At 35.1% G+C, this 72,089-nt stretch overlaps 4 protein-coding genes and 1 non-coding gene across 5 annotated transcripts; 1 reads left to right on the top strand and 4 right to left on the bottom strand.

Moving 5' to 3' along the window:
- Nucleotides 1-1,794: 1,794 nt before the first annotated feature.
- On the bottom strand, nucleotides 1,795-1,901 carry LOC121205314 (small nucleolar RNA R71). The gene has a single exon (XR_005900398.1). It is a non-coding gene; the product is annotated as a small nucleolar RNA R71 (small nucleolar RNA).
- Nucleotides 1,902-39,360: 37,459 nt separating this feature from the next.
- Nucleotides 39,361-40,944, top strand: LOC107955219 (uncharacterized). Its single transcript, XM_016890951.2, has 2 exons — nucleotides 39,361-39,617; nucleotides 40,836-40,944. The coding sequence occupies exons 1-2, from the start codon at nucleotides 39,495-39,497 to the stop codon at nucleotides 40,929-40,931; spliced, it is 219 nt and encodes a 72-aa protein (XP_016746440.1). The 5' UTR covers nucleotides 39,361-39,494; the 3' UTR covers nucleotides 40,932-40,944.
- A 1,065-nt stretch (nucleotides 40,945-42,009) lies between these two features.
- LOC107955221 (leucine-rich repeat receptor-like protein kinase PEPR1) lies at nucleotides 42,010-45,935 on the bottom strand. Its single transcript, XM_041074597.1, has 2 exons — nucleotides 42,608-45,935; nucleotides 42,010-42,505 (listed from the first exon to the last, which is right to left on the bottom strand). The coding sequence occupies exons 1-2, from the start codon at nucleotides 43,473-43,475 to the stop codon at nucleotides 42,156-42,158; spliced, it is 1,218 nt and encodes a 405-aa protein (XP_040930531.1). The 5' UTR covers nucleotides 43,476-45,935; the 3' UTR covers nucleotides 42,010-42,155.
- Nucleotides 43,890-55,628, bottom strand: LOC121205035 (receptor-like protein kinase). The gene is made up of 4 exons (XM_041075963.1): nucleotides 55,319-55,628; nucleotides 51,187-51,536; nucleotides 45,146-45,625; nucleotides 43,890-44,963 (listed from the first exon to the last, which is right to left on the bottom strand). The coding sequence occupies exons 1-4, from the start codon at nucleotides 55,626-55,628 to the stop codon at nucleotides 43,890-43,892; spliced, it is 2,214 nt and encodes a 737-aa protein (XP_040931897.1).
- A 6,933-nt stretch (nucleotides 55,629-62,561) lies between these two features.
- Nucleotides 62,562-64,768, bottom strand: LOC107955222 (protein IQ-DOMAIN 14). Its single transcript, XM_016890952.2, has 4 exons — nucleotides 64,450-64,768; nucleotides 64,030-64,350; nucleotides 63,690-63,932; nucleotides 62,562-63,592 (listed from the first exon to the last, which is right to left on the bottom strand). The coding sequence occupies exons 1-4, from the start codon at nucleotides 64,573-64,575 to the stop codon at nucleotides 62,663-62,665; spliced, it is 1,620 nt and encodes a 539-aa protein (XP_016746441.2). The 5' UTR covers nucleotides 64,576-64,768; the 3' UTR covers nucleotides 62,562-62,662.
- Between the last annotated feature and the right edge of the window lie 7,321 nt (nucleotides 64,769-72,089).

Below are 72,089 nucleotides of genomic sequence, written 5' to 3'. Positions count from 1 at the left end.
ACCTATGTGACAAATATACTTGAAGTCACGTACATAAAATTTATCGTAGGATGGGTGAAAGGCCGTTTAGCCGTTTGATTGTAACGAAAATAAATTGATTTACGAAAATGCTTCAATGTCCTATTGATGAGTATATGGAATGTGAATGCATGAATTGATATGAAAATGAATCGATAGGTTGGAGGAACTATGGTATGGTTCGGTATGGATGGAGTAAATTGTCTCGTTCCATTTTGTTTCCTCTTGTGATAATGTTATTGATGAATGGTAGTGCATTGCTTATGACTTACTGAGTTATAAACTCACTCGGTGTTTCCTTGTCACCCATTATAGGTTGCTTGGACTCATCTATTTTTGCGGGGTCAGGCCGTCATCGAAGTCATCACACCGGATAGCAAGTTTTGGTACTTTCTTCTTAGTTGGCTTAGAAGAACATTTTGGCATGTATAAGCTATTATGTTGTGTTTGAACTTTGGCATGTAAACTTTAAGCCATGCGAAAATGGCACGAATGTTCGATTGAGTTGGATCAAGGGTAGGCATGAAATGGACCTAGTTACTTTCGTAACAGATGCTGGCAGCAGCAGTGTCATGAGATTGAAAAATCACTAAAAATAGTAGGAGTGGAATTAATTGATGAATAAATTATGTAATCAAAGCTCGATGAGTCTGTTTTCATGAGGAAGTAACGAAAAGATCATATGGGCAGTATATTAAGAGATAATCAGATTTTTGTGGGACAGGGCCAGAACGGTTTCTGGATTCCCTGCTCCGACTTTGGAAATTCATTATAAATTAACCAGAGATAATTAGGGGTCGTACCATATATGTACAGATTCCTCTCTGAGTCTAGTTTTCATAGAAACAAACAGCATCAGTATTGAAGCCCCGTGCAGGGAGATATCCAAGTCGTAATGGGCAAAGGTCAGTGTAGTCGACCCCTGCAACTTGGGAGACTTTGACTAATAAACTGTACTAATTGGCCCAACCAAAAATTCTAGAAAAAAATAAATAGAGGGGCACATGAGTCTAGTTTCTGGGAAAAATTACGAAACTGATTTTTGAGTTACAAAACTCAAGATATAATTTTTAAAACGACTAGTACACAGATTGGGCAGTGTCTGGAAAATAAATTTTATAAGGGGTTAAAGTCAGTTACCACCTCGTGTTCGACTCCGGTGTCAGTTTCGGGTTCGGGGTGTTACACAAGTTTTTTATAGTCTATGACTAGAAGAAACCCGTCAGGACCACTACTTTTTGATGAAGAAATCGATCACACAGTTCGCAAAAACCAAAGAGAAATAAGGAGAAGCCTAAGATACACAGAGAACAAGCAAGAAGACGATACTCAACCCCCAACCGAAGAGATGGCTGAAAACCAAGACAATCAGCTACCTCCTACAATTGCGTCTAATCAAAATCCTGCTCCACGCGCTATGTATGATTATACTAAACCTTCTTTAACAGAAACTGAATTAAGCATAGTTAGACCTACTGTAGTTGCAAATACTTTTGAACTAAAACCTAACACAATTCAAATGATACAACAGTTTGTTCAGTTTGATAGTTTGCAGGATGAAGATCCCAACACTCACTTAGCAAACTTTTTGGAACTATGCGATACATTTAAAATTAATGGCGTTTCTGACGATGCCATTCGTCATCGGTTTTTCCCTTTTTCATTGAGGAACAAAGCTAAACAGTGGTTGAACTCGTTACCACGAGGGTCAATTACTACTTGGGTAAAATGATCGAAAATTTTTTACTAAAATATTTTTCGCCGGCTAAAACGGCTAAATTACGTAATGATATCTCTTCTTTTGTGCAGATGGATTTAGAAACACTCTACGATACATGGGAGAGATACAAGGATCTTTTGAGAATGTGCCTTCACCTGGGTTACTGCTTTGGCTTTAGGTTCAAACATTCCATAATGGCCTGAATCCTTCAACTCGGCAAATGGTTGACGCAGCTGCTGTTGGAACCATCAATAATAAAACACCTAAAGATGCTTATGAGTTCATAGAGGGGATGTCGTTAAATAACTATCAGTGGCAAGTCATGAGGACAAAGCCAACGAAAATAGTTGGTGTTTATAACATCGATTCAGTAACCATGCTCTCTAATCAGGTAGAACTCTTGAATAAGAAAATTGATGGTTTTCTTAGTTCTTCACAGGTTCACCCAGTAATGCAGTGCGAAGCAAGTGGAGGTGGAACAAACGATTCGAAATACCAACCTTATGGCTACAACATGGATAACGAGCAATTAAATTACATGGGTAATAATCCTCGACCTCAAAACAATCCATATAGTAACACTTATAATGCAGGTTGGAGGAACCACCCAAATTTCTCATAGGGAGGCCAAGGAAATTAGCGACCACCTCCGAGCTACCAACAGCCACCCTATCAACAGGAAAAGAAACCAAACCTTGAAGAGATGCTCACAAGGTTTATCTCGGTATCAAAAACCCGTTTTCAGAACATCGAAACGGCACTTAAAAATCAACAAGCATCAATCCAAGGGCTCGAAACTCAAATAGGCCAGCTTTCTAAACTGATCTCTGAATGACCACAAGGTAGCTTGCCAAGTAATACTGAACCCAACCCAAGGGAACAGCTCCACGCAATTAATATTCAAGATGAAGAAAGAGTCGTTGAGCCTGAACCAGAACCCAGGCAAGAAACTGTGGTAAGCAAGGGTCAAGGTGAGGTAGGTCATAATAAAAACAAATCTGTGAATGTTGAATATAAACCTTGTGTGCCGTACCCCAACGCGACAAGGAAAGACCACTCAGATGAACAATTTGGTAAATTCCTTAAACTCTTAAAAAATTACACATTAACTTACCGTTTATTGAAGCTCTATCACAAATGCCAAACGCAATAAAAATTTTAAAAGAGCTTTTAGCAAATAAGCGGAAGTTGGACGAGGCATCGCATGTGGAGCTAAACGCAGTATGCTCAACTATTCTGTAAAATAAGCTATCGAACAAATTAAAAGATCCAGGGAGTTTTACAATTCCTTGCTTGATTGGTAGTTTAGATGTTAATAATGCATTAGCTGATTTAAAGGTTAGTATTAACATCATGCCCTACAAAATCTTTAAGCAATTAGGTCTCGGGAAACCGAAATAGACTAGGATGAGAATTCAATTAGTAGATAAAACTATAAGATTCCCTAGGGGTATTATTAAAGATATGCTAGTTAAAATCGATAGTTTATATTTCTCTTGGACTTCATTGTTCTAGACATAGAAGAGGATAGCAACACTCCTTTAATTCTAGGAAGGCCTTTTTTAGCAACTACTAAAACGATCATTGATGTTGGAACAGGTGAACTCACACTCCGTGTGGGAGACGAAACAATCACCCTTTAAGCTCGCAGCTCTGGCAACACATCGGAAATTGAAGGTGATCGTTTAACCCATTCTACTAACACTGAAAATATGGTACAACCTACTTTGCAGGAAATGAGTCTGAAGGAAGCACATGAGTCATTCTCAAGCAGTAGCAGAGGGCCTATTCATAAAGATCAACGGCTACAAATCGAGGAACTAGATGAATGGCGAACACATAAACCGAGAACACATGATAAACCAAAACTATAGCAAAACAAGCTCGATACCTTTCCAAAACAACTTCAGGTTGGCGATAAAGTCTTCTTAGATGCCACAGATCCTTATATCGTCACTGCCAGACCGGATGAAGAAATCCCTCTTACGGTACTTAGTATTTTTCCATTTGGTACAGTTGAGGTAAGTCACCCCAAGTTTGGCACTTTTAAGGTAAACAACACCCATTTAGAACCTTATTTTGATGAGATTGATAGCAGGAATGAGGAGTATAAACTCCTCAAACCACCATGACCATTCAATGGAGAGGTAAGTCGAGCTTAGACTATAAATAAGTGCTTCTCGGAGGCAACCCGAGCACTAACAATATTAATTTCTTTAAATTTTAGTATTTAACACCTAACTTACTAATAGAGATCTTGAATACAAGTTTTTCCACAAAGACACGGCCAAGCACATGAGCGTGCTTAGGGTCGTGTAAAAACAGGGTAAAAGTTATCTTTTCCAATACGGGATGAGATAAGTGGCCACGGGTGTGCAACCTGGCCGTGGTCAAATCTGCCAACTACATAACACACGGTTGTGTAACATGATCATATAGCCACACAGCCTAGACACACAAGCATTCCCTAAGGCTGTGTGACGATATCTCACTTCTCGATAAACACGGGCTGGACACGATCCACACGGGTGTGTGAACTGGCCGTGCCACTTGAAAAAAAACGTATACACCTTAGTAATTCCATATTCTGAGAAGAAGCCCTGCTGTACGCAAGTGATGATTAACCCTTTTTCTAGTTGAGAAATTTTTCAATTCAATCTCGATTCTAACCCTTTCTTTCAACTTGTGACCACACCCCCTAACAAAGCCTCGTTACAACCTTCTAAAGACCTTTTGATTGATGTTTCATCTTAATTTATAGTGGTGGAGATTTGATTTTCATGCAAGCCTATGGTAATGACTTTTCATTATTGACTATTGAGTGCTTCATTTATTGTCCTTAAACACCTCGAGTGATTTGAGTAAATCTGTAGTGAGAATGTGAAACTCTATGATATTTTGAATCAATGGTAATTACTTAGATGAGGGGAGACACCTATGTTTGCATGATTAAAATACTCAACTTGGAATGTTTGAAACTTTTATGTTCTTTTAGTTGAATTCTCATTATTTTAAGATATTATCAATAGAAATTATAAATTGAGAAGAATTTATTTTGATTATGAGTTGAGAATTTTGCTTGAGGACAAGCAAATGCTTAAGTGTGGGGGTATTTGATAAACAGTAATTTATACATATTTTTACCCCATGTTAAACACATTTTATGGATGATTTCCCATTAGAATTGGTGAATTTGATGCTCTTAATGATTTAATTTCATGTTTTATACTTAGGAGAGCATAGGAGAGCGAAAGGAACAAGAAACGGGCCAAAAACAGAGAAAATGGGCCAAAGTATGAAATCAACACGGCCTGGACTTCCTCACACGGGCAGCCCACAAGGTCGTGTCAATTTGGCAGAATCGAAGCACGACTCACACGGGTAGAACACACACCCGTGCCATTCTAACAGGCTCGAACATGGCCTGAAATAATCGCACATGGGCGTGTCACATGGGCGTGTCCCTACCGAGCCCAAGTTGAGCCCAATTCGAAAAAGGCCACTTTTGAAGGCTCTTATGCATCCTAAAGCCTATAAATACACCCCAGAGGAGGAAGAAAGAGGACACAAAGAATAAGAAGTAAGGAATTACTCTAAGGAAGCCGATTAATCCATCTCAGAAGCCGGATTCATCATCAAGACTGAAGATCTCTCCTCAATTTCCCCTTCAGGAGTTTTGGGTTTTCTTTATGTTTTATATTCTTTATTATTCTGAGATGTTTTCTTATTTAGTTATGAACTAAAACCCTTAAATACATAAGGGGAATGAAACCTAAGATGAATCTTGTTATTATTTTCTGAATTGTATGATAAATATTTGACTTGTTCTTAATTATGTGTTCTCAATTCTTGTTTTGATATCCCAGGATACTGATTCAAGATAAGCTCTTATTCAGAGGACGAATAGACCCTGTCTAAAAGTACATTTGTCATAATTAAGCGGAGTTGTTTGCACGCCTAGACATAGGGTGACAAGATTTTGTCAGATTAGGGTGAAACCTAATAAGGGGATCCATAGATCGAGTTAATGTAACCCTAGGATGTTAACTAGAGAAAGGTCTCAATTATTCAATCTAGGGATTAGATGTTATTAGTCTTGAATAGGGATAATAAAATAACTTAGGGATCTCTACGGAACAAATTAAATGAATAAATTGTCCGATTCGGAGCCAGAATAACAAGTGCAGTCTAGGTGGATTTTTCCTTAGGTATTGTCTTAATTCAATTGATTTTCCCAAAAGCAATTCCCTAATTCTATTCTCTGTGAGTTCTCTATGAGTTCTTAGTTTAGATAATTAGTTAGTTAAAAAAAACCTCTTTATTCCTAGGCTAGATAATAAAAAGACAGTCATTACTAGTACTTTTAGTTCATTTGGGTTCGACAATCCGGTCTTGTTAAAACTTTACTACTGTTCGATAGGTACACTTGCCTACATCTCGATAATAGTTAGTTTCAAGAACGATTAATTATAAATATTTAAAACCTATCATGAAATCACGTGATCAAAAATACAACCATGTCACGCATCGGTCAAATTTCATACAGGAACCCTAGCTCAAAATAATGGTAGAAATAGCTAGATCGGTTGATGACAACTTCAAAAATGTAAAGAACATTAAAATCGGGGCTAGGGAGCACTTACAATCAAGCTTGAAAGATGAACAAAACCCCAGCTATGGCTCCTTGATAATTTCGGTTAGTACTTGGAGAAGATGGACAAATTTTGCTTTCCTTTTCTCTTTTTATTCTTTTATTTACCAAAAGACAAAAATGCCCTTAAGGCATTTCTTTCCAATTTTTCCTATTTATGCCCATTTTTGTCCAAAATTTTATAACTTAGTCTAATTTTTATTTAAGAACCTTTAATTAATAATCCAATGCAATTTCATTCCTAAAGCTTCTAGAACACAAGTTTTGCAACTTATTCAATTTAGTCCTTAAAGTCAAATGGACATCTTAGGCATAGAATTTCTTCATGAAATGTAACACCCCTTACCTGTATCCGAGGCCGGACTAAGGTATGAGGCGTTACCAGAAAAACATACAAAACTAAAATACAAGCCATAAAATTTTATTCATATTTCAAAGCGTTCATTCTCTTACACATAGTCCCTTATTTGAGTCTACGGAACCCAAAACATACTTTAGAAAGGGTTTGGGACTAAACCGAGAACTTACGAAAATCTTGGAATTTTCATGCTTTAAGGCTCCACACGCCCGTGACCCAAAGTCGTGTTCCATACACGGCTGAGACACATGGTCGTGTCTCTGCCTGTGTGGAATATACCTAGGCTATTTTCCAAGCTTTGGTCAACCTTGATCTCTTACACACTTATACAAAATCAAAAGCATATAACATGGTATTCATTTAATGATTAAACATCCTCAATTAAACCACAAACATAGCATTTGTATGTCATCATACATGTGTCTCTCATACTCATCTTACCTTGTTTATTATAGTACCACTTATACATTTATACCAAGATTATCATCTTACCAAATATCTTCAACTTAATCATCAAGCATTCATATTTAAAGCTAGATCATATCTTTATAAAATACCACGATTCAGATGCGCAGAATAACATGTTTGCCTGAAACATTTCAATTCAATTCCATACCCAACAAGCATTACATTGAGACTAGTCATATATATATACATGTCATGATACATAACATTCTCTTTTTGTTTTCTTATAAACACATATCATTTATTTCATTATATCAATATTTCATATACCATAGTTTCATGTATTCCACCTATATTTATTTTCCTCCTCCTCCTCTCCATTCCACATACTTAATGTATATAGCATTCTTGTAAGTACGATTTCACAATTTACTAATAAATGTTCACATCAAACTGTCCACACGAGTCATAGTCACTTAATTATTTTTAATTCGAGCTACAGAACTCCAAATTAAGATCTGTAAATTTCCCCTGAAACTAGACTCACATATCGTTCCACCATAAAATTTTCATAATTTTTGGTTTAGCCAATTAGTACATTTTATTCATTAAAATTTCCCCTGTTTCACTTTCTGACAGTTCTGACCTCTCTTCACTAAAAAATAATTCTCTCACGATACAGAACTCGGATAATTTTCTTGTTGATTTATCTTGAAAATAGACTTATTATGGATTTTAAAAATATAATTTTGAGCCTCTAATTATTTTTCTCCAAATTTTTGTGATTTTCCAAAGTCAGAACAGGGGATCACGTAATCATTCTGAATCAGTCTCACGAAAACATAAATATCACAAAATATAGAACTCCTTTGCTTTCTATAGTTCTTTTATATGAAAATAGACTCATTAAGCTTTAATTTGATATCTCATTCAATCTCTAATTAAATTTATACTATTTTTGGTGATTTTTCAAAATCACGTCACTGCTACTGTCCAAAACAGTTTTATTGCTAATTCACTCTTTCACACTTTCTTTGTATTAACCTCATTTTAACTGTAACACCCCGTACCCGAGACCGTTTTCGGAGTCGGACACGAGGGGTTAATGGGCTTAATCCACTTATTTTCACAGTCCATTTGAAAATTTTCCAGACAAGCTGGTTACTGTGTCACTGTCGCCTTAAAAATCATATCTTGAGTTTCAAAACTTGAAAACCAGTTTCGTAAATTTTTCCTAAAACTAGACTCATATGATCATCTAAAAATTTTTTTCTAGAATTTTTGGTTGAGCCAATTAGTACAGTTTATTAGTTAAAGTCTCCCCTGTTTCAGGGTTCGACTACACTGACCTTTGCGCATTACGACTTGGATATCTCCCTGTACAGGGTTTCAATACTGATGCCGTCTGTTTCTATATAAATTAGACTCGAAAAGGAATCTATACATATATGGCATGACTTCTAATTATCTCTGGTTAATTTATAATGAATTTCCAAAATCAGAACAGGGAATCCAGAAACCGTTCTGGCCCTGTCTCACGAAAACTTAAATATCTCATAATATACTGTTCATATGATCGTTTCGTTACTTTCCTATGAAAATAGATTCATCAAGGTTCGATTACATAATTTATTCACTATTTAATTCCATTCCTACTATTTTTAGTGATTTTTCACATCGACATCACTGCTCTGCCAGCATCAGCCTTTAGGGTAAACTTTACCTATTACATAGTTTCCATGATTCAACTAGCCCTTTAGCATATATAGCACAAAATATGATCATGATTAACCATTCCAATGGCCAATCGTTCCCAAACATTTCCATACCTCTTAATGAACATCATACAAGACGATTATAATATTAAGCTCAAAGTGTATATAAGCCATTTTCGCATGGCTATCCAAATTTATACAAAACCAAAGGGTCCATGACCAACAACAAAAAGGGTAGTCCTATACATGCCATTTCAAAGTTCAACCAAAAGTGTACCAAAAAGGGCTTTGATAGTGTGGGCGACTTCGACTTCGACACTCCCGAGTCCGATAGCTGACGAACCAAAATCTATAAAACAGAGATTCAAAGAAACGGGGTAAGCATTTAATGCTTAGTAAGTTTTGAGCAATCGAATTAGGCTCAACTGAAGTATAGCATTCATATAACTAAACGGATAATTTCATATACACATATATTCTCAAAAATCAGTCCTACTTCACATTTCCAGCCCTTATATTCATACATAAGGAATCAACTTAACAAAAAACGGGAAGCTCCTTAATCGACTGAGCGAATGTTATTTAAGAGGAATCAATTAACCCAATGCATGTACAACACATACCTCGTTGTTGAGATTTTACGAGCGTATTAATTGAAATTATTACAGCAGATAGCTCATTCCCAAACTCAAGTAATCTTCGGGATTTAGCCGGATATAACTACTTGCGTAAGGCCTTCGGGTCTTAGCCCGGATGTGGTCACTAGCATAAATGCCTTCGGGACTTAGCCCGGATACAATCGCTAGCACAAATGCCTTCGGGTCTTAGCCCGGATATAGCAACTCGCACGAATGCCTTCAGATCTTAGTCCGATTATAGTCACCTAGCACAAAAGCCTTCGGGACTTAGCCCGGATATCATTCGAATAACCATGCACATATATCAATAAATCATGACACATCCATATTTCATTTTCATTACCAAAGCTCAAACACAAAACACTTATCACACTTACAAATTTCGGCTCAATAGCCACATACAAAGAGCATGATTTGATTTACTTAAGACATAATCTAATCGAATCATAATCTAAGCTCCATTACTCGAAAACTTACCTCGGATGTTGTCGAACAATTTCGGCGGCTATTCGATCACTTTTTCCTTTCCCTTATCCAACTTTGGTCCTCTAAGCTCTTGAGCTAATTCAAACAAATTTAACTTATTAAAGTCTCATTATGCTAGCTTATGGCCGAACATGACAATGAATTTGATGGGTCATATGGCCACCTTTAGCTCAAATACAAAATGGTCATACGCATTTTTAATCACATTAAGCAATTTAATACAATTCATTCGAACATCAAAAGAGAAGTTCAAGGTACTTAGCCCATATATACATTAGACATTAGAGTCACATATGTACGAAATCACGAATCGAATTCAACATATTAGCTAATATTCCCCTTAGCCGATTTTCTAAGTCAAGATAAAGCCATCAATATGCTTACCTATGGCCGAACATACACATCAACTTATGTACTCATTCATGTGGCCGAACATGCATGTCTATGTTGAGGCCGATTGCAACACTTAATACATTCTACAAGTATGGTCACTTGTATTGACTAAACCCCATTTTGTTTCAAGTTCAAAGCTTGGCCAATACACATATATACACTAGTAAATCAAACACTAACATTTGCACTTCACCTTACTACCATTTCTCATCCAAATAACGTGAACAACAACCATATTTCTCTTCTACTTCCTACCATGACCGAATGCATCACAACACCATACCATTTCAATTTTGGTCATGGTTAAACAAAGAACTTAATGTCTCACTCAAAAATGCTAAAAAGAAGATTCAAGAATCATCAATCCACCATCACATGCATTATTACAAAGCTTCACTTTTAGCATGCAAATGACATCAACACAAATCCACCTTAGCCGAATATCATCTCCATGACATAGTAAAGATTTGAACCATGGGCTAGTTAGAACTCAAGCTAACTACTAAAATATACATGAATCTCATGGAGCAACATCAAACATACCTTAGCCTAGTTACATGCATGGCCGAACCTCTTCAACCTTTCTTCTTCCTTTCTCCTTAAAGTTTTCGGCCAAAGATGTTCAAGGATGAACACTTTTTTTTATTGTTTTCTTTCCTTCAACTCACGGCAATGGGGGGGAAACAATCACACACATTCTTTCTTTCTTTTTTTTATTCTCATCCTACTAACACTAATACTTTATTGCCCATGCTCTTTATTTTATTATTCCTTACATGAAGCATTAACCCAACATGTTTATGACATGTTTTAGCCATAAAATTTTGTCCACCCTCATGCTCATGGCCGGCCACTACTAATTAGGGGGGAAAATTGACATGCAAGTCCTCCCTTTTGATTACATGAACTATTAGATCCTTATAGATTAGCCTATCACATTTCAAAAGTGTCACACAAGTCCTGTGTACTACATTCACATGCAATTAACTAAATCGAAGCTTAAAATTTTCGCACATTCATATTCACATATTTTAGACCATAAATATCACATTCAAATAATTTGGTGACTCGGTTTAGCGGTCCCGAAACCGCTTTCCGACTAGGGTCACTTTAGGGCTGTCACATTAACATACATATCACAAATCATTTTCACCACATTTCATACATCACAAGTATAGGCCCATGATCACAAGGTCACCATAAAATCATCCTCATGTATAACTTACTTGTTTATAACCTTACCACATCCTGGTCACTTAATGAACACATCATTCACATAACCAAGTTCCTGCACATATTCATCACAAAGCAATACATAGAGAGTCTCCCGTTGAACACTTCGGATCAATCCTCGATACTTGGTGGTTTCAGCACATAGCTCCACCCATCATATAGTTCGGCTCTCTTGTACACATGGTGAACACTTAGTACCACCCATGTGACCTAGCCAGTTTATCTCGTAGCTCTCTTGTCTACATGGTGTCCTTCACTTGGAACCACGCATGCGACCTAGCTACATATATCCCGTAGCTCTCTTGTACACATGATGTGCACTCAGCACTATACATGTGACCTAGCTACATACCATCTGTATCATCCAATCTTTTCGAAGGTTCAACCGGGATTTCTCTCTCTTTTCCAACAATTTCACCAATCAAGTAATTATCCACAAACATATTTCCAATATTTTTATAAAATATCATAATACAAGTAATAGTGATGTATTACTTACATATAAACTTACATCTCATTTAATATCAATGCAATAACATTAAATTACACATTGTATGATAATTCAATGCAATAACTTACAATTTCCCATAATATCCATAATCATAGAAATCACATTTATGTATGATAATTCAATGCACTTCATGTACCATAGACATATTTTTAAATCAATTCATAAACTTGGCACCATAATCATTTAATTTAACATAATTCAATTAATTCACTAAATTTAACTTTCAAATATAAATTACAGCATTATTGTTGTATTATTATCATACCAACTTACATACTTTCAACACCTCGGAGATCATAGTAAATATATCAATTTTACATTGAAACATGCATAAATTAATGCTTATTATACATATGAACTTACCTTGATATTAAAACGGCCATTTTACCAACTTTCCCAATTTTCGATTTTTCTCTCATTCTAGGTTCAAATCTCGTTTTCTGGGATCTAAAACATCATATTTTACTTATTTAATTAATGTACTATTCAAAACAGTCCTTAACTCAAACTTTGGAAAAATTACAATTTTGCCCCTAAACTTTTGCATATTTACACTTTTGCCCCTAGGCTCGGAAATTAAACTTCATCCCTTATTCTTATGTTTTATGACATGCTGATCACTTTTCCCTTCTATGGCAACATCAAATTCTCACTCTAACATATACTTATAACTATTAGGTATTTTTACCGATTAAGCCCTTTTGCTCGTTTTCACTAAAAAACGAGTAGCACAAGTTGTATAACATAATTTAAAACCTCATATTGTATCATAAGACACCAGAATACACAAATTTTAACTATGGGTATTTTTCCAAATATGAACCCTAGGTTGAATTATTGCTAGCATAAGCTAAATCAAGTTACCGGGACTCCAAAAACGTAAAAATCATTAAAAACGAGGCTAGAACGGACTTACAATCGAGCTTGGAAACTTGAAAAACCCTAGCCATGGTTTCTCCTTGCTATATTCGGCCATGGGGTTGAAGATGAGCAAAATTGGCTTTTAATTTTATACTTTAATTCATTTTACCCCTAAATGACCAAAATACCCTTACTACTAAACTTTCCAAAAATTCCATCCATGTCCAATTTTTTTCCATAACTTAGAAATTGGTCAAATTCTATTTAAGACCTCCTAATTAATATTTCAAATCAATTTCATACTAGAAACTTCTAGAATGCAAGTTTTGCAACTTATTCAATTTAGTCCCTAACTTCGAATTAAACACTTTATGCATAGAATTTCTTCACGAAATTTTCACACAATCATGCAATCATATCATAGACCTCAAAATAATCATAAAATAATTATTTATATCTTAGATTTTGTGGTCCCGAAACCTCTGTTTCAACCAGACCCAATTTTGGGCTATTACATGAAAACTTTACACAAACATGTAATAATATCATGGATCATAAAATAATCATAAAATACTTATTTTTGTTCTCGAATTTGTGGTCTTGAAACTACTGTTCTGACTAGACCCTAATTTGGGATGTTACAACTTTCCCCCCTTTAGGGATTTTCATCCCCGAAAATCTTACCGGTAAAAAGGTTTGGATATTGCTTTCTCATGGCCTCCTCGAGCTCCCATGTAGTCTTTTCAACCCCATGTCTTTACCATAGCACTTTCACCAAGGCAATACTTTTGTTTCTCAACTGTTTGACTTCTCGAGCCAAAATCTTAACCGGTTCCTCACCATAAGTCATATCTGGTCGAATCTCAACCTCTGTCGGTGAAATTACATGTGAAGGATCTGATCTATATCAGTGTAACATAGACACATGAAACACATCGTGAATCCTTTCCAACTCGGATGGCAAAGCCAACCGATAGGCAACCAGCCCTATTCTCTCGGTGATCTCATACGGCCCTATCAAATGAGGACTCAACTTGCCCTTCTTGCCAAATCTCAAAACCTATTTCCATAGAGACACTTTCAAAAATACTTTATCACCAACTTGATACTCATTTTCTTTTCGTTTTAAATCCACATAGGATTTCTGTCTTTCTGAAGCAGCTTTCAGACAATCATGAATAACTTTCACCTTCTCTTCGATTTCTTTGACTAGATCAACTCTATGAATCTAATTTTCTCTTAGCTCTGTCCAATATAAAGGTGTTCGGCACTTACGTTTGTACAGTGCTTCATAAGGCGCCATTTTCAAACTCAACTGATAACTATTGTTATAAGCAAACTCCACTAGCGGCAGGTACTTTTCCCAACTACCTTGGAATTCTAATACACAGCATCGGAGCATGTCTTCCAAGATCTGAATCACTCGTTTAGGTTGACCATCCGTCTATGAATGAATAGCAATGCTAAAATTTAGCTTTGTACCTAAAGCTTCTTGTAACTTTTTCCAAAATCGTAATGTGAATCTCGGATCTCTATCAGATACAATCAATATAGGTACTCCATGAAGTCTAACAATTTCACCAATGTACAATTCAGCTAACTTATCAAGTGAGAAATTAGTTCGTACAGGGATAAAATGAGCCGATTTAGTCAATCTATCGACAATAACCCATATGGCATCTTTCTTTCTCGGAGTTAAAAGGCAACCCCGTCACAAAATCTATAGTAATCAAGTCCCATTTCCACTCGGGAACCATGATGGGCTGAAGTAAACCTGAAGGTACTTGGTGTTCAGCCTTTACTTGTTGACAAACTAAGCATTTTAATACGAACTCTGAGATATCTCTTTTCATACCATTCCACCAATACGTTTTCTTTAAGTCATTATACATTTTTGTACTGCCCGGATGAACTGACAAACAACCGTTGTGTGCCTCATGTAGAATATTCCGAATCAACTCAGTGTCCTTTGGAACACAAATCCTACCACGAAATCTCTAACAACCATCAGAGTCACTCAGAAATTTTGATTCACTATTGGACTCACACTGAATTCTCTTAGCTTGTACCTCTTTATCAACTTTTTAAGCATCATAAATCTGTTGAAGAAAAGTCGGTCTAGCTCTCAACTCGGCTAGAATCGAACCATCATCGGACTGAGTCAGCCATGTATTCATAGCCCTCAAGGCAAACAACGACTTCCTACTCAATGCGTCGGCGACCACGTTCACCTTACCCAGATGGTAATCGATCACAAGCTCGTAATCTTTTAACAATCCCAACCATCTTCGTTGCCGCAAGTTCAAATCCCTTTGATTCATCAAGTACTTAAGACTTTTATGATTGGTATAGACATGACATTTCTCACCAAATAAATAATGTCGCCAACTCTTCAAAGCAAACACTATGGCGGCCAAATCTAAGTCATGTGTTGGATAGTTCTTCTTGTGAGGCTTCAACCACCTCAAAGCGTAAGCTACGACTTTACCCTCTTGCATAAGTACACATCCCAAACCAATTAAAGAAACATCACTATAAATCACAAATTTTTTACTTGACTCGGGTTGTACCAAAATCGGAGCCTCAATCAACAATGCCTTTAACTTTTCAAAACTCTGTTGGCACTTTTCTGTCCATTCGAACTTGACATCTTTCTGTAACAACTTCTTCATCAGAGTAGCAATCATGGAGAATCCTTTAACAAACCATTTGTAATAACCAGCCAAGCCTAGAAAGCTTCTAACCTCAGTTACATTCCTCAGTGGTTTCAATTCGACATTAGCAGAGATTTTACTCGGGTTAACTCTAATACCATCACTCGAAACAATATGGTCCAAGAATCCAACTTCTCGAAGCCAAAACTCACTCTTACTAAACTTAGCATACAACTATTTTTCTCTCAAGGTTTACAAAACAGTTCTCAAATATTCAGCATGCTCGGCTTCATCACGAGAATAAATCAATATGTCATCAATGGAAACAACAACAAACTTATCCAAATATGGTTGGAAAATACAGTTCATCAAGCCCATAAATGCAGTAGGAGCATTTGTTAAACCAAAAGGCATGACAAGAAATTCATAATGACCATACCTCGTCAAAAAGTAGTTTTCGGCACATCCGAGTCTTTTACTCTCAATTGGTAATAACTGGACCTCAAATCTATCTTTGAAAACCATGTCGCTCCGTTCAATTGATCAAACAACTCATCAATCCTTGGCAAAGGATACTTATTCTTAATTGTTACCTTATTGAGCTATCGGTAATCTATACATAACCTTATAAATCTATCTTTCTTTTTCACAAATAATACTGAAGCACCCCACTGCGAAAAGCTCGGTCTTACAAAACCTTTATCGGTCAATTCTTGCAACTGTGACATCAATTCTTTCAACTCCGTCGGGGTCATTCTATATGGAGAAATCGAGATAGGTGCTGTACCAGGGACTAACTCAATACCAAACTCAACTTCCCTAACGGGAGGTAATCCAGGTAGCTCTTCTGGAAACATATCTGGATACTCACATACAACAGGCATTGATTCAATCTTTGATTCAGACTCTTTCGAACAACACATAAGATAAATAAACTTCACATCCCTTTCTCATACATTTCCAAGTAGACATAGAAAAAATCACAATTGGCAACTTATCTGACTCATCTGATACAACTCGGAAAATTTCACCATTTTCATATTTCAATTCAATAACTTTTTGTCTACAATTCACTATGGCATCATGAAATGTCAACCAATCCATGTCTAATATAACATCAAATTCATCAAACGACAATAACATCAAGTCAGCTGGAAAACAATGATCTCTAGTCATCAAAGGACATTTCTTACATAGCTTATCAACCAAAACAATGGGTTTGACACTTTAATCATAAACTCCGTAGACTCAAAAGGCGTATTCATGCTAGATACCAATTTCATGCACACATATGAATGAGTAGAACCAGGATCAATCAAGGCAATAATTGAAGTGTCATAGACAGAAAAAGTACTCGTAATCACATTGGGAGAAGATGCGTCTTCACGCGTTCATACGGCATAGGCTCTCGCTAGAGCTCTAGCTTTGGATCTCACTATCGTATCTCTTGTTACACTCTTACTACTAGCCCCATTACCGGCATTTCTCGAAGGTCTTTCCTTTATAGTCGTACTACCTGGCCTTGTACTCTGAAACTTTTTTTCTCGGCCATCTCAAGACAGTAATTGATATAGTGGTCTTGAGAACCACATCGGAAGCAAGATCCATCGCTCACCCTACACTTATCAAAATGACCTCTACCACATTGTTGGCACTCGAGTTTGGGAGCTCTATCGTTACCCACACTAGCCACAGATGTAGCTTGAGATCTAAAACCAGAATTTTGCTTCTTACGATTTCTGTATGAATGTCCAGCCAAAACATGAGAACGAGAATACATATCTCTAGATTTCATAGATTAGGATGGAAGTGACTTGCTCGTTGGCCTCTTCCTCATATCTCTAGCCTCAGCCTCAGCTTTTCTCCTTTCCTTGGTCAGTTCCTCAGCTTTACAGTCCCAATCAACGAACACAATAAATTCTTTCAGCTCAAGAATACCTACTAACACTCTAATGTCCTCATTAAGTTTATCTTCGAAACTTCTACACATTTTAGCCTCGAAGGATACACACTCACGAGCATATTTATTGAGTTGAATAAACTCTCTTTCGTACTTGGTAACTGCATGCGACCTTGCTTCAAATCAAGAAATTCTTTACACTTCTAATCGATAAATTGCTCACTGATGTATTTCTTTTAAAACTCTTCTTAAAAGAATTCCCATGGGATCCTTTCTTTCGGTACCATCGAAACTAGTATCTTCCACCAATGGTATACCGTATCTCTCAACTATGAAATGGCGCACTTCAAGCATTCATCAAGTATGCAAGATAGCTCATCGAATACTCGAATGGAGTACTCGAGCCAAAATTTTGCCCTTTCAAGATCATCATCGGCATTGGCCCTAAATTCCTCGACTCCTTGCTTTCGAATTCTATTAATTGGGGTTCTATGAAACCTCATAAAATCTACACCTTGAGGCACTTGAGGTACAAGTTGGGGATTTGGAGGGGGTGGAGTAGGTTGTACATTCGGGTTCATTCGAACGAACTCCGTGTACCAGGAATCCATCATGTGGAGAAAGGCTTCTCTGCCTCCTCCTCCTTTACTAACAGTCGTGGGTCTACTATCAGATGGCACTGCTCCTTCAGTGGGAGCAGGCGCGTTACTTTCAACATCATCCGCTACTGTTCTCTTGGGATCCATTGACTATATGAAAACACATTTTTTAAATTATTAGGAGCCTTCACACTATCATAGTAAATGTATGTCATGTATAGCTAGACTCATACACATGTTACGTTAGTTCAAGAATTGACTAAATATAGCTCTGATACCACTAAATGTAACACCCCTTATCCGTATCCCAAGCCAGGGCAGGGTTCGAGGCGTTACCAAACTTTAACACAAGCACACATACAAAATCGGGCCATAAAATTTTTTTTCAAATCAATTTCATTCATACATATGGAAATTGTCCCTTATATGAGCCCACGAGGCCCAAAACATACATTGAAGATAGTTTGGGACTAAACGAGAACTTTCGGAACCTTTTCAACATTAGGAAATTTTTTTATTGGAAGTCTAGGGTTTTACCATGAGAGTTTTCATGTTGTTTTCTAAAATTTTATGGAATAAAATGAATCATGATTGTGAAATGAACAACTTTTGTGAAGAGGCTTCTCATGAAAACCCTAATAGGACCATTTTGTAAAGTTTGTAAAATAGATAGTAATGTTATGAAATATAGAAAATTTTGTGTTGTCATAATAGAGATAAATAGTCAGTTAGGCTTGACTAATAAGGAAACTCGATAAAAATCAATTTTCGGGCCTAGGGGTAAAATGGTCATTTTGTGAAAGTCTAGAGGCAAAATGGTCATTTTGCCCAAATCATAAATTATTGAGCGTTTAGATTTAATTGATGATTAAATGAATAATTGTTGTCATTTTAGATCAAGAAATAAAAAATCTGAACCTAGACCGGGGAAAGGCCAAGCAACTAGATTAAATCAACTAGTTGCCACATTTTGAGTACCGAGGTAAGTTGTATGTAAATAATACAACTACATTGTTATTATATGTGTTTGAATTGATATAGCATAAATTGCTTGTTTGTGGAAATGATTATGTATGATGAATATTGAGATAGTAGAACTCTTGTTTGAACCTTAGGAAATAAATCAGATATTCATGCCATGACATTCGGGTTATTTGTGTGCCAGTGTAAGACATGTCTGGGACATGCATCGGCCACATTATGAGAGCCAGTGTAAGACCATGTCTGGGACATGGCATCGACATTGAGACGAGAGCTAGTGTAAGACATGTTTGGGACATGCATCAGCTACGAGATGTGTCAGTGTAAGACCATGTCTGGGACATGGCATCAGCACAGATATGTGAGAGCTAGTGTAAGACCAAGTCTGGGACATGGCATCGACCTCGATTTCGATAGTTAGTGTAAGACCATGTCTGGGACATGGCATTGGTATTATACCTTATGCTTGAGGCTTGGTAAATATCCGATAGCATTCCAAATGGTTCAACGATGAGAGTTACAGTTTGAGTTAAACGAGAAAAGTATAACCATGTTGTGAGTGGTACAGGTACCTATTTGAAATGTATGAGGTTTGAGCTTAATATATGCTATGTGAATTATATTGGATGGTGATGAGTAAGTTGTGCTTATGCCTACTTTTGTATTATGAGCATGATGATGAATGGTAAAGTTGTTGTTATATTTATTTGCATGCAACTTACTAAGCTTTATGCTTACTCCCTCTCTTTTCCATTTTCTTATAGTGCAGCCTAATTAGCTCGAAGATCATCGGACGTCGGAGGCATCGATCACACTATTAACCAAAGCACTTGGTATAGTTGGTTTTATTATTTTGAATATGGCATGTATAGGGCTTAGACTTTTGAGTTTTGTGTCAATGTTAATTCGACCAAATGTGTTGGCTTGGGATGAATCCTTTCATTTTGTATAAAGCCATGGATAATGCTAATGTTTATTATTGATATATGCAAATGATGATATTTTCATGAATGAGATAAAGCCTTATATGGCTGATTAGACCTTATATTGTTGTGTGGATTTGTTCTGTTAGATGTTATGTAGGTTAGTGCAAGTAAGGGTGGCAAAAAGGCTTGGTAAATAGCCTTATTTTGTTAGTGCAAGTAAGGGTGGCAAAAAGGCTTGGTAAATAGCCTTATTTTGTCCACACGGGTAGACACACGGGCGTACGTCTAGGCCGTGTGTGACATACGGTCAGCCCCATGAGTGTGTTGCTTGGCCGTATGTCCCCTGCACGTAAATTTTGCAAGTAAGTATGCATGGTAGTAAACACATGGGCAGAGACACGGCCGTGTATCTCAGCCGTGTAGAGGACACGGCCTCCGGCCATGGGCGTGTGCCTTGGCCATGTAGAGGACACGGCCTCTGGCAACGGGCGTGTGCCTTGGCCATGTGCCCCTTATTGGATGCTAACGTTAGAAACAGAATGTTAAGGTTTTTAGACATGGGCTAGAACACGGGGGTGTCATGGCCGTGTGAGGGACACGGGCCATAGACACAAGCGTCTGTCAGGCCGTGTGAAAACCCCTATAAGGTCGAATTTAAAATTTAATTTGTATAGGTTCGGGGCACGGGCGTGTCCCCTTGTGCTTAGGCTGTATGAACCACACTGGCCATCAGCACGGTCATGTCATAGTGGCCACACGGGCATGTTGCCCTTCCACAAAGGTGTGTTCCCTATTTCCCTTCTACACAGGCGTGTTCCATGTTTCAAGGGTCATTTTTATAAAGTCGATTTACGGACCCGACTTGGTTCTGAATGGCTGCCAATGGATGTTTGATGCCTCTTAGGCCCATATTGAGGAGTTTAAACAAGTTCGAAAAAGTTTTAAATTTTAACGGGCTCGTATAATCTAACTTAGCACATGTGTATGTGATTTGTGAATGGTAATGCCTCATACCCAGTATCGGCGTCGAACTCGGGTAAGGGGTGGTACATGAACACATTTCAATGACTTTAGATGTCACATGTATCATGAACTTAGACCACAACTCAATGAGTTCAGATCACATAATTCCTAGTGACATGTCACTTGTATCTTAAACTATTCCTAAGGTTCAAACGGGATTCTTCGATAACACATTCTTGTCGAACTTGCTCATAATGTCGATTTCGATACTCATAACACCAATCACGTAGTCATGGAATAAGCAGAGCATAATTCATGATAAAATTTTGGCAATAAACACATGATACTACATCACATTAATTATGTATGTACCTACTATACATGCAATATTAAAACATTTTAAAGTATGGTACATGTTGCATTATTTGCAAATGAAGTTACCTCGGTACAAAACGATAGAAACGAGCCTAATCCTCATAAACTTTGTTTTTCCCTCAATCAAAACTCAAATCATGTTTTTCTTGATCCATAATGCCAAATTCAATTTGTTCAATACACACATTACTCATTTCGACCCATAACACATGCTTAGGTAAAATTACCTTTTTACCCCTAACTTTTCACTTATTTACACTTTAGTCCTTAGGCTCGTAAAATGAAATGCATCCAATTTCTTGGTTATCCAAGCCTAGCCAATTCATATTTCATCTCATATCAGCCAATATTTTCCTTTATTTCACATTTCTACCACTCATTTTTACGCCTTTTTACAAAAAAGTCCTTTTTAGGTGTTTTCACTAAAAATCACTTAGCAAAAGATTTTTATCACACATCAAACATTCATATTCCTCCATTAAACATCAAAATACAACCATTGCACACATTGGTCAAATTTCATACATGAACCCTAACTCAAAATAATGGTAGAAATAGCTAGATCGGTTGATGACAACTTTAAAAATGTAAAGAACATTAAAAACGAGGCTAGGGAGCACTTACAATCAAGCTTGAAAGATGAAAAAAAAACCCTAGCTATGGCTTCTTGAGAATTTCGGTTAGCACTTGGAGAAGATGGAAAATTTTTTCTTTCTTTTTCCCTTTTTATTCTTTTATTTACCAAAAGACAAAAATGCCCTTAAGGCCTTTCTTTCCAATTTTTCTTATTCATGCCCATTTTTGTCCAAAATTTTAGAACTTAGTCTAATTGCTATTTAAGGACTTCTAATTAATAATCCAATACAATTTCATGCCTAAAGCTTCTAGAACACAAGTTTTGCAACTTATTCAATTTAGTCCCTAAAGTCAAATTGGACATCTTAAGAATAGAATTTCTTCATGGAAACTTCACACAAACATGTAATCATATCATGGATCATCAAATAATCATAAAATACTTATTTTTATTTTTGAATTTGTGGTCTCAAGACCACTATTTCGACTGGACCCTAATTTGGGATGTTACATAAAGCCTATATAACACCATCAAACTTACAAGTTAGCATACTTGATCATGATACATATGAAATCAACCACATATATATAAACATAACATTTAATTCATCATTATTACCATATGATCATGTTTCATTCCGTTAGCTTACTTACCGTTTCCAAATGCTTAGTATAAGCCTAAACATCATCAAATCACAAGTTAGTGCACTTATCCATAATATAAATGAGTTCGTCCATAACATAAGTAGATTTTCTATATATAAGTACATCATTTAATTCGTCAATCTTTACATCATGTTACATCTCAATTGTGAACTTACCATTTCATTCCATTTTTTTACCCATTGAACCTTCTAGAATTAGATCAGATACTCGAGAAAGCTCATGCGAAGTGTGCCTTTACATATAATTGTAACCTTTCATTTACATCAATGCTCACAGAAGCTATAAAATGAGCCTGCTCACACGAGCTGTGGGTCAAAATGTAAACTACACGATGCTGCTAACACAATTTGTGGAGACTCTGCAACAAATGCAGGACCTCAGCCATCGGTAGGACATTCAGGGCCAGTATTCGAAACATGAAATCCCTAATGACAATTCATTTGTATCCTACAAATTCCTAAGGTTCAACCGGCACTTAATAGCCGCCAATTCATCATAGCATTGGTACATTTATAAAATAATTCAATTGCATTAAAATGACATAACAAACATTCAATTTATATAGCATTAAAATGATTATAGTTCATACAAACTTACCTGACTGAATTGCAGCAATAACTAAGTTCAGGGGCTATTTGGTAATTTTCTCTTCTCCTTGATTTTTCACTCGTTCTTAATCTAAAAGGTATTCTCAATTATCAGCTTACATTTCATATTCCAATTTACTTTACATTTTATATCATTTTATTTTTTAAATTTACATAATTGCCCCTAACTTTCACAACTTTTTCAATTTAGTCCATTTACCCGAAAATCATCAAATTGACCATTTTCCTCAAGATCATATTATAACTGAATATTCTAGGCCCTAATATAGTCCCTATTAAACATTAAATTCTCCATCAAACCTTTAAATTTTGGCACTTTAACAATTTAATCCTTAAATCAATATCTAACAAAAATCACTTCACAAAACAACCAAATACCACAATCAAAGCTTCAAACACATGTTTATCAAAAAAAAGAAATTCAATTTCATCAATGGAAACTTTTAAAATTTTTAACACATTCAAAAACGAAGGTACGGGCTAGTTGGACCTAGTTACAACGATCTCAAAAATATAAAAATTACAAGAAATGAGTACACAAACTTACCCATGCAAAGTTTCAAACCAACGGAACATTAGGTTTCTCCCTTAAGGCATATTCGGCCAACATGAAGCAAAATAAAGAAGAAGATGATATCTTTTTCTAATTATTTTGTTTTAATTTTCATGTTACTTACCATTTTGCCATTAAAATATGTTTTATTTGACTACTTTTATTCCTTTTACCATCCAATTTATTTTCCACATAAGTCCTCCCTCTTATGATACTTAAGCTATTAAATCACCTAAATGTATTAATTAACAAGTTTTTCACCTTTTACAATTTAGTCCTTTTTCTTTAATTAGCTATCCAAACAATAAAATTTCTTAACCAAAAAATAATACAACTTTAATAACATTCTGTAAATATTTTGTAACACCCTAAAATATAAGTATTTATTTATGTATGTTGTGTCACACAACTGTGTATCTGCTTCAATGGTTATGTGTTCTAGGAGTGTTTGAGAAGTCTTCGGTTCAAGCCTTCAATTATGCAAAAATTTTGTTCTTACTTTAATAAGCCATGTTTCTAGTCAATAGGCTTCTTAAATAAATATTAGGATTTTATGACATAAAGAGCCTGCTGGTCTAGGGATCAAGTGGCGTGTTATTTATGCCAGCAAACTGAGGTTCGAATCCTTGCAGGCGCAAAGGGAATAAAATTTTGCTGAGCTAGACGGCTAGAGTTTGTGTTCCATTAAAAGTCTGAGTTGTGGGAAGGTTAGAGTGATTTTAGGAGGAGATATGAGAGGTAGATAGAGGAGTGGTCGGTTTGAATGATTGTGGAGAGTTTTGGGGAGGAAATTGTGGGGAGTTGAAGGGAGAGAAGGTGTTGTGCCAAAATTGGATTATAGGCACACAGGATTTCGACTGAGCTTCGCTACTCTCTCTCAAGTTTCGGTTTCTGTATGCTTTTGGGGTTTTCTTTTGCTTGGTGGTCGATTGTCTTAGAGTTCCTTTAGGGTAACTTGCAGTTTGCCTACTTTGATTTTGGGCTATCATTTTTACTATTGATTCTTTCCCTTTTTGGCTGAACTCTCTCTTCTTTCACTCTTTCTCAACTGTGCTCTTTTTGGACCAATTGCTTCTTGCTCTTTCCCTCTCTTCGTCTTAGCTAGTGTAGCCCAATAACCTATTTCTCACATTCTATTCTTTTGGTTGCTAGCTCTTGGTTTAGGCCGATTCCCTTCTCCTTTTCTCTCCCAATCGATTGTTGTCCCTTAGCTGAATACCTTGTCTTCTTTTCTCTCACAACTCCTTCCTGTTTGCAACTAATGGCTAAGCTGAATACTTCCCTTCTACTCTTTCGGTTCTGGACTATTGTATTTTGACCAGTGTGGGTACGTGGTAATTCTTTTCTCTTTCTCTCTTTCGTTCACACTAATAGCTTCATCTAACATCTTCCTGTGTTGTCATTTTCTGATAAAGGTACAATCGTTCCACTTTGCCTCTATCATTCTCTGTACTTTTGACTTTTGTGTGGGTGTGGTCAATTGTTCTTTTCTTCTAATCTAGACTCTGCATTTTTGGTAAGTGACTTTTAGTCTAGTTCAAACCGTTCATTTGTTTGATGGTTGATAAGTGTTGGTTGGAATTCAGATAACCCCTAAGGCCTATTGCTTAGTCTCTTACAAACGGATTCAGTGAGCAAGCCATAATCGACTAATCTAATCAAGTGAGAGGTAAGCTTTTGGACAAGTATTTTGGTGGGGGTATTGGATAGGTCGATTGGGATGCAATTAACCAAAACTTGTGATTGGATATAGGTTGGAGTACTTGTGGACTATTCGCATGTTTTTGTGAACAGATGTGTAAACACTGCCCAATCGTAAATCGGCAAAAGCCGACAATTGTGACTATTAATGATACATGGGCATACCGCTCGCTCGTACGGTAAACTGAACGAGTAAACATGGGCATTTGATTGTAAAGGCTACCATGAGCAATTTCATGGGCTTAGGCCGTTTTAGGCCATGTTGGGCCGAAATAGGCTGTGTGGGCCCCACGAGCTCATGGGCCCCACACAAGTAAACCACACGAACGAATGGAAAATATTAGGCCAGACTGTGTAGTTCACACGGCCAAGGCCAGATTTGGGCTTGTGGGCCACATGGGCCTACATTATGGGCCTTGGGCCCATTTTCACTGTTTGACTGTTAAGGTTGCACGGGTCACTCGAGACGATTGTGGACCTACTTTAGGTCAGTAAGCATACCTCAACCCCAAAATTTATAAATGCCTGTTATGCCTTATAAGATAAAATGACTATTATGTCCATATGAGATTTATGATTATATTGAGCATGCCATTTTATACATGTTGCATACATGCATGATATTATGATATGTTGCATGGGGATGGGTTATTATGATTAGAGGAAGTGTACTGTACTGGTAGCTCTACTGCAATTTCTGTTTAGTGTCGCCATTGGTGCTAATTTTGGTGTGTAGGAATGGGTGGGTTGATTTTATCCCCACATGGTGTGTAGGGCTGGACAGAGTGGTGGGTAAAGGCTGGTGGGGTAGGATTTTTGATTTCATATCTGTACTGTGACCACTACTGAATTGGGCTAAGGCCCACACTGATTCTGATACTGTAATGGGCTAAGGCTTTAACTGAAATTAAACTTTTACTGAAATGGGCTTAGGCCCAGGCTGTAAATGCCTACTGTATGACTGACTATTGTTAAGGGATTACACACTGAGTTTTCATAAACTTAACCTTCTTTTTTCTGCACAGGTAATCCTTAGGCGGATCGGTGTTGCAAGGGACTCGAAGGTGGCCACACAATCGCATTTGCTTCCATTTTTAACTTTTAATTTATAAGTAATTTAATTTGGGTATTTGTTTTGTAATAAGGCCTCTTTAAGTTTTTATTTTAATTTGGGATTTATTACTTTGATTTAAATATGTTAGAAGTAGGACACGGGTTTTCTAAAAAAGTAAATGTTTTTTTCTAAACCACCACGCTTACGCAACATATTTTGAAAGCATCCGCAACAAACATTGTTTAAAGTGTAATAACAATCTAATATGATTAAAATTTTGCTAAAACGACTTGAGTTTTAACAATAAACAAGATATCCTAAATTTTCGTCAAAAAGATATTTTTTTATATAGAACTGATTTTCAATAATTATATTTTTTGAAAAACACTTCAATGTGACATTGCAGATTCGGCCATAATGTCTAAGCTGGGTTTAGGGTGTTACATATTTTATTAAATATTTACGGCTACGTTTATAGAAATGATGTCCCTATACCTTATTTTCTAAAACAACTTGACTTTAGGGTCATACCATTTAAACCTAATTATTCATTCAAATAACATAAATTGCCAATTCAAAATTTATTTTAATACCATATTTGACTCGTAAATATTAAATAATAACATTTACAAACTTACTTGTCAGATTTGTGGCCCTAAAATCACTATTTCCAACACCACTAAAAAATGGGCTATTACACACCACGAGTTCTCTATAACTTGTCTGCCAAACTCCAACATATATGAGCAAAGCCCTGTAATAGCTCGGTTTTGACCCTAGTCAGAATAGTGGTTTCGGGACCACAAATTCAAGTTAGAAAAAAATATTTTAATATTAATTTTTGTGTATTTAGTAAGTGAATTGACATGGGTGGAAGTCTAGTGTGAAAATTTAACTGTTTGTGTGCTTAATTTGTAAAAATGACCTAATCGCATAAAATATAAAAGCTGTGTGCTAGATGTTTAAGTGCTTATTTGAGTTGGCTTCCTAGAGTGAAGGTCCTTATGTGGTTATTTGACCATTGGAAGTTTGAATGGACTTATAAGGGCATGTGTTAGGTGAATTTATAATTGTTTATAAAAGGGCAAAATGGGAAAATGTTTATTAAAGTAATTTATATGAAAACAAATTAGAAAATCATGTCATATATGTGTTCATCCACCCAAATTGAAGAAGAAAAAGAAACAATAAAGGCTTTTAGGTTTCGGCACATTGGAAGCTTAATTTGGGTACGTTTTTTCTTTGATTTTTGATAATTTCTACGTTTTTGAGATCGTTGATAAGTGTACTATAAAGCCCATGCCTCAATTTCTGATTTTGTTGATGATTTGAAAATGTGTCATGGATTAATTCATGAGTTTTGTGTTGTTAAATGGTGAAATATGAAAGCTTGATGTTGAGTTTACATGTTTTGTCTTTGGATTTTAGTTGGATTTGGGTAAATTGGGCTAATTTGTGAAAATGTTATTTTGAGGGACTAAAATGTGAAATAAATGAAATGTGTGGACTAGTATGAGTACTAGAATAATTCGGCCAAGCATAAGTATATGCAAATTATGTGTATTTTGTGATTTTGTGAATTAGAGACTAAAATGTCAAAATGTGAAATTATGAAGGCTAAATTGTAAAATGCCCTAAATATGTGTTTATAGATGGAGTTGTATTAATTGGTGAATAAAAGGTTGAATTTTTAAAACCTATAGATCAAGAAAGGAGGAATTCGGACTTAGATCGAGGAAAGTCGAAGGTTATCGAGTAGATAGTTCGAGTCGACAAATTCCGAGTACGAGGTAAGTTCGTACTTAAAATATGATGTTAAGTATGTTTTGATGTCTTTATTATACATAGGTTGTATATAATTGAGTTGGATAATATGGTGATGAAACGAAAGTTTTGGCACTAAGTGTGCGATTTAAACTAGCTTGGGCACTAAGTGTGCGATTTAACTAGCTTCGGCTATTTGAGGCACTAAGTGTGCGATACTGACTTAGTCTCGGCTATTTGAGATGGCATTAAGTGTGCGGATATATTTAGCTTCGGCTAACCTTATAGCACTAAGTATGCTGGTGTATAAAATACGAATAACTTATGGAAAGTCTTATAACATTCAACATGAGGTAAGAACAAAAGTGAATAAGTACGGGAAGCTTCAGGTATGTATAATGCCTAAGTGGTAGATGATGTTATGTATATGAATCTCATTGAGTTGATATAGTTATATGGAATGAAATTGTGTAAATACTCATAGGTTATCATTTTATGTTCATATACTATGAATGTTTTAAGTACGAGCTTACTAAGCTTTTGAAAGCTTACTCTGTGTGGTTACTGTCTGTTTTACAGTTATCGTAGCTACTGAAGCCTCGGACATAGTCGAGGATCGTCACCACACTGTCAATCTCATTTTGGTACTTTTAAAAATGTAAATATTTGAAGTATGACATATATAGGCTAGTAGTTGTGAAGTATGTTTTGTGATGTTTATAGTTAGCCATGAGATTTGACTAATTTGTGTTTGAACTCATATTTGATAATGGCTTATGAAATGTGATGTTAATTTGTAATTATGGCACGTATTAATTAGATAAAGGAGAAGGCAAGTTTGGGAAGTTCATGGTATGAGAATGGATGATGTTTTTAATATAATTTTACATTATGTTTTAGTATAAAAAGATAAGGTTTATAAGTATGTAAATGATTGATAATATTATGACATGGATGATGTATATTTTAACATAAAGAATGGTTGATTGGGTTGTACATGTATGCTTGATTCCTTGTTTGTAGGTTGACCCATAATGGGGTGGCAAGTTGGCTTAAACCAAGCCTGCATTGTGCCACACTGTCAAAGGCCACGGGCGTGCTTTGTGGTCGTGTTTGTTTGGCAGTAACCTCTTAAAAATCACACAGCTTTGACACACGGGTGTGTCATATGGCCGTGGGCTAAAGTCAATAGCTAGCTAAGTATCACAAGACCATAGTACACGGGCGTGCCTACTGGCCGTGTGAAAAAGTCAGTATAGGACCTATTTTTGGCACGGTTGGTTCACATGGGCGTGTCTAGTGCCCGTGTGTGACACACGGCCTAGTCGCACGGGTGTGTGACTTTAACAGTTTGAAAGAATTTGTTAAGTTCTGAAAATTCTGAATAGGTTCGGTTTAGTTCTGACCTCTTCCTAATGCATGTTTAAGGTCTCATTGACCTAAGAAAGGGACTTATATTGATGTTTGATTGATGCTATGATGTTTGTGAAATGAATGCGAAGTGTTTCGATATGTTTGATAATACCGCTTAACCTTAGTCCGGCGATGGATGCGGGTTAGGGGTGTTTCAAGCCCGATGTGGTAAAACCACCAATAATTAATAATGCAATGGAATTGTTAAATAACAAATAATGCAGTGCCCTGACTATGAATATATGAGAACTTAACATGCGACCAATACTCCACGGAACTCCTCTATCAACCACAAAATCTCATCCCAACGCATATACAATATGTCACACAATCTCATACATAATCATATCTGCTATGATATTGAATTGTCGTTTGTTTTGCCCATCCAACTCATTATAGAAATGTTGCAATTGTACCGCAAAGTTAATGCCCATTAATATCATCCAAATAATTAATTTAAATATCTCCCATGCTTGTCCCAATGTTTCAATAGCACATTGCTTGAATTCAAATAACTCATCGTATGTGATAATTACTTTAGTCATTGGTACAACTCGACGTAGAAATAATTGTATGAATTCATTCTAAATGGTAATAGTGTCTGGAGGTAGCTCATCTAACCATGCTTTGCTTGTTCTTCTAGAGCAAATGGAATAAGTAACAATTTCATAACTTCTGCTGAGACATCTGCATAGAAAACTATGCTACATAATTGCTCAAACTGTCGAAGGAATATTATGGAACCCCCGTCTGTATAACTACTAAACCTAAAATTTAAAGAGACCTATGTTAGTAATGCAAGATTCAGTTCAAAATGGGGATTCTTAAAAACAGGTCGAGCAATGCTATTCTTTAACCAGTTCATGTTAAAGGGAACTTCCCTTAACACTTATGTAACACCCCTAACCCGTATCTGTCGCCAGAATAGGGCTACAGAGCATTATCGTAAAAACGCAGTTCAATTCATTCATTTCCAACATTTCACAATCATTGCAAAATCCAATCAAATACATGCATAACATCCCTTTTTTGAGCCCTTGAGACCTTAGAAACACTTTAGAAATGATTCAGGACTAAATCAAAAATATTTAGAATTTCAAGGAAAAAGATAGAAAAATTCATACTACAGCGGTCACACGGCCGTGCAATTCTTGAAATGCAACCTTTAAAAACCTACATGGGACACATGACCGTGTGACTCACACGGCTAAGACACACGTCCGTGTCTCAGGCCGTGTAGACAAGAAATAGGCCATTTTCAAGCGATTTCTCTCACCCAAAACATGTTCATACATATAAGCCATTTGCACCTATTTCAAACATTCAAAAATGTACCTAAAACATGTATAATAAAACTAGATAAATATGACATTTTTGCATACAACCAATATGCCAAAAGGCACCTCAAACATAAATCTTATAATCAACCTAAACACATACACGTTTTGGCATAAATCAATATACACAACGACAAATCATCATGCCAAGACATAACACAATTGACCATATGTCAAACCTCAACAAAATATACCAAATTGATCATAAAAAACATACATCTACCTGACCATTTCAATATTAACATTTAAGCACCAAAATGTCATCACTCATAAAACTACATATATATATACATGCCAACACCTACCACTTTGGCCATAAAACCATGCATCAATTTGATCATATTATCCACAACCAACAAGACATTATTAGTAACTTAAGTAACTCAAATCCAAGGCAACATTTCATGCCATAATCATCAACCAAAATGACATATATGTAACACCCCTCACCCGTATTCAACGCCAGAATAGGGTTACGGAGCATTACTGAAATTACAACACTTTTAAATACACATTTCACATATAATTCATCAATTCAAATACAATTTAATCACAACCAATCTTAGTATCCCTCAAACGAGACTACGAGACCTTAAACATGCTTTAGAAGTGGTTCGGTAATAAATCGATAACATACGAAAATTTTTGGAAACTTAGAAAAAATTCAACCATACAAGGGTCACAAGCCCGTGTGAACAGGTCGTGTGCCTTACACGGCTCCAAACACGCCAGTGTCTCCGACCGTGTGGAAACAGGGCATACATACTAACTTGGGTCACAAGGCCAACCACACGCCCGTGTGTGTAGCCGGTGTGCCCTTCGAAGTGGCCACACACGCCCATGTACCAGGCTGTGCCAAACTTGTAAGGTATACTGACTTATACAACACGGCCAAGTCAAACACCCGTGTGCTAGGTCGTGAGCCAATTAGGGGGTATACTGACTTGTACCACACAGTCGGTCACACGCCCATGTATGAGACCGTGTGGAGCATACTGACTTCATTTTAATTTCAACACCAGATGACACACGACCGTGCAACATGACCGTGTGTGACACACGGCTGAAACACGCCCGTGTCTCTACCCATGTGGACAAAAATAGGCCATTTTACCAAGCCATTTAGCCACCCATTTTGCACATACTTATACAAGCCCAATTGGTACCATTTCAAGACACAAATATGCAGCCAAAAGTCATCAACCAATACACAATCATACTATATCCATTTCAACCATTTCAATACTAAATTCAATGTCATTTACCTATTCAAGTACCTATCAACTCAACTTGTTTTACTAGACATAATTCACATATATAATTCATATGGTTAAACCATTCCAACATGCATTATCAATTCAACTTCATTCACTCAATATAGATCAGTTACCTAACTCAAAACAAAGTCATTTACACAACTTAATACATTAACAAATTCATTATCACAAGCCAACTCAAATGGCCAAAAAATACATGTTCATCAAACATACTCAAAATGACTGAAGCCTATACATGTCATATACCATATATACATAACTTCAAAAGAACCAAAATAAATGTTCGATAGTGCGATGAAGTCTCTGACGATCCCCGGATCTAAGCTAGCTTCGATATCACTATAAAACACAGGAAAAATACACAAAGTAAGCTAATAAGCTTAGTAAGCTCGTATGATATAACTTAACTAATCACAAATACAACATTCATCAATCTAAACATATTATGTAATTTATGATTACTAACAAACCTTTCACCTACTTATTCATAAGCTTAAATATACAAACTTTATAACTTCTTCAATTTTAAGCTCATAATATACATGTACATACCTGTACCAATCCATAACAAGTTTATACATACACGGAATGCCGTTGAATACACAATGCCTCACACACTAAGTGCCATACTGGATATCTTGCACACTAAGTGCCACACTCGATATCTTGCACACTAAGTGCCGTACATAGCCGAAGCTATCTCCAATCACACACTAAGTTCCATATATAGCCAAAGCTATGTCGAATCGCACACTAAGTGCCACAAATAGTCGATTTGTCATTGAATATAACTGTAGTCCCGTATACACAATTTATGTAATATAAAAGCACTAAAAGCATATTTATTACAATGCTTAATAATACATACGAACTTACCTCGAATGCTAAAACAGCGAATCGAGTCGATTAGTCGATAACTTTATCTTTTCCCCGATCCAAGTCCGTATTCCACTTTTCTTGATCTAATTATAATCAAAATTAACTTATTCAGTCATTTATTCATTCAATTTAGTCCAAAATATACTTTAAAACACATTTACACTTTTGCCCCATAAATTTCACATTTTTCACAATTTAGTCCTTATTTCACAAAATTACAAATTAATGAAATTAGAGACTAACCCATGCTACCCAAATTACCATAATGCCCTTAGCAGCCCATAATTTTCATTTATTCCCACTTTTAACCACTAACTTTACACATTTCTCAATTTAATTCCTATTTTGCATTTTCATTAAAATTCACTTTATAAAACTTGCTTAACTATCAACAACCATTCATAATCTACAAAGAAACTTCAAAATACACATGTATTCAACAATGGAATCATTCAAAATCTTTAACAGATTTGCAAATTAGTCCTTGGGCTAGTTTGTACTAGCTGCAACGATCTCAAAAACATAGAAATCATTAAAAATGGGACAAAAATCGCACTTTAATGAGAAAAAAATGCTCTAGCGAAATGGTAGCCCTAAAATGGTGTTTATTCTCTACCAAAAATCGGTGGAGAAGATGATATCCACCATTAATTTGGTTTTGTTTTATTTATTATTATGATAATAACCAAATTACTAAATTGACCTTACTAATAAACCATTTAAACACCTAATAATGTGTCCATATAAGTCCATTCATACTAATATTGGTCTAATTATAACATAAGGACTTAACTTTAATAAAACATAGCTAATAGACACTTTTAGCTAATAGAACAACACTTTTGCAATTTACGTGAGTTAGTCCTTTTTCTCAAATTAAGCAATTAAACGATAAAATTTCTTAACGAAATTTTCACCCCCAACATTATATCATACTGAAAGCATTAAAATAATAATAAAATAATTATTTTAACCTTATATTTGTGGTCCCGAAACCACTATTTTGATTTAACTAAAAATGGGCTGTTACAATATACATGCCAAACTCATCAATTAAACATTGGACATAGTCCACCTATACATTCCATTATAACCACGACTAAAACCTCAAAATCTACAGATAAATTTAATGGATAGTGTCATGGATTTTCGACTAGCTTCTAACCCGATCAAGCTTTCGATAATCTGTAAAGTAAAGGAAAATACCTACGTAAGCAATGTATGCTTAGTAAGTTTGTATAAACTTTAAGCATAATACTCCATTTCAATAATAAACTTTTTATAATAAACATAAATCTATGCCAATACCTTAAGATTCATAAATTGATATGATCAACAACTCACAAATGAGTAAGTTCATTAATGTCGCATATATTTATCATTCATAACGTGATAGGATTTTATGGGATTTAATAGATAATCAACAACCTTTCTATAAGATTATACACTTTTCAATTTACTCTCTTTTCATTCCGTTCCCAAAGCTTATCATAAGCCTAAACAACATTACCAATTCCTCGCTTAGTGTATTTATCCATGATATAGTTATATTCATCCATGGCATATGTAAATTTCTCACATATAGTACATCATTCAAAGTCATTACTCCCTTTTCATCAAATTTCATTTCAACTATGAATTTAACATTTCATTATCTTTCCTCACCTGTTTCATATGCATAACACACAAGTTATAAGCATAACATCAACCATGACTACAGTCTAGTGCATTTAAACATAGCTGTTTTGGAATCAACTACATAATCAACCATTGCATAAGAAATTACATACTCTGATTTATTCCACCTTTTCATGGACATAAGCACGTTACCAATTGAGCACTTATCGTTTCAATGTATTTCATTAATATTAAAATGATATAATTTAATCATAAACTTGGCATAAGCCTAAGCACCAACAACAACACATGTTAGCATAATTTAATATAATTCATGTGAACTTAACATAGATAACTATTATACTTGAGCATGATCCAATTGGATTTATCATCTTTCATAACACATCATGTTTTCTATGTAGCCCATTTCAATAAGTTTCATACACACATGTCTTGGTTCATATTGAACACTTACCATTTCATTTGCATAACACAAAAGACATAAACATAACATTTACCATAATCACAAGCTAGTGATTAAACACATAACTTAGCAATATCATCACATGGTAAGATATGGTACATAAACATAACATCACTTAAATCATACCTTTCATAATCATAAATATTCATACTTTGATCATTGGAACATCATACATTTCCCTATTTGTCGTAGTGAAGTCAATCAGAACCCTTACTGGAGCTCACACAAGTATGCTAAACGATGGTCGAAACCATCCCTTTTCTTTAATCGATGGTCAAAACCATCCATTTTCTTTAATCGATAGTCAAAACCATCCCTTTTCATATTTGATAAACACTATAAAGACGATTGAAACCCTGGTACATGTTTCATATTATGCTATAGTCCAACTATGGTCTTACATGTGCACTGCCACGGTCTTGCCATGGTCTTACGCCCATAGTGCCATAACCCAGTTATGGTCTTATCATTAGAATGTCATAGTCCAACTATGGTCTTACATATATATGTACACTACCATGGTCTAACTTTTTATTAAAATATTATTTTTTTCCTCTTCTTATTCTAGTAGAATTCTTGTGATTTTTTCCTATATAAAGGGATTAGGGGCTGTTGAAAATCATAAGGAAAATATATGAGGATACTCTACCAAATTTTAGTAAAAATTTTATTTGGGTTATGTCTTTGAACTCAAATAAATTCCATTTTTTTATGAGTATTTATAGTTTTGTGAGATTATGATTGCCTTCAATTATTATTCAAATTTGTGATATTAAATTTTTTGGTTTTGGATTTTTTAAAGAAAGTTGATTTTCCCTACTAGAAATTCTTAGCGTTCATCTTATGTTCGATTCTTGAATAGAGCCCACTCTCTAAGCATTCGAGGGTTTAATGGAGAAGATCATTCGGTTGAAAGTAAAAAGGATTTAGGCGCTAGCGCTCTAGGATTCGAAAAATCTCTCTAGCTTGGAAACACAAATGCTAAATTTGGTGAAATTTATTACTATAGATATCACAATCAATGTGAAGTTTTATGAAAAATTTTAAATTTTCATTGTGTAACAAAAATTGTTTTTCATAACCTATTTTTCTAAAATTTTCTCAATCTATCAAAAACACCATTAAGCTACCCCTTCTTTAATTGCTCAAGAGGGTGTGGATAGAATCGGATCAAAACTCTCCAATGATAGAAATTTCTCTTTGAGCTCTACCAAATGTCGTATTAAAGGGCCTATCACAATTAAAGAATTTCAAGACTCTTAATGGAATTGGATCTAGAAACTAAACCTCATCCCCAAACTATCTTTTTTCTTAAGGGAACTCTACCATCATAATATCTCTACCAAGTTTTTATTAGACAAAGAAGAATGAATGTAACATTCTCATTTTTGGATGTTCAATTTTGATCCAGATTTTTTAAATAGAGCCACATCGAGAAGTCAAACCGGAAGGTTTCGAGGAATGGGCAGAATAGTGAATTAGTGGTTCATTAGAAGGTTAATATCATTAACTAGATGTGTTTATTAGCTGGAATTTAAAATTTAGAATTTAAGATTTATAGACTAGATTGTAAGAATAGCAAAATTGCTAGAGGTAAATGTGAGAAAACAAGAAAATAGGATTGTGGTCGAGATGAGTCTTTATTGAGTGATTTCCCGAAGGTCATGTAAGCAATTTTCCTTTTTTGAAATGATGGTTGGAGGGAACGATTAATTTGTTCACCATTGGCACAATTCATTTTTTAAAAAACATAACAATACTCTCAAATACTTTTGCATTTTTTTCACCAAAAGTTTATATTAATCCATTCATTTCATATTTGTAAGCTTGATTTTATTAAAATCTTCCATCAAACAAAATTTTGTAAACAATATTCTCAACATTATGAAGGTGACATTATGAACGTTAAAGTGAATAAATCTATAAATAAATTCAAAATCTATTATGCTTGGGTCTAGTCCGATATACTGTCAATCTAGTCAGTCACATCTATGTCTCTATCTTCTGAGAATCATCTACTCTACTGCCCAAGACAAAGCATCTCCCTAATTAGATTTGATAGACGACATATTAATCTTTCAATCAATTTGCTAATTTCCAATTAGACTAAGGACATGCTTATGTTCATCTATTAATATAAATTATCTTTCCGTACTATAATCCGACCACGTAATATCGCTTAATATTAGTTAAATATTTGACAACTATTAAACTAATATTTGTTTCTATTTTGCTTTACATATAAAAATCACATGAGAACATTATACAAATGATATTAATTTAATTCACGAATAATCTTATTAACCAATCTGTTTAAAAAAATATATAAATGTACAAACGAATATATTATATTTAAGGTACCGTATCCAACAAGAAAAGTATTTTGCTTGATGCTTTAATTAAGTATTGTACGATTGTTTTGAACATTTCCGTATTGTACGATTGTTTTGAACATTTCCGTATAACCAATTGCAGCATGTGTTCCGCGAGGGAAATAAGTGTCTTAATGTACTTGCTAGGAAAGCAAGTACTTTTAATACTAGTAGGAGTATATAATTGTCAAACTCAAATGACTATATTCTTTATTTTGATATCCCAAACCTTATGTTGTATCTTGCCCATTAATATCCAAAAAAGAACCGTAATTATAAATATAATAGTCATAATTCACATGTTGCAAACACTAACTTTCTCGCTGTATAAAACAGTATCAAAACCGCAAAGAATGCAATCTATACTACTGTATCTAAAGGAAATGTCCTAACGGGTTCTTTACCATGACTGTGTCAGCTCCTCTGTTTCTTTTCATTATTAATAATGGTACATTTCTACTATGCTCATATTTAACATAATTTGGTGAGGTTAGTTAGTTGGAATAGTTAATATTTTTAATTACTTCAGATAGAATTTTTTTTAAAAAAAATTCTTTTTAATATAAAAAATTCATTGTGATAAGTTAAAATGAAATTTCTAAGAAAAAAATTCTGCCTCAATATTTTAATTGAAATCGTTGAGTGTGTCAACTACTTGGTTTAGTTATTGATATTATAAAAGTAAAGTAATCATATTATGTTAAATTAAAGTGTAAATATTAAATTCTAAAGTTAAACATAGTAGATGGATCTTACTTAGAATTTGACCTAACACATTCATCTTTATAATATATTTTTTTAAATTAATAAATTTAAATATTTTCAAGAATTTTATACAAAATATTTTATTTTTAACTATAATTGTAGAAGAATAAAAAATACCTCTTCTTTCTCAAGTATTTTTATAGTTATTTTTGTTATATTTTACATTTTTTTATCTTTTAAGTAAAAAAGACATTGATAGAAATAACTTGTTAATTTAGATTTCTATAATTGAATAAAGTGAAATCTTGTTATTGAAGAACTCGACTTAAGTTTCAATTTTATGGATTTATTATTTCATTTAATAAAAAATCATCTTTAAAAATAAATTTTAATTAATAAATAAATAATTTCAGATATTATAATTATTTTAATAAATATATTAAAATTTTAATAAAATGTAATAAATAATTAAAATTATGTAAAAAACTGAAGGCTGCAAATTTTCAAGCAAACATAGTGTTAAAAAAAAGTTAAAATTTGATATCAGTTGAGTTACGGATTTAGATTCTATATTTTAATTTGGTCATTTTTATTTTTTATTTTTTAAAATTTAAGATTTTAGTTATGATCCAAGCAATAACGGTTAAATTTTGTTATTGTCAAAATCTTATATAACAATTATATTATCATATGTGTAATGTTGTATTAGTTTATAATTTCTTTTTTAAATTACGTTATTTTAATTGATGGATTTGATGGCTATTGTTTAATCAAAATTAAAATTTCAAATTTGAAAGCATAGGAATTAAAAATGGTCAAATTAGTGAGTGAATAAATATTAAATTCATAATTTACTATTAACAGTAAATTTTAACTTACCAATTCTAATTATCAGTATTTAATTAGGAATAAAATTTACTGAGTAACAACCTACACATAGTACAAGGAGTTTTCGAAACGACAGCGTTACGTCATTAGAGGCTTGCCTGAGGTCGATTCCCATTATGTTGCTTACCTGAAATTAGTTTCCACTTTGTAAGCAGGAAAAAAGCGTAAAAAAGGAGGAACAAAGAGGGGAGCAGAAAGATTGACGAGACAACGATGGGGTACGTATTGAGGGTGAGATTGGCTTCATTCTTCACGGGGGCAGCAACAGCGTCCTTTCTGGGTCTCTATATCTTGTACAAGGATTACAAAGTCGCCCATGAATCCATTGCCCAACAGGTACTCCCCTATTCCTTTTTCGCATTGTTTTGTTTCGTAGCTCATAGGGCAGATTTCAATTTCTTTATGAAATTTTTGGACTAATTCTGGGTTTTATATTTTGTGCTCATTTGCGAGTTTGTATAGTGAAATCCATAAGTAGAGGAATGGTTGGAAACTGAATTTAGATATTTTATTTGACTTTTTTTGCTCTATGCGATCAGTGCTGCTGCTGATTAATGTTTGCTTACTATGCATTTCAAATATGGATTAGGCATTGCAATGCATATGTAGCTGCTTGGATGATTGATAATTATATAGATTGTCGATGGTTATTATGGAAATGAAAGAATATGGTGGATTTTCCTCTGTTCTGGTAGTACGCGATAGGGTACAAGATATCTCTCAAGGTTGTCTTTTGCGGTCTGAATTAGCCCAATTGTAGCTGGCTCGGGTTAAGAACTTAATATAAGAGTCGTTGTTATTTGGTAAGGGCCAAGGGGAGAGAAGTATGCTATCTTGGATTAGAAAGACTCAATTTTGATGCTTTGGGGGTTTTGACAAGGCAGATACAAAACCTAGTAAAAACTGTACTGCATACATAGTTAACATTGCAAGTCTCAAATGTTACCTTGAAGACCTTTTAGAGTAAACAGGATTTGTTTTACTTCTAATATTTCTATTAGTTTTTGAAATTACCACAGTCCTATTGTTTGGGTTGGATTTTCCTGTTGATTCCTATTTATATACTTTCAGCACATTTTTTGTTTTCTTCTGGGTGCATTTGTGGTGTCCCTGCTTCTTGTTGGACATTTTTGATCTATGGTTGATCTTTGTTGTGCCTTACAAAAGTACTAGTATACCAACTATAGGTGTAATTTATTCGGTAGTAAAGGCATATAAGATAAATATTGCGAAGGAATAGGATGGTACGGAGAAGGGATAATTGAATCTGATGCATGTTTATACCAAAAGATTGTAATGCTTGAGACTCCCAATTAGATCTATTCCAATGAGTTGCTATTTCTTCTTGTGAAAATGATGAACCACCAAAAGAAAAGTTGTAGAATGGGCAGTTACCTATGTTCCACTGAACAGAATAATTACAAAATGAGTATTTATTATTGTTGTTTTTATTTTTCCCCAAGAGGCGCATGTCTTTATGGATTCTAACCTGCAGCAGCCATTTCAAGGGTTTAGTTGTGCGCTTATGTTTTTCATTTTTCTCTTTGTTTCAAGGTGAAAAGGCTTCATGAGCCCCTAGATAGGCGAATCTCTGCTCTGGAGAGTTTGAAACAGGGTGAAACTTCACAACATGTGGAAGCAACAGAATAGGTCCTTCGTGACAGAAAAAAAAAATAGATTTTTCCTAAATATGCAATTGGTTCCTCGGTAATGTTTTTTTGTTTTTCCCCTCGTTATAAAAGAGTAATGATGGTTGAAATATTATGTACTTTTGTATGGATTGATGGTACACTCAGCCGGTTGACATGATTTACATCAGTTAATCTGTTTCTCAATAATGTATGAAACGGTGATTGCATTTGAAATTTAGTCTAGGTGAATTCAGAGACTCATTGTAGTTTACTTCACTTTTCAGTACTTGGTGAATTGCTGCTTCATATCTTGCCGATTATTTACTTGTTGACTCCATTAGCTTTATCATGTTACAGAACCTTACCGTACCCTAGCAAACAAATGCTTCATTGAGAACAGTACAAATAATAAAAAGCCGGAATTGATGAAATCATAACATTCAGCCTGAATGCTTGCAATCATCCCCTGTAGGCTTGCAAGTAATTGCAGCAAATGCCCTGGTTTTTAGTTGAACTTCCTATGTTTTTTTTTTTTTTGGGGGGGGGGGGGGTTGAAACACTAGGGATGTGTTGTTTGATATGATTTGAAATGTCAGTCTGCTGGGGGCAATGATTTTATAACTGGGATGTCTACCTTCTAAACTCTAACCTACACTGACAAACTTGACTAAAACCAAACACCTCCGAGGCTGAGATGTAGGGAGGGATTATAGTTGTAATTGCTCTTGAAGCTATAAAATTTCTTGAAACAAATGTTGTCTAGGAAAATGTGCATGTTTAGGCGAGTATTTTTTTGTTTGCTTGGCAGCAGATGGCTGAACATTTCATGGTTGAAGATCAACCAAAAAAAGCTTCTTGAGAATAGTTCCTACGTGCTAAGGTGCTTGATCAGTAAGGTTTATAGAAAAAACTTAACGCTCGAAGATCAATAAGTCTCACGAAGTATAGCTGCAGTTGGTCATTACTGTGGTAACTACTTGATTAATTCGATCAATGATAATTTTTTGTTATTAATTAAACCGATCAATTGTACAACTTTACTCAGTCAGAGCAATCAATTTAATATTTGGGTTTGGGACTTTGGATTGGTCTGGCTCTGATTGATAATAGCTTCTCGATTACAGCCAGAGTTACCAGCTACAGTCTGCTCGTACCACCACACTGTTTTGTGTGCTTTGATTTCTCAAATGGTAATATGAAGGAAAGAAGTATATAATTTGCAGTAAAAGCTAAATCCCTTCGTTTATGTGTTGTTTATAGATTTCTCATGCTTATCATTTAAACTAATTAGAGATGCCACTACATCCCGCATGGAGGGTCTTGTATCAGCCATAGATTGAGTGCATTGAAGTGCCAGTTCCAGCAATGCAAGGGCCCTTTGTTGTTCATCATCGGTCCAAAGGCTGATCTCCTCATCAAGGAAGCAGATGTATTCTTCATTTTCCTCTAGGTTTCTTCTAGTCCACGAGACAATATCTAGGCCATCCTCAAAGCTAGGGTCTACAGGCAATTTTCGGCAGAGCATCTCTAGCAGAACTACACCATAGCTATAGACATCACATTTTTCTGTCAACCGCGTGGAGTATGCATTCTCTGAAAAGAGACATAAACAAGTCATACATGATATTGGTTTTTGTAGGAAGGGTATGCAGCAGTCTCCTGGTTAAAATAAATGGGAAAAACGATGGATCAAACCTGGTGCTATGTAGCCCAATGTTCCAACAATTGCAGACCTTGTCGAGCTTGAATCCTCATCGCTGACCAACTTTGCCATTCCAAAGTCTCCAATCCTTGGTTCGAATTCAGAATCCAATAGTATGTTATCTGATTTGATGTCTCTATGGATAATCTGAGGCACACAATCATGGTGAAGGTAGGAAAGACCATGAGCTATACCAAATGCAACACGATATCGTGTATCCCAGTTTAAAACCAGGCGGGGTTGGCTCTGGTGAAGCACATCAAAAAGTGTTCCACCAGGCATATACTCAGTGACAATGAATCCATATCCGTCCCTAATGCAATAACCTGCCATTCTCATTATATTACGATGCCTAATTAAGCCAAGAGTTCTCATCTCAAGTTTGAAGTTTGTGCTGGACAAATTCACTTTCTTGACAGCCCAATGGTTTCTAGAGTTGGAAGTTTCTGTTCTGTAAACTGTTCCATGTTTGCCTCTCCCGATGATATACTTTTCGCTCCATCCTTCTGTAGCACGAATAATATCTTCGATTTTTAAGTTCTCAGGTAGGTCTTCAGTTCTAGATTGTCGTTTGTAGAGAACAGTTTGGTCAATGGAATGTTTCTTCTGTAGGCGTCTAACCACCAATGTGTAGAGTAATGCCACAGAGACCACCACAGCAATAACGATCCCAGCAAGCACCCTTCCCCTGCTGTTGCCTTTTTCAGTTTCCTGACAATTACCAGTTTCATCACCCAGCAGGCAAAGTTCTGGATTTCCAACGAAAGATCCAGGATATGAAGCGACGATCCTCATCCAAACGGATGGTAATTTTCCTCTTAGGTGATTGAATGATATGTTCACAAAGTAGAGGGAGATCATGTTGTTCACATCTGCTGGTATCTCACCAGAGAAACTGTTGCTCGAGAGATCAAGAATCTGTAGCTTGTCTAGTTTGCCAAGGCATGCAGGGATTTCACCAGAGTACCTGTTGTTGCTTAAATTGAGAACTGAACTGAAATGGTGAAGGTTTACTCAAACTGCATGGAATGGGATCTTCAAGCATGTTACCTCCAAGCTGCAATTCTATTAGACTTTGGAGAGATGAAAAAGAATCGGGAATATGTCCACTGAGTTTGTTTTCTTGGAGCAGAAGGTTTTGCAGGTTGGGCAATGATATTATTTCTGGTGGAATACTTCCTGACAGATAATTGGATTTCAAATCCAGTTTGATCATCTTTTCACAATGACCCAACTCTGAGGGAATGCTTCCTGTAAGTCTAGTAGAAGAAAGCCTTAAAATTTGCAGATTCCAAGCTTCCCAAGCTCTGGAGGTATAGAGCCAAAGAGCCTATTCCTTGAGAAATCCAGCATTGAAAGATTGGTCCAGTGACCAAAAACTGGGGGAATCTTTCCTTCAAGCAAGTTTCCTTGGACTTCCAGGAAAAAAATTCCAGGGTTCTCTTCCAAATCTGCTGGTATATGCCCTTGGAGATTATTGTTACTAAGAACCACCCTTCTGAGAGATGAGCATTTCCCAATATCAGAAGGAAAGCTCCCACTGAAACGATTGTTCGCGAGGGCCAAAACTGAAAAATTATAGCCAGCACATATTCTGGAAGGAATCGATCCATTAAGTCGGTTCCCTGATAAATCCAATCTAACCAAAGCAGGGAAATTTTTGCTGAGCTCAAATTGAACCTCCCCAACTAAATCGTTCTGAGCCAAGGACAGGAATCTCAATTTCTTCAAGTGAACAATTTCAGATGGGATTCTACCAGTTAAACTGTTGTTATACAAAGCCAACTGTACCAGGTTTCTCATCCTGCCAATTTCTTGTGGAATGTGGCCTTCAATATGATTGTTGAATAGAAAAAGAACCTCAAGATTCTTGAGATTGCAAATTTCTGGAGGGATGCTTCCTCCAATGAAGTTATGCTGAAGCCTGAGTTCAACAAGTGAAGTGCAGTTTCCAAGCTCAGGAGGTAATGAGCCATTAAGTTTGTTGTTATAAATAAATAAATTAGCTAAACCTGTAAGATTTCCTATTGACCGAGGAATGGGACCAACCAGATTATTTCCTGAAAGTGCAATTGCCACAAGCTGATTGCATTGAGCAATCCTCTCAGAAATAGTTCCATTAAGCTTGTTCCCTGACAGAATAAGTTCTTGCAAGTTCTGCAAACTCCACAAAGTGTTCGGAATTTCGCCCTCCACATTGTTTTCACCAAGATAGAGAACTTCAAGTTGCAAAAGCCCCTCAAAAGTCTCTGGTGGAATGACCCCTTGGAATTTGTTGTAGGATGCTATAAATGTTGTAAGGTTATAGCAGTTTCCGAGGGTACGAGGCAAAGAACCCGAAAATCCATTCTCGTGAATCCAGAAATCAAGAATTGTACATGAAGGTGGGAAATCAGGTACCGAACCAGTGAGGTTATTTGTGTTTAAATAAGGAACTTCAGATTTGGTAGAGAAAACATTTCACCCGGAACCACACCACTTAGAAAGTTGTTGTAGAGACCAATATATTCCAGATTGATGCAAAGACTTACCTCAGGGGGGATTCCACCAGAGAGTGAGTTATAACCCAAGTCAATCTTCCTAAGCCACTTTGACATGAAAATTTGGTGAGGGATTGATCCTTCAAAGCCGTTATCATTGAGAAGAATGGTATTTAGTTGGCTGCAGTTCCCCAGAATTTGAGGTATATTACCACTGAAACTGTTGCCACTGAGGTCAAGGGAGAGCATACGCTGGTGGAGGCAAAGATGAGGGACAGAGTTGCTCAATACACCAGACAGCCCGAAGCCTGATAGATTCAAGGCTCTGACCTGAAAGCTCTTTTTGGAGTAGCAAGACACTCCAGCCCATTGGCAATGAGGGTTTGGAGATGGAGAATCGGATTGATTCCATGGTAACAGAAGTTGAGTGTGTTTTGGGAGGCTGTTAAAGAACTGTAGAAGGAAAATTGCAGGCGGAGAAAATGAGGCTGATGAAACATGGAAAAGAATGAATGAGCAGATAACATGATACTGGAATAACAACACCATGTTCTTATTTAACTTCCATGGAACTTCTCTTGGTGACATCGATTTCACTGTCTTAAATGCTATTTTTATTTCATGTTATGTTTGGAACCAACAGATGTTGCTGATTTTTTGTTTCCTTTCGGTGCTTGAAGTGGTGCACATGTGTGTTGAAACAAGTTCCGATATCTAGTCGTTTCCTGTTGGATTCATGACAGTGAGTAAAAGTTACAACCTTTGCACTCAAAAGGGAAGCTCCTAGAAGGGCTATTTTGATAAAAAGTAAAACAATGCTGTTGTATAAAGTAGTTGAGGGGGGTCCCATAATGACCAATAAAAATATGATGCTGTTCTTTGGAAAGTCGAAAAAATGGAGGCCAGCCATGCTCTCTCTCAGACAATGCAATAATATTATCCAAGACATGTTTGTTTTTGCACATTCTCTCCTATAATATCATTTAGTCTTAAAACATAAAACTAAGCCCCAATGTCTTGGAGAACAATTTAAGTTAGCTTCTGTGGCAATGTTAATGATAGACCACTTGGTTGTTAATCAAGCAACATAAAACCCCATCATTACTCTCCAAACCTCTCAACTCACTACTATATGATTTATGAATAGTCATGGGCATATTTCTATATCTAATTCTGTAAATGGAAAATGGGCCTAAAAGTCTGTCACTGTTTTATCAGGCCTTATCAGGAAAGGCAGACTCATTAAAATACTACCAGTTTCGGATCTTATATGATGCTGGTATAATATGGCCTAAAGTTGATCCAAATATGTTAACTATATGGCATTTGTCCTGTTCCAGAAAGAGGAAAGGCAATAAATAAATGCTTAAGTTTGCTACTTTATGAGTGGCTCATGGGGCCTATAGCCTTCACCCAATAGTGTATGGCTTCCACTTTTGGAAACGCAAAAAATTTTTGCAAGCGGGAGCCATATTACCAAAGTGGGGCTCGAAATAGGTCAAAAAACCTTTTGGCATTTAAAAAAAAATGCTACAAGTTTGTGAAAGATTTTTTCATAATCTTCCATTTATATTTACTTTCTTTGTTTAAGTTTTAGCTTAATTCACATTATTGCTATTGCAATAATTGAGAGAATGTAAGTTTGAACATGCTTAAGCGCTGTAACACCTTATACTTGACCTAGTTGTCGAGTGCAAGTAAAAGGACGCTACACTACCATCACAGTATCACATATTATAGAACGTCTCATTGGCATGCGAACATCATCAAATTTGAACATTTATAGATATTGTAAGTCATAAATATCCTAGGCGACATTAAATCATGCTGGACATACATCAAACGGGCTTATAACAAAATAGAAACATGCTTTAAGGCCACTTAACAAAAATTCAAAATAAATCGCGTAGGTATCGATACTCATTCAATGCTATCGATAATTCTCATAGATGGTATCAATACCACTTAGAAAATCAATACCAAATCAACATTTTGTTTCTCTGCAAAAATTCAAACCAGCAAACTATCAATACCCTATCAAAAAGTATCAGTAATTCTACCCCGAGTATCGATACTCGAGACATGGTATAGATACCAAATTGAGTTACTAACTTTCTGCACAATCGTAATATCATGGAGGTATCGATACTAATGCCCGATTATCGATACCTTTGCATCAGATAGCAAAAGTAACATCGAAACAAGGCATTCAACTCAACCGTACACTTACTAAGTCATCATGCACTTATAATCTCATAATCCAATCATCAAAAATATCAGAACTGGCAGTTCAAAAAGTCATCATTAATTTAAGCTAAACAAATCAAAGTACTAGTTTCAAACGTCCATAATTTCTACGAGTAATAAAACTAAGCAATCATCTAAGACATCATGGGAAAAAATCAACCAACAAATCTACCATATTGCCTTATTCCCCCAGTTAACAATAATAGTTATAAATCACCTATTCAAATGTTATTCAACTTGGATCACTCCCTTAGCAACTTTCTGCACCGTTCACACCATAACGCTAACGGTCTGCAAATGTTTTAAAAGGAGTGGGTGAGCTTAAACAAGCCCAATGAATTATTAGAATATCCATCAAATAAACACGTATTCATACGTTAACCAAAAACAATCAAAGCACAACTACATATGCATTATATTAAGAGAATATATTAACATATTCAACTATTACTGATCATCACATTTAACTCATTTTTCAACATGTTCATGCATACATCACATATCATAATATCGCAATTTTATGAAATTATATTTAATGATAGTTTGGCACTTGAGGCTATGAAACATAATAGTGAGCTCTATTACCATACAATGGATACATGAATCTCCAACACACCAAATGACTCGTAGAGTTGAACTTATCCCAAAAGCATAATACATAGCTAACACTCTCCAACACACCAAAATATCTCAATGAATCAATTCAAGCTCACATTACCTTATCTCTCAAAATCTATCTTAGGCCTTAACACCCCCAAAACACAACATATAGGTGAGTACTCACAATCCTATGGCATGCTAACTATATCCAATGATCTCAAAGATTACAAAGCCAAAATATCCACAATTAAATCACATATTTTCTCACTGATTTTTTGCACACATTCACTGCATATTTGCATTATTAGCTCATCATAATTACTGTCATTTGGCATGCAAATCATGCCCAACATATTACACAAATACTATCTCTAGCATGTGTCACATATCATATTTCACAATCCAAATCACATACTGCATGTCACACAAAATAAACAAAAGGTATAATAAAATTTCCATTCTGAACTTAGAGTAGGGATTTAGGCTACTCTTAAGCTCCCAATTAACACTATGAATCGTGTCCACAAGCAGCGATTCAAACACTCACTGTTCGTGCTTTCACCTTGTTGCTGAAAGGTTAAACTAGCTTTTTCCTTACCTTTCGTGTAACACTCAAATCTCGTTTCTATCGTCAGAATAGGGTTATGGAGAGTTATCGTACATATCAAAATGTTCACATAATATAGATCATCCGTTCATCAATTAAATTCCCTACTAATAAATATGACACATTTCGGACTAAAACATACTTGAATGGGCTTTAAATCAGGCCTTTGATGCCCTAAATAAGCTTACGAACAAACAAGGACCAAATCGACAAATAAGAATATTAAAGACAAAATTGAAAAATTTTACCTATAGGGGGTCACAAGGCCGTGTAGCCATTCCCCACGCCCATGTACCCAATTGTGTGCCAGACTGTGTAACTCACTAACTTGGGCCACACGCCCGTGTCTCAGCCCGTGTGTACCCTGCACCTAACACGCCCACGTGATTTGCCCGTGTGATAGACTGTGTCCAAGTCGTGTGCAACCTTAATTGACCTAAAATTTTACCCTTTTTCAGACCTAAATATTTATATACCTGGACTTATCAAAGCATATGCATAGAAATCTTCAAATGCAATCAAATATGTTCAAAACATGATAAAGCAAATAGCCTATGTGCCAAACTAATGTGCCATCAATGACACCACGACTCGAACACATAAACAATTCATTTCTTAATTTGAACATATAAGCCACAAAGCACATTCATAATCTTGTTTTCCCAACCAAAGTAGCTACTCATTCATGAACAAACCATACTAATTTCCATACTCATTCACACTTTTGCATATGCCACAACCCAATACAACTCATGCTACTCAAAATGTACTTAACTTAGACCACAAATCTATAGCAATCAAGACACACAATCATTACACATATACAATTACAGATATACTCAATATCCCTATTATATGCCATATAACCAAGTTATCCAAAATCAACCAAAAGAGTCATTGAGATAGTGTGTTTCTTTGAGCTTGATCTGATCTTCCCACCGCAAAATGAAATCTAAAAAACAAAGGACAAATAAAGGTAAGCTTACTTGAAGCTTAGTAAGTTCGTAAAAATAACGATAGAGCTTACCATAAGTTAACTTAACAACACAAATGAATAACAAATAAGGTAATTCCTTGTTGTTCACAATCCACCATAGGTAAGAGCTACACGTTTCATTAAATCAACTTTCTTAGATGTCATTAGCTCGTCATTTTAGAAATGCAAAGTATCACTCATTCGAGCTAGTTTCTAGAATATTGACTGTTTCGCAATACTGCTCACACAAGCTGACGAGGGTCTGCAACGTATGGAGGACCTCAGCCATCACTACAGTTCATTCATCAGAACAGAGCATTTAGTCGTTTCATTAGTTCTCAATGCTACTCACACAAGCTATCGAAAATCCGTAACTTATGCAGGATTCTCAACCATTGAACCGGTCTATATCATCAAAACATAATATTTAATCATTTAATCATTTCACGTCCCAGCCCAAGGCCAAATCATCTTAACTATTTGTATCACCAACTTTCAATTGATCAAGTATGCTTAGAAATTCCATATCTCAAATATAGAGAATGTATGGAAAGAAACACTAATTATAAAAATTAGAAATACGAACTTACCGGGTTGATTTGTAGTAATAGCCAAAGTATAGGGACTACTCCACTACCTTGTCTTTTCCTCGGTTATCAACATGTTCGTGATCTAAAATAATAATTTCATTAAATTAACTAAATCAACAGAAATTTTAAAGTCATTTATGCAATTAAGTCTCTTTTGACATTTTACAAAATTACCCTAAACTTTCTATTTTTTTATTCAATTTAGTCCTCAAGCCTTAATCATGCAATTAACCTAATTTTCCTAGAAACCCAATATAGTCGGTTGATAATCATTACTACATCAGCCTTTACTTGTTATTATTTCACTTTAAATCCTTGAAATTTTAACACTTAAACATTTAATAGTTTTGTAAATTAATCCTTAGGCTAGCTAAATTAAGCTAATGCGAGCTCAAAAAAAATAAAAATTACTAAAAACTAGCATCAAAACACTTACCAATTGAAGCTTTAAAATAAAAGTATGAAACCCTAAATTTTTTTTCTTCTTGTGCAGTGGAGAAAATGAAGAAATAAGCTAAATTATTCTTTTTCTTTTCTTTAATTTAATATATATACTTATGTTATTTTGCAAATATTTCAAAGTTCTAATTAAACATTAATTAATCACAATTAACTTTAATTAAACCTATCCATTCAAATAAATAACCTTGTTAATCCACTCATTAAATATTTATTGGCTAATTTATTCATTTAGCCCTCTTAAATTAGTAAACTCTACTTTTATAGCTTTTACGATTCAGTTCTTTTTACTTAATTAACTATCTAAACGATAAAATTTCGTAACAGAATTTAATACGATACTAATGACCTCGTAAATTTTTAAACTAATAAAATTTACAAACCGACATATCAGATTTGTAGTCCTAAAACCATTGTTTCCAACACCACTGAAAAATGGGCTGTTACAACTCTCCCCCCTTTAGGAAATTTCGTCCCAAAATTTCTTACTAGTGAACAGATTTGAATATTGTGATCTCATCAAGTCTTCAGTCTCCCAAGTAGCCTCTTCTATCCCGTGATGATTCTATAAGATTTTTACTAATGGTACTATTTTATTTCGAAGTTCTTTTACTTCATGTGCTAAAACCCTTGTTGGTTTTTCCAAATACGATAAATCTGGTTGTATCTCAATCTCACAGGGAGTAATTACACGTGAAGGATCTGACCTGTACCGTCTCAGTATCAAAACATGAAAAACATTGTGAATCTTTTCAAGTTCTGGGGGTATAGCCAACCTGTAAGCGATAGGGCCAATCCTCTCTGTAACCTCATATGGCCCAATAAATCTTGGACTCAATTTTCCCTTTTGGCCAAATCGAAGTTCCTTCTTCCATGGTGAAACTTTCAGAAACACTCGATCACCAACAGCAAACTCTATATCCTTTCTTTTTAGATCAATATATGATTTATGACGATTAGACGCTGCTTTCAAACAATCTCAAATTATTCAAACTTTATCTTCCGTCTCTCGTATCAAATCAATACCAACCAACTTGGATTCACTCAATTTAGACCAATAGAGTGGCGTTCTACATTTCTTTCCATACAGAGCCTCGAACCGTGCCATTTTAATGCTAGATTGATAGCTGTTAGTGTATACAAATTCTACCAAAGGTAAATATCTTTCCCAGCTACCCTCAAATTCAAGTATACAACATAATAACATGTTTTCCAGAATTTGTATCACTCGTTCAGAATGCCCATCTGTCTGTAAATGATATGCAGTGCTAAAATTAAGTTTAGTACCTAGAGTTTCGTGAAGCTTACCCCAAAATCTCAAGGTGAATCTCGGATCTCTTTCAAAAATAATATATAATGACACTCTGTATAGTTTGACAATCTCAGATTCATACAACTTCGCTAACTTCTCAAGTGAAAAATCAATACGTACCAGAATGAAATTGGATGATTTTGTTAGACTGTCAACTATAACCTAGATTAAGCCTTTTTTCCTCGGTGTTATTGGCAACCCCAATACAAAATCCATCGTAACTTGCTCCCATTTCTATTAGGGAATAGTGACAAACTATAATAATCTTGATGGTACTTGATGTTCGGTTTTTACCTGTTGGCAAACCAGACATTTAGTCACAAATTTAGAAATCTCATGTTTCATACGTGACCACCAATACATTTTCTTCAAATCATTAAACATCTTCGTGCTATCCAGATGAATAGAGTATGTGCTGCTATGGGTTTCTGATAAAATATCCCACTTTAACTTGAGATTATCTAGAACACACAACAGGTTACAAAAATACATAATACCATTTTTACTTATAGTGAATCTTGCAGTCGAATCACTCTGGATTAGCTCTTGTTTGGCCAATAACTCTGAGTCATCTTTTTGCAACTCCCGAATCCACTAAAGAAATAAAAGCCTAGCTCTTAGCTCAGCTATAATAGAAACATTGCCTCCCAGAAATAAAATATGTATTCATTGCCCTTAGAGCAAATAATGATTTCAGACTCAAAGCATCCGTAACTACATTAGCCTTTCTAGGATGGTAATTAATTACAAGGTCATAATCTTTCAATAGCTCTAACCACTATCATTGTCTCAGATTTAGTTCTTTCTGCATCATTAAGTACTTCAAACTCTTATGATCGATGAATATGTGACACTTTTCACCGTAGTGATAATGGCGCCAAATCTTCAGAGAAAAAACAATGGCGGCTAACTCTAAATCATGCATCAGCTAATTCCTCTCATGAGGTTTCAACTAACGAGAAGCAAAAGCTATTACCTTTCTGGCTTGCATCAATATACATCCCAATCCACTCAATGGAGCATCACTATAAGCAACAAATTCTTTTCCAGACTTAGGCTGTGTCAAAATTGGGGCTTCCATCAACATTCTTTTTAACTGATCAAAACTATATTGACACTCATCTGACTAAACAAACTGAACATTCTTCTATAGTAATTTGGTCATCAGCGAAGTTATTATAGAAAAGTTCTTAACAAAATGTCGGTAATAACCTATGAGTCCCAAAAAACTACGTACCTCAGAAATAGTTTTAGGAGCTTTTCAATTAATTATGACAGAGATCTTACTAGGATCAACACGTATACCTTTCGCGGAAACCACATGTCTAAAGAATCCAATTTCCAACAACAAGAACTCACATTTACTAAATTTTGCATACAACTACTTCTCACGCAAAATCTGTAGTACTATTCTCAGATGTTGAGCATATTTTATCTCTATTTTGGAGTAGATCAGTATATCATCAATAAACACAACCATAAATCTATCCAATTAAAGCTGAAAAACCATGTTCATCAGATCCATAAAAGCCACTAGGGTGTTAGTCAACTTAAAAGGCATTACCAATAATTCATAGTGTCCATATCGAGTCTGAAATGTAGTCTTTGGCACATCACAATCTTTTACCCGCATTTGATAATATCCAGATCTAAGATCTATCTTTTGAAAATGCAGTTGCATCTTTCAACTTATCGAATAGTTCATCAATACGAGGCAATAGATATTTATTCTTTATTGTTATATTGTTCAGCTGTCTGTAGTCTATACACAATCTTAATGAACCTTCCTTCTTTTTCACAAACAGTACTGGTACACCTCAAGGAGATACACTCGGTCGGATGAAACCTCTATCTAGTAATTCTTGTAAATATGCTTTAAGTTCTTCTAGCTCAGTCAGAGCTATTCTATACGGTGGAATCGATATTGGTGCAATCTCGAGTATTAGATCGATGGCAAATTCCACTTCCCTTTCTGGTGGCAAACCCAATAATTTTTAAGAAACAGATCTTTAAATTTATTAACAGCAGGTACCTATTCCAACCTCGATCCAGAATCTCAAGTATCCAGTATGTAAGCCAAACGCCTTGCAGCCCTTACGAATCATCTTCTGCGCAGACATGGCTGAAATAACTTTGGTAGCACTACTCAATCTGCCAGACACAACTATAATCATTTTACCTGATGGGCATCTCAATCAATCGGTTTTTGTCTACAATTAACCATCGCATCATGTAATGATAACCAGTCTATGCCCAGTATTACATCAAACTCATAGAAAGGTAACAGCATCAGGTCGGCGAAAAACTTACAGCCCTATATTTTCAGTGGACACTTATGACATACTAGATTTACTATCACACTGTGACCCAATGGGTTAGTAACTTGAACATAAAACTCAGTTGACTCAACAGGTAAATTTTTATCAGTTGTCAATGTAGTGCAAATGTAGGAATGAATCGAAATAGGACCAATTAAAGCATATATAGTAACATCAAAAAGATAAAATATACTAGTAACAACATCAGGGGTGGTATCCTCTTCTCTGGCTCGAATAGCATATGTCCGTGCAAGTGCTCGAACTTCAGATCTCGCAGTCCCTGGCCAGGGTGTCTACCTTTTTACGGCGTGGTCGAGGCTTTTACACATCGGTCATCTTTTCCTTCCTGTGCTTTCGGATAGTTTTGCACAAAATGATCAGTTGCCCCGCACCTGAAACATGTGCCCGCCTTAAGTTTACACTCACTTGGATGAAATCTCCTACAGTGTTCACATGTCTGCTTTGGAGCATTTCAGACACTAGCCACACTATCAGTAGGCCAATTTTGAAATTTTGACTCAGGCTGTCGTGATATGCTTTTATTCGAATACCCATATAATGCAATAACACAATTATCTTCTTATTTCATTTTCTTTGATGGAGGTGCAGAAAATTTTCTGGAAGGATTTCTTTTGCTAAGTTCCCGAGCTATCTTTTTTCTCTGTCTCTTGTGGTTGTAAATTTCTTCCATTTTCCATGTTCGATCAGAACTACAAACTATTGTATCTCTGTGCTACCAATCATCATTTTAATCTCATCATTCAACCTATCTTCAAAACGGATGCACATCTCATCCTCTGTTGGTACAATTTCCTGAGTATACTTGTTGAGATATACAAACTCTCCTTTATAATCAGCCACTAACTTGTTTCCTTGTCTCAGTTCTAAAAATTCTTTCTTTTTAAGGTCCAGATACCTCTTACTGATGTACTTCATTTTAAACTCTATTTGGAAGAATTCCCAATTAATGTTGTCTCTGGGTACAACTGTCGTCAACGTAGACCACTAACTATAAGCCTCATCTTTCAACAATGATATCACACATATCAGATAATCTTTTGGTGGACAAGCTATTTCATCAAAAATTCTTTAAGTGTTTTCTAGCCAGTATTTACCTCTAGACGGATCATCTTCTGTTCTGCCTCTAAACTCTTTACCCCCATACTTTCTTACTTTATCCACAGGAATACGATGTCTCAATTCAACTGTCGGAAGGGGTAGAGGTACAACAGAACGTGTTACCAGAGGTGGAGGTCCTACTGGAGGTACAGCAGGATGTACCGTAGGAGGTATTGCAAGATCTGCAACAGAGGGTAAAAATTGTTGAACCATCAAATTATTTCTCATGAATTCAGACAACCAGTATCCAATTAAGCCAAAGAACATATTTTTTACTTCATTTTTAGCCATCCATGAAATCGACATACTCTGACTCACACTCGAATCAGTAGTCGAGATGTTACTATTCATTTCATTAGTCTCACCTCATTCATTATCAGACATCTTTAATAATCGACAAAAAAATAAGGGTTAGATCGGATCAGTCGAAATTCACACTATCATAGGTTTATATGGCATGTAATTTCTAAGCTTTAATATAGTATGTTCAGTCTAAGAGCCGACTAAACTATTTAATGTAACACTCATATCCCATTTTCGTCGCCAGAATAAGGTTACGGAGAATTACCATACATATTAGAATGTTCACATAACATAGATCATTCGTTCATTAATAAATAGTTTTGCAAATTAATTATCGAGCTAGCTAAATTAAGCTAATACGAGCTCAAAAACATAAAAATTACTAAAAACGAGCATCAAAACACTTACCAATTAAAGCTTTAAAATAAAAGCATGAAACCTTAAATTTTTTTTATCTCCTTGTGCCGTGAAGAAGGTGAAGAAATAAGCTAAATTATTCTTTTTCTTTTCTTTCATTTAATATATATACCTAGGTTATTTTGTAAATATTTCAAACTTCTTAATTAAACATTAATTAATCACAATTAACTTTAATTAAACTTATCCATTTTAAATAAATAACCATGTTGATCCACCCATTACATCTTTATTGGCTAGTTTATTCATTTAGCCCTCTTAAATTAGTAAACTCTACTTTTATAACTTTTACGATTCAGCCATTTTACTTAATTAACTATCTAAATGATAAAATTTCTTAATTAGAATTTAATATGATACTAATGACCTCGTAAAATTTTAAACTAATAAATATTTATGAACCGACACGTCAGATTTGTGGTCCCAAAACTACTATTTCCAACACCATTAAAAAATGGGCTATTACATTTCACTTTGCTCGTAGAATGTCCTAATGATTCCAAAGCTTCACCATAATAATTCACACAATACACACAATTATCATTCAACCAAGGACTCACCAAAATCAACTAAAAACACAAGCCTAAGCTAAATTCTCATGAAACTGAAATTTCAACAAGCTTAGTTGAAACACAAAAATCTCAATACATACTCGTTCCTATAACATGAAACTGATTCCAATCGACCTATTATACATCTAAGAACAATTCCCAACTTTCAAACTACTCAAAACTATACAGATTCATGGTTCTGAAATTTCTACATATTATGACAATTTTTCACAAAAATTATAAAACATTGGAATTCTTTAACGAAACTTTAAGGAATGTTTAGAAAACTTCTAATCACATCAAAACTAATTGAAAAACACTTTGAAATCTTGTTTTTATTCAAAACCCCAAAATCCACCATTAACGATCCAATTTTTTATATTTATTCAAAACATTCGATTCAATAGGTACAAGCTCTATTTAAAAGACTAGATAACATAAAAAACAAATAGGAAAAACAAATCGTTACCTTCGATGGGAGAAAATCGAACGTTTGGTTGAAAATCTGAAAAACCCACTAGTTGGATGACAAGGGAACTTAATGGTGTTCTTGGTGTCTTTCTTTGAATTCAAAAGGGTTCTTATGTTTGAAGGATAATAGAAAGCAAGAGATTGGAATAATAAAAATCAAAAATTGAAGGATAAAATTATGAGGTTTTCTTCTCTAATGGATGATACAAACAAAAGGGATGAAGGGATTTCTTTCTCTTTTTTTCATTCACATCAAAAGTAGATTTAAAAGGGAGAAAATGAGCTGATTTTAAAACTATTCTTAATTAAACTCATTTTACAAAACAGTCCTCTATTCAAAAGTAAAGGTCTTTGGTACTTCAGTTTCAAAATTTGATTTAATTTTCAAAAACTATAGTCGAATACAATTTTGAGTTACCACAATTCAAAATTTTTGAACCCACTTCGAGCCAAAATTCCTAATTTATCATCGAAACTTCTAGGCTTAATTTTGGGGTGTGACAAGCACAAGATTCTTTTCGATTTAAAAATGAAATGAAATTATAGGTAAAAAAGACTTTGCATAAAAAATTATTAAAAAAACCGCTTAAAAAAGAAAAAAATGTATATATAATAAGACTTGAACCTAAAATAAAAAATTCTCTAAAATCTTAATTTTACTATTTTAACCAAAATCTCATGTTTCTATAAATATAGAATTTTCATTATTTTTAAAATATGATATATTAATTTTTTTTAAAGTTTGTGTTTGGGATTATGATAAAATTAATTGATTGATTCATTGTTTATTCATTAATCAATATAAATTTGGTACAATTATTTGTGAATTTAAAATTCATATTGTTATATTTTATAACATAATCAAATGAAATCTCAACTAAATTCATGTTGAAAGAAAAATATCAATAAAATCGGTTTCGATAAAATTCATTGTAGTTCCAAAAATACCGTGCTCACTACAATTACACCAACCAATCAATTAGATTTATATGTATTTCATTGAATTAAAAAAAATAAAATTTATTTTTTTCATATTAGAGAAAAAATCTCATATACAGTAGGCTTTATCTGTATTTGGATTTAAACATTTTCTAAGTATCTAAGTTTTTTTTTTGTCTAATTTGATTTTAAAATTTGACATTTTTTTCTTAATTTGATACTTAAGTTTTTTTTTTGTTCAATTTGATAATTGAATTTGACATTTTTTCCCTATTTTGATATTTAAACTTTGTTTGTCCAATTTGATGCCTAAAATTATCAAATGCTATACAAATTACGCTAAAACACTAACGATGTTAGTTTTTATAATGAGACAAAAATAACTAATGTATGACTTGCATGTGGTAGATTATAACACTTTCACCTACATTGACTATCAATGCATACACATCACATTGACAAAACGCTCGTACTCACAAAACTTCTTTTGACAAAAAATCATTATAAAACAAATTTAAGGATTCCAAACATTCATGTTTCCAGATTTCTAAAACCTTGTGATGTACTTCGCCTTTAATTAAATCAATTTTCAAATGTTAAGAAGAGGTAAAAGCATAAAACAAATTTTTGATTAGTTGACTTAGAAAACACAATTTTGGGATTAAAACAATAAAACACTCTCTTATAAATAAAACCACTTCCCACTTTAGTTTATTAAAAGATTATTATCAAGGTCTTAAAACACTTTTCGAATCATTTCTAAGGTTTCGTTATTAAACTATATCGTTTCGATCTTGTTCGGGGTCACCTGTGGCTTGAAATTAAACACAAGTTTTGGCATACAGGCAGAGGTATCAACACCTCTCCTTCAGGTATCAGTACTATAACACCCTTTACCCGGTCCGGTTTCTAAACCTGAGCTATAGGAGGTTACCATACAAAAATCACATAACATTTACATGCTTTAAACATGCATGGCGGACCATGCCGCGAACTAATAGATGGCAAATCACTCTAATGAATCGTTTAGCTATGCCTAGTATTTCAGATGGCTAAACAGCAAATTATTCTGCAGACACAATTTTGGAAAAAAAAGTATGGCGGATTGTTCCGCGGATACCCCACACTACGGAGGATCCCCCAGAACTTAAAATGCCGAATATAACTTAATTAAACTTCATATTTATTATCATACATCACAAAAACTTAAAACAATCACCTTCAAAGTTTAACAAGTTTGTTTACAAATAACCAAGAGACTATATAAATGCCACTTAGTGCAACCCAACTAAATCAAGAGTCGACTACAATTTTTAGCAGATAATGTGAACTTCTTGTTGATGTTAATGCGTTCTATACGCTCAAAATCTACAAGGTAAAAACAATATAGATGTAAGTATTTAGAATACTTAGGCTCCGTTTGTTTCGACGTAAAATCTTTTATGGAAAATATTTTTAGCCTTTTCCGATGTTTGTTTCATGTAAAATAGGATGGTTAACGTAAAATTACCCCATTATTCCCGTAAAATATCTTATCAATTTTTTTCCATAAGATATTTTTCAAACTAATAAGGCTCTGTTCATTATAACACCCCTATACCCGATCAAAACATTGGGTTAAAACATCGAGATGTTACATTCTCTACTACATTCTTCACTTATCAAATATTTTCTTATAAACTTTTTGTCATAAAAGTTTAATATTCACTAATTAATCATATTAAATCAATTTTCTTTTTTGTTACACTTTGATCACATAATTTATCTCAATATCTTATTTCACATATCAAATTTCTATGTATTTCACTTCTATTATTTGATCCATATATTTTCTTAAGTTTAACAATTTAGTCCTTGTTATCATAAAAATTTCATATTTCACTTTTACAATACTTTATGCATATTTCATCATCTCATAACACATTCATTAAACTTTTATCATAATTTCCTTATTCACATATTAAATTGTTTCACACTTAAACTTTTGTACAATTTTCAATTTAGTCCTTATTTCCATGTAATTTATTTTTCATCATGTAAGCACTTTAATCAAATAGTTCATTATAATATCTTATTTCACATAACAAATTTTCATGCATATCATTTCTCTTGTTTCAATTATAAATTTCTCAAAGTTTACAATTTAATCCTTAACATCATGAAGATTCATTATTTACTATAATTTCACCTTAACATCACTTTGCAGTCAATTCACTACTTCATTTAAACTCTTTATCATAAACCTCAAATATATGTTTGTTTCATTGAAAGCAAATTTTATGAAATATTTTCAAGAAATTTTCCAAACAACAGAAAATATTTTACACAGATTCATCCAAACACCAGCAAATATTAGTTTTTCCAAAAAAGTAAGTCATTTTCTAGAAATCATTTTTCGAAAGCCATTTTCAGTAAAAAAAACGAAGCCTTAATAAGTTCATACAAGTTCAAAAGTTTACTTACCTCACATAATAATTATACGATAATTTAATATGCAACACAAATTTCCCTATTAGCCAACACAATTTGCCAACAAGGTAAGTGCATATACTTCATCACATACAGTATATCGAGTTTACAGTATGATACAATAACACTTTTCATATACAATTCGTTCTCATAAATTTCCCTTTCATCTCGTTTTCTTACTTACCAATTTTAGATTTCACATGTTTTGTATTACCCGATGAACAGGTACGCTTCACATCAGAGGCTCATTCGAGCTAAACATAAACAGGGGTGTCAGGTTATCTGTCTAGGCTAAACCTTTATCGACATAATGAATGTAATACATAGTTTTAGGCGGGTTCTGAATTTTGCTAGTAAACCAAAAGTAACTTGAGTGGTGTAGTGCTATCTGCCCAATTGTTGTTTTAACTTATAGTTCGGATGCATAGTAGGTATCCGATTGTTCTCAGAATGTATTAAGTTATAAAGAAGCAGAGATTTGGTAAGAGTGTTGGGGATTACTGCCAAAGGTATTGTACGACTAATTTATTGAGTTGTTGTGTTAGTTACGTTCTAACGAGGTAGTTGGAAGGATCAAAGGGACGAACTAGGAATATAATTTTTTTATTATAAGAACAATTATAAAGAAACTTTATTAAGTTTGATGTTTCTCATGTTTTGTGTGCATATTAATTTGATTATTTCGAGAAATGTCACTAAAGTTTAGACTTAGAATAAACATTGAGTTTATTCATTAAAAAATCTAGGCTAAAGCGTTGAGACATAATATATTGTGATACATGAGAGATACTACTCAAATTATAAGAGAAAATATCGCTATGATTCGTGTATTATGTTTTGACTTTATGTATCCATGGGCAATACGAACCAAGTGGGAGAATGTTGGAATTGGTTATTGTTTTGGTTTGTGGGGTCATTCCCATGTTTTTGTTGCGCTCCACTTTCACATTGCATGGTGGTTTGTGGAAACTTCCTTTGTATGCGTGATAGTGGGACGTGTAATTGGTGTTTTTTTGTGGGGAACTATCACTATGAATACCAACTAGCAAAAGGTATCTAAGCATCGAAAAAGAAACACAATTCCATTTTAAGGATAATGAATTATATATACCATCAGTGAGGTTTTTAAGTACTTAGAAAATTTTGATGATTTTTAATTTTTTCGTACAACGTGTTTAATAGTGGTGTTATGATATTTGAATTTTGACATTTAGTTCAAGAAATGACTTGAGATATTTTTGTTCGATCTTGTCCGCTACTATATATTGTAAATCATTATTTATGTTTTCAGGAAACTCTCAATCTCAATGGGAGGGGACGAGGAGATGGGTACTGAGTCAGATGAGAACCATGAGCGTGCTTCTAAATCAATCCTTTCAGGCCCACTGGGTGAGGTTTTAAGGATTCCATGAAAAGAATGAAATCAGTTACAGTGTTATGGGTGGAAGGTCCAGTTAGGAAAAAAACTGTTGGCTTTTCATCGATGAGCTTAGGACATTACTCCATCGTGGGTTAGCAGTTTGGAAAGGCTTCTAGGCATGAGTATGTGACAGTTCGGCATGCGAGCATTTTATTAAGTGCTTCCATTGAGTTAATCATTCACTCCATGTTTAATTGGTTTCAGACCAAGAAGTGTTATTTAGTTGAAATATATATTCGAATATTAAATAAATTGAAAAATAAAAATAAAAAATAATTTATATGGATTCAAATTAAAGAAAATCCGTTGATTTGTGTATTAAGGGGGCGGGGGTGTTGTTCATACACATACGTTTAGAGTTCATTTAACTTGCTTATCATTAAGAATGGTCTCGACCACAGCTAAATATATGATCTTATTCGCTTGATCCCATGATTGAAGGGGGGAAATAAGAAAAAAGAGTTCGGCTTTTCATAAATACAAAATAATGTAATTATGAACATTAAAGAGTTTTAAAATGCCAAGTGGGCCAATATCAAGGGTTGGACCAGTGTGATGTTATTGTGCTGAAAATGAAGGTTCCATAATGTTTTATGTAAGACGACTGACATCGATTGTTTAGTTTTCTTTAGTGGTCCAGTGAGGTGGATGCTAATAATTTACTTATGATGATGATAATGGAAGCATTAATCATTAACTCCTAATAACAACATACTTCTCGAGACACTATATCCCTAACTCAATTACATGATGCTGCTCAAGCCCTAGGTTTACCTCAACCACTTCCTAAGATCATTTGTCGACGGTGGAAAGATGTCTTCTCCATGACCAAGACTATCTGCATAACAAGATGACAAGTTGGATTTATGTTCCATGCCAAAATGGCCTCCATGACTGCTCTTATAGCTAGGACTTCCCAAGTTATAATCATAATAAACTTCATCTTTAATGCTTTCTTCAACACCACTTTGTTCAGGTGCTGGGAATAACAAACATTTTTTGGCAGATCCCACTTTCTCTCTTTCCGGGGTTGAGCAGTGTCTCTGCTTTGGTGCACTTTGTGACCGAACCCGAGCCATAGCAGATGCTGTAGCGGCCATGTAGTTTGGGATTGCTGCAGCATTACCACTCACTCTATGGTAAGATCCTGTGTTGGGTGTATGAGCCGGTGATGGGGGGAACCTCTCTTCTTTGAGGTATCGAGGGCTAGCTGAGTAAATTTGGAGAGGCTTGGCCTTTGACGGAGATGGTGTGATTGAGCGAATGGGGAGACCATCGATGGTTTTGTGGAGAGGGGACGCAACAGAAAATGAACTAGGCCTTCGTTGTTGGTAGTGGTATTGACTGTTGGGGTTCTGGGAATGGGGGGCTGAGTAAGAGTAGGGTCTAGAGGTGTCGATTTCAACAGTTTTTATGGGATCTATGTGGTCAGATGACATTCTGCCTGTACTCTCCCATTGCTTCCTTGTTGTCCACCGATCAACCCATCTGGTTTTTCCGTCAACCTCGTCCTCACTTTCAACAGTGTTTCTATCACCTGTCCAAATCTGGTTAGAGAATGCTTGAGCGAGAGCCTTTTCACGCTTCATGGTAGCTTGCTTTGTCTTCTGCAAAATGGCTTGAATCTCCTTTAGTGTTTTCGGGTGCTCGTCCCAATGGGTCCTCCAATCATCGTCATACTTGCTCTCTTCTCTAGAGTACTGCATCACAAATTACAAGTTCAATAAACAAGTACAAGCTGTAAGCTGTTGATGAGTTGAAGCTTAAAACAAGTCATCTTTGAGTCGTATTTCTTACAATGGAATTCTTGTCTGCAAGATACGAGCTCCATAAGGTGTTGGTCCTGTGATCACTGAATATAGAGTCCATGCTTCTTTCATGCACAGAAAGCCTCTTACGTTGATCACGAACCCGGGCCTGCACTCGAGCCATAGCCTCCATGCATCTGAGAGTAATATTCGCTCGCTTTCGGACATTGTGTCCTCTCACTAAGGCTTGCAGCTTCACCAGCCCCTTGAGTGCCCGAAGAGCTCTCTTTGCCTTCAAAACCACAATTGTTTTTCTTAGTCCAAAAACCTTTTCCTTACGAAACCAATATAAATTATTCAAGAAACAAAGATCATAGCTACGTTATTACCAGATAACCTCTGAAAGCTGTCTGTATAACAATAGCAGCGAAGTGTTCTCTCAAGAAAACGGAAGGCCTGGTGAGCCGAACAACTTCTACAGCAGCTTGTGCGGTTGCTACTGCTGCTTGAGCAGCTGCTGTAGTAGCAATAGCCACTGCAATGGCATGTGATCTTTGCTCAGCTTCGGGAACGGTATTCAGTGCTGAGGTTTCTGAATTAGTGGCAACTTTAGCATTGGTTATTGTGACTATGGTGCTTGCTTCACTGTGTTGTATCACTGTTTCCTGATACGAAGGCTTCTTGAAAATCCATCTTCGTTTCCCTCTTTTCTGCGCAAACCAAGAAAAAGAACATTGAATTAAAGTTAATCACATGCACAAACAAAAACATTCAAGAGAAAAAGGAAAAGTTGAAGAGAGAATAATAACCTTCTCTTCTTCCTCTTGTTCACCATCTTCTCTCCTTCTACAGCTCCTCTTATCGTTTTCCTTAGTAGGAGACCTAAAGGCTTTCTTGACTGCAGTCAACCAAGAGTTTCCTCCAATCTTCCCCATAGAAGAGTTGACACAAAAAACAAAGCTAAATGAGAAATGGTGCTTTTAATTCATAGCTTCATAGGAGCTTCACCAAAGGGGAGTGGTTGGCATGTTTAAATGCAAAAGGCTTAGATATAAATGAAAGGGAAGGCAAGGACAAAAGGGGTTGATAGCAAGGTTAGCTAGTCGTTGCATTTGGGAATAGTCGGAACAGTCACTGCATTATATTATTAAGCTTTATAAAGCTGATGTGTGCAGTGAATAAATGCTAAAAGATATGGTGTTTGCTTGTGGCGTGGAGAACACTAATGGACTTGTGTGTCAGGCAGTTTTTCAGACAAGATGAAAAAGTGAGTGAGTAACCTCGATAACGCTGAAAGTTGGATGGATATATATATAATTATTACTGAAGAAGCGCTAGCCATCAGGTGAGGTTTTGGTTTCGCCTTGCTATGAGTGCCTCCTTTAAGCTAATAAAAAATTGACCAAGCTCTCTCGGCTCTTTCACTGTTCGAAAGTGCCCATTGTCCATCTCATAAGCTTTGAGAGATACTGCAAATTTTTTTCCTAGGAAGGATTTTCATAAGAATGTTGGCATGATATAAAGGATTGGATTTATTCTCACCGAAATCTTTAATTTATCCTTCCGCTTAATCCACACACTTTAGTCTTTAAAATTTCTTTTTTTTTATTATTATTTTAGTTTTTAAAGTTTTCTTTCTCACTTTAGTACCCTACATTATCAAACATTCTCAATTCAATTTTTTAGATTTGAAAATTTAACGAATGAGATATTCAATCAATTATATGCCGCTAAGACTCATACAATAGTATTATCATCCGAAAATACCTAAAAATCATTTTTAGAAAATAAAAAGTTACAAAAAATTATTGAAATTATAAAAATAAAAATTTTAAAAATTACTAAATTAAAAAAGTAAAAATTTTAATATTTTGAATTTTATAAATCATATTTGTTAGAATTTGAGTATAGGATTGTTGTATCTCGAAAAGATGCCATTTACCTTAATTGTTTTATAATTCAATCACTATAAATTTATAATTGGTAAATCTTTTTAAGAAATGAATTTGGATATATATTTTTTAATTATTTAAATAATAAAATAATGCTATTTCAATTAAATAATAATTAAAGTAATATTTTTAACTATTTCAAAAAAATTTTACTATCTCAATACAAATTATTAGTCTCTAGACCAATATCTTAATTTGCAAACAAATTTTTTTAAAAGTGAAGTGAATATCTAAATATTAACATACACATCCGTTACCTTAAAAAATTTGAATCCTAATGTTTTTTGAATCCTTAATATTTTTTTATCACAATTACAAATCAAATGCCTGCAAATATCTAAATATGCCATCGTTCTACCTAAGGTCACCATTGTTGTTAAGTGTTTGACCATTCCAAAGAACTATGGTACAAAATAAAGAGAGCATTTGCACGATAATGGATGAAGGAAGTTACTCCAGATATCGTTTTGATCCGATTAGTAAATTTTAGCTAATTTTAAATCAAGTACTTTACGGACTAAATTGAAAAGATAAAAAATATTAAAAATAATCTAATTACAAAATTAACAGCGGACTTATGAAATTAACCATCTAAAACTCAAGAATGTGAAATTCTAAAGCATTTTGTAACCATTTTGGACTTCGATTGCCTAACCAAAATATCATGACTAAAGAACAAAGCTTGGAGAACTGGCCTTCAGAGCAAAGGCATCACGTAGCAACGTGCCTTAAAGGGAGGCCATTGTCCCGATGACGTGAGAAGGGCGTCCCAACGTCGAACCTAAGTCCTAACGATGTTCAAACGTCGTCTCGACGTGCCATAAAATTTTGCAGCAATCAAACTAGCAATTTGGCAAACTGAAGTTTGGACACTTCCCCACTTACCATTTCGTGCATTAAAGGCTTAAACCCAATCCGAACAAGTCACATAATACATTCATACAATATTTAAGATATGCTCATACTCATCACAACACATCATGGCATAATTTGACTCCCTAAGTAAATGGTACATGCATGCATCCAACATTAAACTCAAAATCAATTACTTAATTTGCCAAATTAACATGCCGTGCTTTTCTAGGGAGCCTATATGCACAAAATGAACCAAATGGCCAAATTAATTGATGTACTGTTCTAACACCCTTAACCCGTATCTGTCGCCGGAACAGAGTTATGGAGCATTACTGGAACTTTCAGAACATTTACAGATAAATCATATCAATCACTGTTCATCTTCTGAGATTATTCAAAACGTCCCTTAATGGACCCTCTGTAACACCCCTCACCCGTATTCGACGCTGGGATAGAGTTCAAGGCATTACCGGGGCTTTACACTTATAACACACTATTTGGGTCGTAAACTTTTGCTCAAATTTAAAACCTTTCAACCATGAATATCTCGTCCCTTATACAGGCCTTCGAGGCCTATAACATACCTAAAGGCAATGCGGGACAAATTCGGGCACGTTCGATAAACCTTGGGCTCTTCAAAAAATTTTCCTTATTTTAAAGTGTTACACGCCCGTGTAGATGGGCCGTGTGGACTCACACGCCCGAGTGACTTGGGACACGCTCATGCCCTTCGGCCGTGTGCAACATTGACTTATCAACATGGCCATGGCACACGCTCGTGCTTCCTGCCCGTGGACAACACTGTCTTTTAGACACGGCAAGGATACACGTCCATGTGGCCTACTCGTGTGCATTTTTTATTAAAAATTTTAAGTGCAAGGGACACACGACCATAGCCCACCCTCATGGGAAAGAACCGCACGTCACACACGGCCTAGACACACGCCCGTGTGTCTGACCATGTGGACCCTAATAGGCTATTTTCCAAGCCTTAAGTCACCCCTTTCTACTCCTTAAACCTAGTGGTTACCAAGTTCGAAGGAAAACATGATTATACGCTTGTAAATAATCTTGATAAAACTAGTTGTATGGAAAACTCATATCATTGGTTTCATACATGCAAGGTTATTTCCCATTTAGTGTTTCTGGGTTTCCATGTCACTTTAATTCGTCCGAAATTGGCTCGTTCATGTAACTCATTGCCAATTGGTAACAACCCATCACTTGTAAATAAAACCATACCAAATTCGTAGGTCATAGCCTACTTCAATTAAGCCAATTGTCATGGCCATATACAAAAAGATAAACATATTTTTACATGCCTTCATTTGGCAAATCAAATGACACATATAACAAAATACTCAAAAACCCTATACATGCCATTGAACAAAATAAAAATGTCTTTATACCAAAGCTTGACTAGTTGATAGTGTGTCGACTCTCCAATCGTCTTCCAGTCCTTATGAGTCCTCGAGCTCTGTAAGATAGGGAAAAAGGAAGGGGTAAGCATTTACATTCTTAGTAAGCTCGAATAACAGGAAAGTAAACTTACCAAGCATTTAACATGCATCCATGATAGATAAGGAAACCAACAATTATTAAATGGTTCTATATTACATGCACTTAATCAATAAGTTAGTAACATAATCAAGCATCATATAATTTAACTAGATGAGCTCATCATTCAACATCTTATTTACACAAACATCTCATGTTAATCTCGTTGAGTTTCTAGGAAATCTCGATGGAGTACCCATTAACCATCAATTCATACAAATGATCATTCCCTATACGCACTCTCGCAAACCTTACATTTTACGGTGGGATTACTAGTCCAGGCTAAATCCCCCATTTTATGAACTGATAAGGTGATGTCGGGATTACCAGTCCAGGCTAAATCCTTTAATACGACAAGCACCCTTAATGAGCTTGGATCTGAATTACCAGTCCAGGCTAAATTCAGACCCTAATCGGATTACCCGTCCGGGCTAAATCCATAATGCACACATATTCTTCGGGAGGCTCGACCATTCAAAGGAACACCCGTCTAGGCTAGATCATTTTAATATTTGAGATCAACGGATTACCTGTCTGGGCTAAATCCTTACTGCAACATATACAGGACCTCGTTACACATATCTATCAGGGTTTATCCATCGAATCCCCTTTTTCAACCTCAACCGAAACATTTTTCACATGTTACCATCAAATATGCATTTCTATGATATTTTATGCCAATAATAAATGAAATCATCATGCATTAATAAATCATACAATTATGCATATTAGGGGTTTACTTTAAGTTATCCAAACTTACTTGGTATTGGTTTCGGAGCTGTGTTTCGGTTATTCTGAACCTTTCGTTTACCTCGATAGACCTCCGGAATTTGTTCCTCGGGGTCTATAACAATAAAATTATATCATTAATACCCCACATTATACATTACAAGTTTAATTCTCACCCCTGATCCAAATGACCGTTTTGCCCCTAATCTTTAACATTTTTACGATTTAGTCCCTAGGCTCGTATAATGAAACACATGCGCTTTCTATCTTACCCAAGCCTAGCCGAACACTTTTCTCTCTTATGGAAACCCACATTTCCCATTATTTTCTCATTTCTACCACACAATTAATAACTTTTGCAAAATGGTCCCTACAAGGGTCTTTCATGAAAATTACCGAGGAAAAAATGTTTAGTACATATCCATCTTTCATATTCCTCCATAATCCATCAAAATACAAATAACTCATGCATAGGTAAATTTTTAAACATAAACCCTAGCATGAAATATGGATAGAAATGAAGAGAACAAGCTACCGGGATTCTAAAAATACAAAGAACATTAAAAATGGGGCTTGGGAGCACTTACTATTGAGCTTGAAATGTTTGAAAACCCTAGCTATGGTGACAAGAGAATTTTGACAGCATGGAGAAGAAGAATGGATGATTTTGGATTGATTTTTCCCATTTTATTTCATTAAAAAGCCAAATGACCAAAATGCCGTCATGCCCTTTTTTTAAAATTTCATCCATGCAAGCCCATTTTTGTCCAAAAATTTAGAAATTGGGCAATTTACTCCCAAGACCTTCTATTTTATAATCTAAAGCAATTTCATGCAAATTGCTTCTAGAATCCAAGTTTTGCAATTTATTCAATTTAGTCCTTAATTTCCAATTGAACACCTTACTCAAATAATTTCTTCATGAAACTTTATCACATACATATACTCATATTCTAGGCCTCATAATAATCATAAAATAAATATTTTGATGTCGGATTTGTGGTCCCAAAACCACTATTTTGACTAAGCTCTATTTTGGGATGTTACATTTCTTCCTCCTTAGGGACTTTCGTCCTCGAAAGTCTTACCAGTAAACAGGTTCGGATATTGGCTTCTCATGGTTTCTTCCGACTCCCATGTAGTCTCTTCTACACCTGTCGATGCCATAAAACTTTTACTAGAGCGACACCTTTATTTCTCAATTGTTTAACTTCACGAGCTAATATCTTAACCGGTTCCTCTCCATAAGTCATGTCCGGTTGAATTTCAATCTCAGTCGGTGAAATCACATGAGAGGGGTTTGATCGGTATCGCCTTAACATAGATACATGGAACACATCGTGAATCCTTTCCAGTTCAGGTGGTAATGCCAAGCGATAGGCTAACGGTCTAACTTTTTCAATGATCTCGTATGGTCCGATAAATTGCGGACTCAGTTTGCCTTTCCGGCCAAATCTCAACACCTTTTTCCATGGAGACACTTTCAAAAATACTTTATCTCCAACTTGAAACTCAATTTCCTTTCTTTTCAAATCAGCATATGACTTTTGCCTATCCGATGCCGCTTTTAAATAGTCTCTTATCACTTTAACTTTCTCTTCAGTTTCTTTAATCAAATCAACTTTGTGAATCTGATTTTCCTTAAGTTCCGTCTAGTACAATGGAGTTCGACACCTCCTGCCATATAAGGCTTCATAAGGCGCCATCTTCAAACTTGTTTGAAAACTATTGTTGCAGGTAAATTCTACCAACGACGAGTATTTTTCCCAACTACCCTGAAATTCGAGGATGCGACAACGCAACATATCCTTGAGAATCTGAATCATCCGCTCAGACTGACCATCAGTCTGAGGGTGAAAAGCTGTGTTAAAACTCAACTTCGTACCCAAGGCTTCTTGTAACTTCTTCCAAAATCTTGAAGTGAACCTCGGGTCTCTATCTGAAATAATCGACAATGGTACCCCATGTAATCTTACAATCTTAGAAATGTACAAGTCAGCCAATCTATCGAGGGAGTAATCTACCCTCACCGGAATGAAATGAGCTGACTTTGTTAAATTATCCACTACAACCCATACCGTATCTTTTTTCTTCAGAGTCAATGGTTCACGAAATCCATAGTAACTCTATCCCACTTCCATTTGGGGACCATCACAGGTTGTAGCAAACCTGAAGGCACTTGATGTTCAGCTTTAACTTACTGACATTGTAACACCCCTATCCCGTATCCGTCGCCGGAATAGGTAAAGGGGCATTACCGGACTTGAAACTCATATCCGAACAGTAAAAATTTTGAATATTTTTTTATAAAGAACGTTCCTTTAGGTAAATACTAAAGACAGTCAGGGATACAATTTAACTGCGATAAGTACACATTCAAAAGATGCCATTTTCGCATGGCTTATATACATTAACCAGAATATTCTTCGGCCACTAGTCTATTCTTTACATGCCATAAAATAATTCAAAACATGACAGTAACAAGCAGTGGATAGTGATAGTGTGACTAGTTGCTGACGATCCCCGAGCCTGTAGCTTCCAAATGAGATCTATAAAACAGAGGAAACAAAGTAAACGGAGTAAGCATTACAATGCTTAGTAAGTTTTAAGCAGTGTCAACAGATAACAATCAAATTATAACATGGTTGTTCGTATTTTTATTTCACTCTTCCTTCGGGCATACCATCCTTTTACCGAATATGCCCATCTCATCATATATAATAGGCAGATAAATTCTCACTTGATAGTGATCTCTTATAAACATAGGTACATTACATATTTTCACCTAACTTTCCATATTGACCAAACGCACAATAATCATAGAACAGTCTTATTGCTTTACTCATATATGCATCACATAACGACCTTGTGATTTAGTCCAAATCAAGCTTAAATATAATCTCAAAATACATACCTGACCAGCTTAACGCATTGAACGTATTTATTACTAATTGTTACTGTGAAATCGTATAATTTTATGCTTTACTCGAATCTTCAGCGAAACCTTTAGCTCGAATAGTCCCCACACGTAGTTATCGGGTCTTACCCAGACAAAATCTCCACACGTAGTCATTGGGTCTTACCCGAACATAATCTCCACACGTAGTCATCGGGTCTTACCCGGAATATATTTCCAAGTTTCATGTACATTTAATCACATGTTACAACATTCACATCGACTGTCATATTTGTAATTCATTTCCCTCATCAAATATCTAATAATACACACCTTTCACATTTGGTCATTCGGCCACAATATACACACATCTCCTACATATTTCACACTAGCCATTCGGCTTTACCACATATACATATCTCATACATATTTCACACTAGCCATTCGGCTTTACCACATA

This window comes from Gossypium hirsutum, chromosome A08, assembly GCF_007990345.1.
Source record: "Gossypium hirsutum isolate 1008001.06 chromosome A08, Gossypium_hirsutum_v2.1, whole genome shotgun sequence".
NCBI classification, from domain to species: Eukaryota; Viridiplantae; Streptophyta; class Magnoliopsida; order Malvales; family Malvaceae; genus Gossypium; species Gossypium hirsutum.
The sequence above is the reverse complement of the archived record's forward strand: the minus strand, read 5'-3'. Positions and strand labels throughout refer to the sequence as shown.

What these genes read in the sequence shown, in the direction of transcription:
- LOC107955219 (XM_016890951.2), top strand. Translation starts at nt 39,495, where the DNA reads ATGGGGTACGTATTGAGGGTGAGATTGGCTTCATTCTTCACGGGGGCA. An exon ending in ATGAATCCATTGCCCAACAG is followed by an intron (nt 39,618 to 40,835) that starts GTACTCCCCTAT and finishes CTTTGTTTCAAG; the next exon opens with GTGAAAAGGCTTCATGAGCC.
- LOC107955221 (XM_041074597.1), bottom strand. Translation starts at nt 43,475, where the DNA reads ATGATCTCCCTCTACTTTGTGAACATATCATTCAATCACCTAAGAGGA. An exon ending in ATTGGGCTACATAGCACCAG is followed by an intron (nt 42,506 to 42,607) that starts GTTTGATCCATC and finishes GTCTCTTTTCAG; the next exon opens with AGAATGCATACTCCACGCGG.
- LOC121205035 (XM_041075963.1), bottom strand. Translation starts at nt 55,628, where the DNA reads ATGTCGATTTCATGGATGGCTAAAAATGAAGTAAAAAATATGTTCTTT. An exon ending in AGAAGATGATCCGTCTAGAG is followed by an intron (nt 51,537 to 55,318) that starts GTAAATACTGGC and finishes GTTTGAAAGCAG; the next exon opens with CGTCTAATCGTCATAAATCA. An exon ending in CAAGGGTTTTAGCACATGAA is followed by an intron (nt 45,626 to 51,186) that starts GTAAAAGAACTT and finishes TTGTTATTCCAG; the next exon opens with TATCATGTTATCTGCTCATT.
- LOC107955222 (XM_016890952.2), bottom strand. Translation starts at nt 64,575, where the DNA reads ATGGGGAAGATTGGAGGAAACTCTTGGTTGACTGCAGTCAAGAAAGCC. An exon ending in AACAAGAGGAAGAAGAGAAG is followed by an intron (nt 64,351 to 64,449) that starts GTTATTATTCTC and finishes TGGTTTGCGCAG; the next exon opens with AAAAGAGGGAAACGAAGATG. An exon ending in CAGCTTTCAGAGGTTATCTG is followed by an intron (nt 63,933 to 64,029) that starts GTAATAACGTAG and finishes GTGGTTTTGAAG; the next exon opens with GCAAAGAGAGCTCTTCGGGC.